This window comes from Anolis carolinensis, chromosome 2 (genome assembly GCF_035594765.1).
Source record: "Anolis carolinensis isolate JA03-04 chromosome 2, rAnoCar3.1.pri, whole genome shotgun sequence".
In the NCBI taxonomy this organism is placed as follows: domain Eukaryota; kingdom Metazoa; phylum Chordata; class Lepidosauria; order Squamata; family Dactyloidae; genus Anolis; species Anolis carolinensis.
This window is the reverse complement of record NC_085842.1, coordinates 206,938,756-207,010,844: the sequence shown is the minus strand read 5'-3', so window position 1 is coordinate 207,010,844 and position 72,089 is coordinate 206,938,756. Positions and strand designations below refer to the sequence as shown.

The following is a 72,089-nucleotide window of genomic DNA, read 5'->3' as shown; positions in this document are numbered from 1 at the left end:
CTAAGATAGATATGCTGGATTTCGTATCACAAAACACTTCCCAAGTGTTTAGGACTGTGTGATGTATTTTCGGATGATGCGCGCAGATCCCAGTAGGGTGGCTTTTTGCAGTTGACAGATCGTACTTTTGGCAATGCCTATTGTTTCCAAATTATTGTTATTATTATTTTATTATGACACAGCAAACAAGATAGATATGCTGGATTTCATATCACAAAATCACAAGTCAAACACTTCCCAAGTGTCTAGGACTGTGTGATGTATTTTCGGATGATGCGCGCAGATCCCAGCAGGGTGGCCTTTTGCAGCTGGCAGATCGTAATTTTGTCAATGTCTATTGTTTCCAAATGCTGGCTGAGATCTTTTGGCACAGCACCCAATGTGCCCATCACCACTGGGACCACCTGCACTGGTTTCTGCCAGAGTCTTTGAAGTTCAATCTTGAGGTCCTGATAGCGGCTGAGTTTTTCCTGTTGTTTTTCGTCAATGCGACTGTCACCTGGGATGGCGACATCAATGATCCAAACCTTTTTCTTTTCCACAACTGTGATGTCTGGTGTGTTGTGTTCCAGAACTTTGTCAGTCTGGATTCGGAAGTCCCACAGTATCTTTGCATGCTCATTTTCCAATACTTTTGTGTATTATTATTATTATTATTATTATTATTATTATTATTATTATTATATTCAAGGAACATGAAAGGCATTACTAGATCAACATCCATCCTAACCAAACTTTGATACTGCACTAAAACCCCTTTGATCATTGAACCACCCACCTGTCTCCAAAATCCTAATATCGCTATTCAGCATATTAGTAGCTGTGACATCCTTTAATACCTCAGAAGCTGCAGATGGATCCAAATTACAGGACATAATTAAAACCTTTAAGTAACATCATTTGGATGGGCAGGGTATGAATAATTCCAGAGGGATGTTGTGGCCAGTGGAGAAAAACGGTATATGTTAAACCTGCAAGACTTTGTGTTTCCCCACAGCACTGCCCTCAGGTTGGAGAAGGCAGATTGAACTGATTAACTGATAAGACCATGGAGGAACCAGTTTGCTGGTTATCCTTCCATCGGTGGATGAGGAAGGAGGTGAGAGAGGAGGTTTCCTTTTGTGTTGTTGCTCAGCACCCCTTCTCTGGTCTGTGCTGTTCCAAGCTTGACCATACATTTCATGCCAGGATTTGTCTTTCCACAATCAGATCTGCCATCCAAATGTAACGTCTACATTAAAAGAAGAAGACACGTTGCATTTAAAAGCTATAATATTTGTTTTCTTCCTGTTGGATAGAGGAGTTACTCATAACTATACAAGGCAACTTTTCTTTAATGTTGTTTTGATACAGATCTTATTTCTGATAAGACTAGGTACTTGGACACTAAGCATGGGATTTACTAATTTCCTTTTTGGAGCAAGGAGATATGGGAGCAAGGAGTCCTGTAATGTTTCTCTCCATGTTTCATAATTTAATCCTCCCCCATTAATTTCTGGATAAGACTCACCTTGGAAGATGGATTTTTCATGATCATTGCAGGATATAACTAGCAAGGCTTTCATATCTGAGTTTAAATCCCACTTCACTGTGATGGCAGATGATAGTTGGGTCGCTGACACCACCTTCTTTATATGTTATGAATATAATCGTGTTTTTTCTATACATTATAACTGTATCCTCAATTCACTTCTGACACGATAAATAAATAAATAAAATAGAATAGAAGCTGGTTTGGGACCTTTGTCCCAAACCTTGGAAGAAGAGTATCAAATAATTTATACAGACAAATCATATGCTGCCATATAATAAGCAGACAATTTCCCTTGCGCTTTGAGTCAATGTAATGGAATAGTCAATCCCTTTCTATATTTCACATATATCAAAAAGCTTGCTGGAAAAATATTGAATGAGCAAGCACTCTAGAGATTTCAACCCTAATGGTAAAGGGAGCTCTTTTTATTTTTGGTGAAATGAATATTTTCCCCTCTGAGTTGGCCCGTTTTGTCAACGTGTTCCCTGGGCTGGGAAGTCCCCATCTCTGCGTTTTGGGCTTTGTGTGTGTGCATTTCAAAGGTCTTTAATGTCATGTTGGAAAATCAATTTGAGGTCAGGAGTACATGCCACTGTGATCTTTGATTTCTTTTTTTCCTCCACCAATCACGGCTCTCCCTCGCACCACCCCCCTCCAACTTCAGATGCACAAAAAACTATAAACACTTCCAAATGTTAGTAAAGCGCAGACTGCAAATGACCACAAGAGCTGCCGTATCTTTAATTAGTGGCTTTTTCTTTTCCTAACTAAGGAGAAAATACAAGCAAAGGAAAGGCGCGTTGGCTCCACAGCAAAGTCTCCTGTGTCAGACATAGGGGATGAGGGTGATCATAAATAACGTGCAGGGTGCTGTGGTGAGTTATGAGCAAAAGAGAGAAACTGAATGCAACAGCAGAGAGAAGACATGATATTATTGAGTGCTGCCCGTACTTGTGATTCTCGAACGCCTTTTTTATGTACCAACAGCAGAATGCAATCCATCAAGATATTCATTGACTAACATGAACCTCAGTCTTCAAATACAACAACAATAAATTTGCTATTACTCTTCTGTCCTAAGAACAACAACAACATTGGTATAGTTGCTAAAGAGGACAACCAGGTTTGCATTGCATTTAGCCATAAAGCTCATGGTCACACTGCTAAAATCCCTATTTCTAAACCTACTCTACCTTGCAGGTTTGTTGTGAGGATAAACAGGGGAGGTGAAAAAATGATGTGTAACACATGAACTAATTGGAAGGGAGGGAATTAAAGATATAAATGTAATATCTACATTTTCCATCCTTGGATTAAAACATAATGCCAGGTGTTTTGAATCAAAGGACAAGCTTGCAACACAAACATACATGTCTAGAATGAACTGGACTGACACTTGGATTCTACTTCAAGACTGATGATGTTAGACTTGGTCCTTCCTTGTGACTGTGAGCAGCAGGTTAGTTTCAGAGGGTGTACAACTGACAAGGTCATAAGCACAGCTCTGTCCTCCAAAAGAAGGGAATACAGGTTAAGAAGGTGTCAAAAATACAGTCAGAGGGTTGTTGGAGCCTCCGGTGGCCTAGGAGATAAAAGCCTTGTGACTTGAAGGTTGGGTTGTTGACCTGAAGGCTGCCAGGTTCGAATCCCACCTGGGGAGAGCACGGATGAGCTCCCTCTATCAGCTCCAGCTCCATGCGGGGACATGAGAGAAGCCTCCCACAAGGATGGTAAAACATCAAAACATCAGGGCATCCCTTGGGCAATGTCCTTGCAGACGACCAATTCTCTCACTCCAGAAGTAACTCCGGTTGCTCCTGACACGAAAAAAAAAGAGGGTTGATGCTGTTGCTTCCTCTACCAACATTTGCCACTTATTTATTTATTTTATTTATTTCCCATATTTATACCCTGCCCTTCTCACCCCCGAAGAAAGACTCAGGACAGCCTCACAACCGGCAATGATTCGATGCCCACATACAATTTCAAAATAACAGTTACACTTAAAATTAAGCATTAAAACACAGCTTATAAAACAACAAGTAAAATCACGCAAATTCATAATCATAGTCCAGGATCAGTCCATTAGTCCGCCACTTTAAGGGTTCTTAATGATTACAATGCTATGCTTGTTCAAATGCTTGATCCCATAACCATGTCTTAAGTTTTTTTTCTGAAAAACAGGATGGAAGAGGCTGATCTGATTTCATTGGGGAGAGAGTTCCACAGACAAGGGGCCACCACTGAGCAGGCCTGTCTCTCATGCCCACCAATCGCTCTTGCGAGGGTGGTGGGACCGAGAGAAGGGCCTCCCCCGATGATCTTAACTTTCAAGAAGGGTCGTAGAGGGAGATACATTCAGACAGGTAAGCTGGGCCAGAACCATTTAGGGCTTTATAGGCTAAAGCCAGCACTTTGTATTGTGATCAGTAACAGACTGGCAGTCAGTGGATCTGTCGTAGCAGCGGGGTGATATGCTATGTCACTTGAGGAGCTGCCTAATTGTAGAACCAGCCCTGACATACTTATTAGTTCTGGTCACCAAGAAAAGAAGGCTGATATAAATCCTGATCTTATTAGTCCAGCCTAGTAGTGGAATACACTAGACCTTTGGTGCTTTGGACCATCCAGCAGACTAGACATGGGCAGACTTCATGGTCATGAGATCTACTTTGATCTACCTCCCAAGAGAGATCAGGCTGACATACAGATTTTACCAAAGTTTTTGGCAGGCTGCATGGCTAAATTGTTTTTCCTATTTTTTTTCATTCCAGATGCTTGGTAATTTCTCAGAGATCTTCTAAGTACGCTTTATCAAAAGTAGACATGCTCTCTCTCCAAACTTGGAAACGTGAAAGCTTTGTTCAGAAGAAAAAAAAGTGATGAGGAAGGTCACACTTACACAATTTCTCCATATCATGCTGCTAACAAAGGAGAAGGACCAGTATGAGAAGAAGAAAGAAAAGAAAATATGCCATCTCCATAAATAAGTGAGGGCGGAGAATTTATCCTTTTGCTTACAAATGTCTCATAGTTAAGAACAGGGGTGAGACAACAGAAGCTGAGGGAAATCTACCCTTCCGAAAGGAAATTCAGTTCTGGAAGAGTTATCCTGGGGAAAGGGTGTCTCCACTGAAGCTTTATCCTTGTTTCCACAACAAGCCATTTTTTTCAAAATTCATTTCTCACATGGACAGAAAGTGAGGTGAAATCTTCTGAAGAAGGAAACAGGCAGCAAAACAAACACCACAGGGGGGTTCACCCTTCCTTATGCTATCCAAAGCATGCAAGTGTGGCTTTCTGTATGTGAATACACACACACACACACACAGCTGGAATTACACTTTAAAATGTACCTGTTCTGACTTACAAACAAATTCAACTTAAGAACAAACCTCCAAAACCTATCTTTTTTGTAACTTGGGGACTGCCTGTATATGGAAATGAATGAATGAATGAAGCTCTACTTATATTCTGCCCCATCTCCCAAAGGCACTCAAAGCGGCTTAGAAGAGGACAACAGGTTCACAAAATCTACCTATACTGATAGAATAGCTGCATCTTCAAGTTGACTCTGATTTGTGAAGACCTTATATTAGAGTTTTCTTTGCAAAATTTATTCAAATTGTTTCTTTTGAGGCTGAGAGAGTGTGACTTGAACAAGGTGACCCAATGGGTTTCCAAGGCTGAACAGGTTTTTCAGTGGTCTCTCAGGGCCCTTCCACACAGCATATAACTCAGAATATCAAGGCAGAAAATCCCACAATATATGCTTTGAACTGTGATATCTGAGTCCACACTGCCATATATTTCAGTTTAAATCAGATAATGTGGGATTTTATTCGGCTGTTTGGAAGGGGCCTCGGCATTATGGTCCGACAGTCAAACCACTACACTGCTATGTGTACATATACACACTTAGAAATGTTGTTTCTAGGGCCCCTTCTACACTATCATATAATCCAGATAATCCACATTATTTGCTTTGAACTGAATAATATGTGTCTATACTGCCATATAATTTGGTTCAAAGCATATAATCTGGATTTTATATGGCAGCATAGAAGGGGCCTAGCTTGGGCAGAATTAGTAATATATCTCATCTGGAAGTGGGAAAATTGTGACCTGAGTTGCTGTGTAATTCTTAATTCCCTTCTTCAGATTCTTTAATCAGATTTGAGTTTTAGAAAAGCCCTGAAAACATGGCTATGTGCCCAGGCTTTTGAAGATTAAATGATAATGACGACCTGGACTGATTTACGGCTACAGCACGAGGATTTTGGAGGAATGGATTTTAATCATATGTTTTTATATTTTTTATATTGTTTTAATTGTTTTATTGGATTTTTATTGCTGTTTTAATTATGTATAGGCATCGAATTGTTGCCAATTTTGTACGCCGCCCTGAGTCCCTTCGGGTGAGAAGGGCGAGATATAAATGTTGGAAATAAATAAATAAATAAATAAATTTGTACTAAAAAACCCTTTATCTCAACCATCCTCAAACAGAGGACAGTTCTTCTCAAAGGGCAATGGGCAAAATGTGGAGCCCCCGGTGGTGCAATGGGTTAAATCCTTGTGCCAGCAGGACTGATCGACCGAAAGTTTGCCCATTATAATCCGGGGAGAGGGGTAAGCTCCTGTCTCCCATGTGGGGACATGAGAGAAGCCTCCCACAAGATGGTAAAAGCATCAATCATCCCGGCGTCCTCTGGGCAACTTTCTTGCAGATGGCCAGTTGCTTCTGACATGAAATAAAATCCAAAATATGATTCAGCTGCAACTAAGGGCAAAGAGAGATGGGAACTGCAATCCAATAACACCTGAAAGGCCAGTTGTCCCTTCCCTCCTGCCAGATATGAGTGAAGAAAGAAACCAGAATTCCCCAAATCAATATGTTTGAGGAAAAGTTTCAAAAAGCAGCAGTGATCTTTGAGCCACAACAGTGTTAATTTTGCTCGGCAGCTCCTTTTCCATCCCAAGAGCCCAAAGTGGGGAAGAGTAATTTTATTGTGGTGGGGAACCGATTTGGGGTCCCAGCTTGATACTTTTTATTAAGAATTTTCAACAACACCAATATTCTATAAATATTTTTGAAAAGAAAGGGAAGAGGAAAAGGAAAAAAGAAGAGGAAACGTGGCGAGACTTTGAAAAATAAAGCATGACATGACAGCTAAAGACTAAATGAGAAAAACGTGACTTCTTCCACTCAACAGCCTATAAGATTCAAATTATTTCAGTCTCCTCTAAACTGATAATTGTCTACTTTCCAATCCCTATTACATTTTTTGCTCCCAACCAAATATGTTTTCCTTTGCAAATATATTTATTTATAGTGTTAGAAGCAAATGTGTTAGAAGATACAGTTATAATGTACAGTAGAGTCTCACTTATCCAACACTCGCTTATCCAACATTCTGGATTATCCAACACATTTTTGTAGTCAATGTTTTCAATATATCATGATCTTTTGGTGCTAAATTTGTAAATACAGTAATTACTACATAGCATTACTGTGTATTGAACTACTTTTTCCTGTGAAATTTGTTGTATAACATGATGTTTTGGTGCTTAATTTGTAAAATCATAACCTAATTTGATGTTTAATAGGCTTTTCCTTAATCTCTCCTTATTATCCAACATATTCGCTTATCCAACGTTCTGCTGGCCTGTTTACGTTGGATAAGCGAGACCCTACTGTATTTAAAACACACACACGCACAAAGTTAAAAACTTAGCATTATATTAAATGTCCTTTGACCAAAAGCTAGCCATTTGGAGTTCCTCCGGTGTCGCTGTGAGAAGGTCCTCCATTGTGCATGTGGCAGGGCTCAGGCTGCATTGTAGTAGGTGGTCTGTGGTTGATGCATTTAGGATTAAAATATCATTTGATATCTTTCTGTATTTCTGCCACATATCTAAACCATTACATCCTTTTACATTGTTAAATACAGTAGTATTAAATTTCTAAGCATAGCAACTTATTAATTAGCAAATTATTAATACTATTTTATAGCACTGATCCTTATTAAATTTAACTATATATCTTTTATATATTATAGGATCACCACTGATAAATTCCTCTAGAGATTCCTTTATGTTTAAACTTCAATATGGTAAGAAGAATTTACATTAAACGGTGGGTTTCACATCTATTAAGGCCAGAAAATCAGAACAGTACAGGTAAATAATGGACTTGAGGATCAAAACAAGGAATAACAAAGGGCTTAAACAGTGAACTCAATTGGATTTAAACAAACTGTTAAGTAAATATCAGTAATTTTAGTGAGTCTACTCTTTGTAACCTTTATACTGAATATAACTCAAAGCTTCTTGCAAGGCGTTGGACTGGATGGCCCATGAGGTCTCTTCCAACTCTACGATTCTAAGGGAACACAATACCATTAATTAGGAATGTAAAGCAGTGTGTCTTATATGAAGAAAATAAGTTATGAACAGATACATATAAAAGTTCCATAGCATTCATGAATTAACTATGTATTAGTCCAATCCTATCTGTTAAATGGACTTAATTAAATTGATGTACCATATTATGTAAATATGTAAAACAATCAGCCTGTTAAAATTGCAGAGCCATTGCCTAAGGGCCCTTCCACCAAGCCATATAACACAGAATATCAAGGTAGATAATCCACAATATCTGTTTTGAACTGGGTTATCTGAGTCCACAGTACCAAAGTGGATTTTATACTCCATCCTTCTTGAAATAATGCCAGACTGCTCACTGGAGGGAGGGATATTAAAAGCAAAGGTGAAGTACTTTGGCCACATAATGAGAAGACAGGAAAGCTTGGAGAAGATAATGATGCTGGGGGAAATGGAAGGAAAAAGAGGGGCCGACCAAGGGCAAGATGGATGGATGGTATCCTTGAAGTGACTGGCTTGACCTTGAAGGAGGTGGCGGTGGACACAGCCGACAAGGAGCTCTGGCTAGGGCTGGTCCATGAGATTATGAAGAGTCGGAAGCTACTGAACGAATAAACAACAACACAGTTTTATAAGGTCTGTAGCCTACTTTGTCAGTAAGTGTCGGTGTCTCACCAAACTATACATCCCAAAAATTCATAGCCTTGAGCCATAGAAGTTCAAGTGCTGTCAAACTGCATTAATTCTACAGTTTAGGCCCCTTTTACACTACTGTATAAAATCCAGATTATCTGATTTGGACTAGATTTTATGGCAGTGTTGACACATATAAACCAGTTCAAAGCAGATGAGGATTATCTGCTTTGATAATCTGAATGATATGGCAGTATAGAAGGGGCTGTCTTCCATATTTTCTTCTTCTAGTGCTCCTCTTCTTCTTTCTCCTCTCCTTGCCCCCTTCCACAAAGCGGTATAAAACCCACACTGAACTGGATTATGTGGCAGTGTGGACTCAGATAATCCAGTTCAAAGTAGATATTGTGAATCATCTGCCTTGATATGCTGGGTTATATGGCTGTGTGGAAGCCCCCCCCCCCCCCTCCTTCTGCTGCTTCCTCTACTTCCACTCCTCCCTTTCTCCTCCTTTCTGCTGCTCTAGAGACCAGGGCACAAGGGAGCAATGGATTCAAATGGCAGGGAAAGAGATTCTACCGAAAAGATTAGGAAGATCTTCCTGAGAGTAAAAGCTGTTGGAGAGCTGCATAGGCTGTCTGGAAGTGTGGTGGTGTCTCCTTCTCTAGAGGCTTTTCTGCAGAGGCTATCTATTGGGAGTGCTTTGACTGTGTCTTCCTGCATGGCAGGGGGGTTGGACCTTGGGGGTCTCATCCAGCTCTAGAATTTAGGATTATATATCAGGAGGAGGCAATATGGGCCTAAAGGATATACTTTTCTCTTCCATCCACCATCTCATCCTGACCAAGGCTAACCCTTTTGGGATCCGAACATTTCCTGATTTTCCTTCATTTTCTGCCTCTGAAAAAGAAAAGGGGACGAAAGGGCAGGGACTTGGGGAGAAGCCCCCCCCCTCTTCCAGCCTACACAGCCTGCCCCAGTCTGCCATGTGGCCCCCAAGTTAGAAAGTTTTCCCATCCCTGGCCTAGATCCAGGAAAGTCATGGTACCCCGCTACTCTGCCTTGGTCAGAACACACCTGGAATCACACTGTGTCCAATTCTGGGCCCCTCAATTGAAGGGAGATGTTGACATGCTGGAATGTGTCCAGAGGAGGGCAACTAAAATGATCAAGGGTCTGGAGAACAAGCGCTATGAGGAGTGGCTTAAAGAGATAGGCATGTTTAGCCTGCAGAAGAGAAGGCTGAGAGGAGACATAATGAGGGCCATGTACAAATATGTGAGGGGAAGTCATAGGGAGGAGGGATCAAGCTTGTTTTCTGCTGCTCTGGAGACTAGGACACAGAACAATGGCTTCAAACTGCAAGAAAGCAGATTCCACCTGAACATTAGGAAGAACCTCACTGTGAGAGCTGTTCAGCAGTGGAACTCTCTGCCCCACCGTGGTTCTCAACCTGTGGATCCCCAGGTGTTTTGGCCTACAACTACCTGAAATCCCAGCCAGTTTACCAGTTGTAAGAATGTTGAGGCTCTTCCACACAGCCCTATATCCCAGAATATCAAGGCAGAAAATCCCACATTATCTGAGTGTGGACTCAGATAACACAGTTCAAAGCAGATGTTGGGGGATTTTCTGCCTTGATATTCTGGGATATAGGGCTGTGTGGAAGGCCCCTGGGAGTTGAAGGCCAAAACATCTGGGAACTCACAGGTTGAGAACCACTGCCCAATGAGGAGCGGCTGTAAGAGCTGGGCATGTTTAGCCTACAGAAGAGAAGACTGAGAGGAGACATATATAAATACTAGCTTTGCCCGGCCACGCGTTGCTGTGGCTTATGGGAATCATTTGTTAGCCAGGTGGAATAGCAGTGAATAGCCTTGCAGTCTCAAAGCCTGGCCGTTTTCTGGAGTAGCTGGAGCTTTTTGTTGTATGAACATAGAGGCATGGATGAGTGGTTGTGCTGCCACGTTTAGTGTTTCTGGGATGTGTAGTTTTGTTGTTTTGTCCTAGGCTGAAATTTCATTACCCTTTTATATATATAGACTAGCTTTGCCCGGCCACGCGTTGCTGTGGCTTATGGGAATCCTTTGTTGGCCAGGTGGAACAGCAGTAAATAGCCTTGCAGTCTCAAAGCCTGGCCGTTTTCTGGAGTAGCTGGAGCTTTTTGTTGTATGAACGTAGAGGCATGGATGAGTGGTTGTGCTGCCACGTTTAGTGTTTCTGGGATGTGTAGTTTTGTTGTTTTGTCCTAGGCCGAAATTTCATTACCCTTTTATATATATAGATGAGGGGAAGTCATAGGAAGGAGGGAGAAAGTTTTTTTTTTTTTTTTTTTTTTTGCTGCCCTGGAGACTAAGATGTGGAACATCTCTATTCTGCCTTGGTCAGACCACACCTGGAATACTGTGTCCAATTTTGGGCACCGCAGTTGAAGGGAGATGTTGACAAGCTGGAAAGTGTCCAGAGGAGGGCGACTAAAATGATTAAGGGTCTGGAGAACAAGCCCTATGAGGAGCGGCTTAAAGAGCTGGGCATGTTTAGCCTGCAGAAGAGAAGGCTGAGAGGAGACATGATGAGGGCCATGTATAAATATGTGAGGGGAAGTCATAGGGAGGAGGGAGCAAGCTTGTTTTCTGCTGCCCTGGAGACTAGGACACGGAACAATGGCTTCAAACTACAGGAAAGGAGATTCCACCTGAACATCAGGAAGAACTTCCTCACTGTGAGGGCTGTTCGGCAGTGGAACTCTCTGCCCCGGACTGTGGTAGAGGCTCCTTCTTTGGAGGCTTTTAAGCAGAGGCTGGATGGCCATATGTCGGGGGTGCTTTGAATGCGATTTCCTGATTCTTAGCCTGTAGCGAGGGGGGGGGGGGTTTAGGGGTTCAACCCCCCCCCCCCCCAAATTTTCAAGTTATAAAAAAAATCTGGTTACTCATGAATTTTAACTGGTTAACCAAATCCCCATGCTAAGTCTATGAGATGCAAAACATTAAGAGTCCCTCCAAGCACTATCTCAAGCAGATATTGACAGGTTTGTAGCGGGGAGGGGTATGTGCTAGGGGTTCAACCGCCCCCCCCCCCGAAATTTTCAAAACCCCTCCTGAAATTTTTTTCTGGTTACAGCCCTGCCCATGTGGTCTCTTCCAACGCTACTATTCTATGATTCTATGAACAATGGCTTCAAACTAGAGGTAAGGAGATTCCACCTGAACATTAGGAAGAAGTGTGAGAGCAGTGGAACTCTCTGCCGCGGAGTGTGGTGGAGGCTCCTTCTTTGGAGGCTTTGAAGCAGAGGCTGGATGGCCATCTGTCGGGGGTGCTTTGAATGCGATTTCCTGCTTCTTGGCAGGGGGTTGGACTGGATGGCCCGTGAGGTCTCTTCCAACTCTACGATTCTATGATTCTATGAACAATGGCTTCAAACTAGAGGCAAGGAGATTCCACCTGAACATTAGGAAGAAGTGTGAGAGCAGTGGAACTCTCTGCCGCGGAGTGTGGTGGAGGCTCCTTCTTTGGAGGCTTTGAAGCAGAGGCTGGATGGCCATCTGTCGGGGGTGCTTTGAATGCGATTTCCTGCTTCTTGGCAGGGGGTTGGACTGGATGGCCCGTGAGGTCTCTTCCAACTCTACGATTCTATGATTCTATGAACAATGGCTTCAAACTAGAGGCAAGGAGATTCCACCTGAACATTAGGAAGAAGTGTGAGAGCAGTGGAACTCTCTGCCGCGGAGTATGGTGGAGGCTCCTTCTTTGGAGGCTTTGAAGCAGATGCTGGACGGCCATCTGTAGGGGGTGCTTTGAATGTGATTTTCCTTCTTCGTGGCAGGGGGTTGGACTGGATGGCCCACCAGGTTTCTTCCAACTCTATGATTCTATGTTTCTTTTCTCTTCCTCCTCCTCCTGCTCCTTTTCTTCCTCCTCCTCTTCTTGGTCTTCCTCCCCCTCTTCTGCTGCTTCCCCCTCCTCCTCCTCCTCCTCCTCTCCCGCATCCCCATGGCTCTCCCTCCCTGCCTGGCTACCAGCGGTCCCTCAAAGGCTCCCAGACTGCAATTAGAGGGTGGATCCTGCAAAGGCAGAGGAGTCCTTCCTCCTCCCCTCCCTCCGCCCCCGTCCCTTCCAACTCCGCGGAGCAACTCTTTCGCCCTTTGCTTCGGAGTCTGCTTCCTTCCCCCAAAGGAATCCGCCGCAAACCCCTCTCTCTGGCCGGGACTGGGATGCCTTCGCCGCTTCGGGAGGAAGCCTCTCCTCCTCCTCGGCGCCGCCACGCGTGAAAGAGAGGCTGCGGTGGACTTGGAGGCTTAAAAAAATCCCACCAGGTGGACGAAAGTTAAAGCTCAAAAATCCAGCCCAGTGAGGAGGCAAAGAAAAGTAAGGAGAGATGCCTTTCTATTTTACTTCCTCTTTCCCACACCTCACCCCTTCCTCTGTCCTCTCCACGCAGCTGAATAAAATCCCACAGGATCTGCTTTGAACTGGGATATATAGCAGTGTAGACTCAGATAAGCCAGTTCAAAGCAGATATGGTGGGATTTTCTACCTTGATATACTGAGTTACATGGCTGTGTGGAAGGACCCTGAACACTTCTAGCTAATTATTATATTATTAGTAATAATGATCATGATGATGCCACCGGAACATTTTAATTCCAGGTACTAGAGATGACTTTAAAAAAGGGGGGTAACACAAAAAAAACTACTTGGAGATCAACAAAACAGATCAAGGACGTTTAGTCTCCACTTTTCACAAAGTCCATTGGATGGAGGGAGGATACATTTTAGAATTAATGTAATTTTGACTACCCCTTTCAAGTGTGTTAAAGCACTGAAGCAGCTGAACTTGCAGACCGAAAGGTCCCAGGTTCAAATCCCAGGAGCGGAGTGAGCGCCCGCTGTTAGCCCCAGCTCCTGCCGACCTAGCAGTTCGAAAACATGCCAATGTGAGTAGATCAATAGGTACCGCTCCGGCGGGAAGGTAACGGCGCTCCATGCAGTCATGCCGGCCACATGACCTTGAAGATGTCTACGGACAATGCTGGTTCTTCGACTTAGAAATGGAGATGAGTACCAACCCCCAGAGTCGGTCACGACTGGACTTAACGTCAGGGGAAAACCTTTACCTTTACCTAAGTCCAGTCATGTCTGACTCTGGGGGTTGGTGCTCATCTCCATTTCAAAGCCGGAGACCGGCGTTGTCCATAGACACCTCCAAGGTCATGTGGCCAGCATGACTGCATGGAGCGCCATTACCTTCCCGCCGGAGCGGTACCTATTGATCTACTCACATTAGCATGTTTTCAAATTGCTAGGTTGGCAGAATTGCTAGGTTGCTGGAGCTAACAGTGGGCGCACACTCCGCTCCCCGGGTTTGAACCTGGGACCTTTCGGTCTGGAAGTTCAGCAGCTCAGCGCTTTAACAAACTCAGCCACCGGAGGCTCCTGGCTAATTATTATATTATTATTAATGATGATGATGATGCCACTGGGGGAATTTTTTAATTTCAGGAACTAGAGATGACTTGAAAAAAAGGGGGTAACAAAAAAAATCTACAGTAGAGTCTCACTTATCCAACGTTCTGGATTATCCAACGCATTTTTGTAGTCAATGTTTTCAAAACATCGTAATATTTTGGTGCTAAATTCGTAAATACAGTAATTACTACATAGTATTACTGCATATTGAACTACATTTTCTGTCAAATTTGTTGTATAACATTATGTTTTGGTGCTTAATTTGTAAAATCATAATCTAATTTGATGTTTAATAGGCTTTTTCTTAATCCCTCCTTATTATCCACCATATTCACTTATCCAACGTTCTGCCGGCCCGTTTATGTTGGATAAGTGAGACTCTACTGTACTTGGAGACCAACAAAACAGATCAAGGATGTTTAGTCTCCACTTTTCACAAAGTCTTCTTGATGGAGGGAGAGTACACTTTAGAATTAAAGTAATTTTGACCCCCCCCCCTTTCACTGCCATGGCTCAGTGTTATGGAATGCTGGGAGTCTTAGTTTTTTGAGGCACCCACACCATCTGGCAAAGAAGGCTAGAGACTTGTAAACACGTGTAAAAGTTCCAGGTTATTCATGAATTACCTATGTATTAATTCAGTCCTAGGAGCCCCTGTGACGTAGTGGGTTAAACTGCTGAACTTGCTGAACGAAAGGTCGCCAGTTTGAATTCGGGGAGCGGACTGAGCTCCCGCTGTTAGCCCCAGCTTCTGCTAACCTAGCAATTCAAAAACATGCAAATGTGAGTAGATCAATAGGTACCGCTCTGGCAGGAAGGTATCAGTGTTCCATGCAGTCATGCCGGCCACATGACCTTGGAGGTGTCTATGGACAACGCCGGCTCTTCGGCTTATATTCCATATATATTGCCATATATTCCATTTCAAAGCAGAAAATGTGGGATTTTATTCAGCTGTGTGGAATAGCACAAGTGGTGTCAAACTGCATTAATTCTACAGTGTGGATGCACCCAAGGATGTTTGGTCTCCACATTTCATATAGTCTACTTGATGCAGCCCTCCTGCTCATTTAATATTTTGTGCCTTTGAGACTTTCTCTTTTTTATTTTTCAAATAACTTTTATTCAGTTTCTACATCTTTGAGCTGTGATTCCTTCCTTCCTTGAGTATAGAATAACAAGAAACATTTCTCCAATCTTAGGGCTCTTCTACACTGCCATATAAACCAGAATATCAAGGCAGAAAATCCCACAATATCTGCTATGAACTGAGTTATCTGAGTCCACACTGCCATATATTCCAGTTCAAAGTAGTTAATGTGGGATTTTATTCAGCTGTGTGGAAATGGCCTTATTTTCCAAAATAGAGGGCTAGAAGAGCTATGCTGCAGAGAAATTGATTTCTGGTCTGAGATGTTTCCCCGGCTTCTTTTTTGGAGGGTGGATTGTGGAATAACAGAAAACCAACTTCTCGGCCACTGTCTTTGCAAATATTTAGGTTTCGGCGGAGGACAAAAATCCCAGTTCAGGGCTATTTTCAGATTTTATTGGCGACAGATATTTTCTTTTCTCTGTCCAGCTCTCCTGTTTACAACCTTCTGTCTGTTTTTTTTTTAATAAAATTTAAGATCCAGACACAATGTGTGGGATTTGAGGATTCGAAAGGGTTAAGCTGATAATGAGACATTTTAATTAAAAAAAGAGACTAACGAGACTGGAAAATAAAACTAGCATCCACATGGCTTCCAAAGGGAAAAAGTAAGTTGTTTGAAGTTTGATATTTTTAAAAGAAAAAAGAAAGAAAGAGTTCTGAGAGCAATACAGGATGGAAATAGGTGCATTAATAAGGTCATGTTCCACATTAAAGAAAAGCTCAGAGACAGATGTCCCCTCCTTGAGGGCTAAAAGGTGCCGCCTTTGAAAACGGGAAAAGTAGAAGTAGTCGCTACTACTGAAGTTGTGGTTGTACTAAAACAAGGAGCAGGGATGTGAGTGTTAGATATATCTGATCTGAGTAAGAACTATATTTGCATCACAGAGAGGTGTGTGTATATAGAAAGAGACTCTGGCCCCTTTTACACTGCCATATAATTCAGATTATCAAAGCAGATAATCTACATTATCTGCTTTGAACTGGATAATATGAGTCTACACTGCCGTATAATTCAGTTCAAATCAGATAATCTGGGTTTTATATGACAGTGTAGAAGGGCCTCTGTCTGTCTGTCTGTCTGTCTGTCTGTCTGTCTGTCTGTGAGGCTTTAGTAGTTGCCAAAGACATTTAAGCGACAACACATAAACTTACAGGAAAAATGGTCCTTCAAAGGATTTCTGCATGTTTCTACATAAACGTATACAAATACACACAACAAGAAATTTTGGTTGGGTCTCGCACAGCAATCTTCCCTAATCTGGGCTGCCTTTCAATATGGTAGGCTACAACCAATGGGAGTTGTAGTTTAACACAGACAATGCCAGGTTGGGCATCCCAGCACTGCATGAACCATTCCACAATTGAACTTTGTTTTGCATGGAGCTGCAATGGCTGATCCTCTTGAATGAACCACCTTTCTGCTTCCCTGCCTTAGTTCTTCCCAGAGACTGGATTCAAATTGTCAATCATAATTTATTTCTATAATGCATGAGTGCTCGGGCACATTCTCTAATTAATATTTACAAAAGTAAGCCAGTGTTATTTTAAGCATACTTTCAAGATAGGGAATTGGGCTGAGAGAGGACAGATTTCCTAAAGCAGAAGTAGGATTTGAACTGGTAACTTCCTGGTTTGCAAATCAGCTTCTTGGCTCTTGCACTCCATTAACTCCTGGATGAAGTAGTTCTTAAGATCTAATGCTCATAAAAAAGCAGTGTTGAATGTGTGGGGTATATTAAATCCATAGTTAAATTTGGGTTGTGTAGTATGTTTGTCTAGATTGAGCCATTCTTATGACATTAACATAAGTAGCACTGGAGTGATTTTCACTATGATGGCACCACTGCAGTTGGGCACTGGTATTTTGACCCAAGTCCGTTTACATATTTTTTTCCCCCCTCTAAGCCAGCATTCTCTACTCCGTCTCTCCCTCAATGATCAATCTTTGCCTGCTTTATATTCTTACGGGGAAAGTCCATAGCTCACTTATAGATCATGTGCTTTGCACACCTTCAATCCATGGTATCTTTAGGTATGCTTGAGGTCTAAAATACTTCTACAGGTATTTTCAATCAGTGCTCATAATGCCAGTGGTATGATTTGTACTCTTTAGGCAGACTACGGGTGCAACTGTACTGTAGAATTAATCTAGTTTAACACCCTTTAACTGCCATAGCACAGTGCTGTGGACTCACAGGAGCTGTACTTTTACAAGATCTTTAGCCTTTTTTATCACAGAGAACTGGTTCTTCACTAAACTATAATAATAATAATAATAATAATAATAATAATAATAATAATTTATTTATTTATAACCCGCTTCTATCTCCCCAAGGGGACTCAGAGCAGTTCACATGGGGACCAAACCTGATCAACAGATACAACAATACAATGACAGCATATATAATTAAAACAATAACAGTAAACTATAGCTCATGTGATTCCATTGCATTGAATCGTGGCAGTTAAAGTAGTGTCAAACTGGCATCATTTTACAACATAGATGCACGCTAAGACATTTGCCTCAGGTGATCTGATGTTGGATGGGATGTGATCTGAAATGGAAACAGATGAGTTGCCTCTGGCTGTTCCCTTCTGTTGTAAGATGAAGCTGTGTGTTCTTGGTAGGCTACCCTGCAACAGAGCTGGAAAAAGTTTATTTTTGGAGGACTCCAACTCCCCAAATTCCATCTGGTGACTGTAGAGAATTCCCCACCACTTTTCCCATTTTCCCTTCAGGAACAGTGGAGCATTTTGTCCAGTTATTGGTGTGGAAATAGTCTAGAATTGCCATTCTGGTCAAGTTCTGTACCTGAGATGGAAGGGGACAGCCTTTTTTGTCCTCTGCAGGCAACAAAATCTCTTGATTTGGACCCAAGTCTGAGACGGCTTCTTATGTTCCTTGAAAATTGAGCTCCATACTCTGTTGTTATAAAGCAAATGAAAAAGGTTATATCAGATCATACTGATTTGGTGACAAATGATGTTATTCACACACACACCTTTAGAAATAGTGTGGCTCTTTCAAAAAACAATAAACGTGTGCGGGAGACCATACAAAAGTATGGTCTTAACTGGGGTAGAGCTCTGCCTCCTATATCAGTGCTTTGGAAAACAAGTTTTATAAGGACAACAACTCTCAGAATGCTCAAGTCAGCATTGTCTTGGTCATGCTGGTTATGAAATTCTGGGTGTTGTTACACAACAAAGTAACTTTTCCAGGCTCTGAATCTATTTGCAATGGAAGGGAACCCCCCCCCCCCCTATTTGATATGTAAATGTCTTCAAGTTCATAGCTTTCTTAGGCAAGAAATACACAGAGGTGAGTTTGTCAGTTTCTTCTTCTAAAATATACAACCTAGCTATTAGTGTCACCCATTATCTTAGGGAGCCTTGGTGTGCCTGCTGAATTGCTGACCTGAATGTTGGGACGCTGACCTGAACGTTGCCAATTCGAATCCGTGATACAGGGAGAGCTCCCATCTGACAGCTCTCGTTTGAGGGGACATGAGAGAAGCTTTCCAGCAGGATGGTAACACATCCGGGCGTCCCCGGGCAATATCTCTGTAGACAGCCAATTCTCTCACACCAGAAGCGTCTTGCAGTATGTTCTCAAGTTGCTTCTGATACGTTTAAAAAAACATTATCTTTTCCTTATAATTGGAGTATAGTGTCTTTCACCATAAAGGTTTTGATTTTGACAACTATCTGGGCAGAAGTGACTAGAGAAGAGAGGTGAACCGAATTGTTCCCAGCATGCTACTGGGATTGTGCCACATAACAGCTAAGAGGTGTCTCGGAAGCAATTGTGTCAGATTCAGTTTTCAGTTCTTCCTTTGTCTTCTTGCTTTCAAGAATTGGTGGGGTTCTGACTTCCTTCTAAGTGAGATGTAGAAAAGGTTTCAGCTTTCTGGAGAAGTATTGCCATTAGCAGCAGGCATTGCTTTGACCACTGCATGTGCCTGCTTTGAAAAGGCTGCAGCAGCATTTCTCCTGCTGTGCTAACTTCCCGACAGTTGCTCCTGTCCCTACGTCCTGGAACGCACAGCTCCCCTGCCTTGAAAATGTGGAGCATTTTTAAAAGGAAGCAACAGCGGCCTTAAGGGAAATATTGATGGTGCAGAAATGATCCTCAGCCCTCCCCATTTTAGAGTTGGCTGTTTTCTTGCAAGGAAAGAACTGGAAGAAGTATTGAGAGAGAAATGAACAAAGTGATTTTTAAAGTAAAAAAAATGTCTACTTAGAAAACTTTTTTCTACTGGGAAGCACATACATGTAGTAAATAAATATAAGTAATAAGGACTAATTGTAAACTGTCTCCCAATTTGGATGAAATCTCTCTCACACGCACTGTTTCTAATAATTTTAGTATAAGATTTTTATCTGCCCTGGAAACATGTTCAATGACAGGGTAAAACCCATAAGTAAAATAGAATGTCATCCTCCCTCCCCCCCCTCATCTTTGCATATCTTCCTTTCAGGGTAGATAAGTTATTTTTTCATATGGTGTATAGTATACCGGAGCCCCGGTGGCGAAGTGTGTTAAAGCACTGAGCTGGAGACCGAAAGGTCCCAGGTTCAAACTCCGGGAGTGGCGTGAGCGGCCACTGTTAGCTCCAGCTCCTGCCAACCAAGCAGTTTGAAAACATGCCAATGTGAGTAGATCAATAGGTACCGCTCCGGCTGGAAGGTAACGGCGCTCCATGCAGTCATGCCAGCCACATGACCTTGGAGATGTCTATGGACAACACCGGCTCTTCAGCTTAGAAATGGAGATGAGCACCAACCCCCTGAGTCAGACATGACTGGACTTAACATCAGGGGAAACCTTTACCTTTATAGTATACTACCACAATACATTCACTATTCACAATATGGCCACTGACTTGGACAGCTATAAAAGGTTATTAGAGAAATTCCTAGAGAACAGGGCTATTAGTCATGCGGTATGTATGCTATATTACATCCAACCTGAGTGGCAGTATGCCTCTCTATTACAGTTGCTGAGGAACACAAGCAGAAGGATGATATTATCCCATATCCTGCCTGTGGGCTTCCCAGGATAATCTGGTGGTTACCCAATGTGGGAGCCAGATGCAAGGCTAGATTGGTCCTTGCTCGGTGGTGTCCAATGTCCACTTCTTGCTGGTGGAGGAAAGGATCACCAGAAACAAAAGCAAAGTTTCACCAGAGAGAGAGGGGCAACTAAAACTCAGCCCCCTCTTATTGGAAACCTTAAGAATTCAAGCAGCACTTTGGTGATTAATAGGAACATTAGATTAGACTAAGTCCACAAAAGCTTATGCCAGAAATTTCTTCTTCCCAATTGGTCTGAAAGGTGCTACTGGATTTCTTTATATCGACTTATTCTGAAACAGGCCAGCACAGCCATCTCTTTTTATAGAGAACTATTACACCTTGTACTTACCACTGGTTGATGGGATTATTTGGTGGACTATCCAAGCAGTAGGATATGTTTACCTATAGTATGATGTAGCAGGATGCTAACTCTGGTTGGCATTATGTTAGTGGTGAATTCACTCTGGGTTTTAAAAGAGCTCTCCATGGCGCTGAATTCATTTGAGAGATAGGATTCCAAATCTGCTTTAAGGAAAAGATAAAGGTTTTCTCTTGACATTAAGTCTAGTCGCATCTGACTCTGGGGGTTGGTGCTCATCACCCTTTCTAAGTCGAAGAGCCAGCATTGTCCATGGACACCTCCAAGGTAATGTGACCGGCATGACTGCATGGAGTGCCGTTACCTTCCCACCGGAGTGGTACCTATTGATCTCACATCTGCATGTTTTCAAACTGCTAGGTTGGCAGAAGCTGGCTAACAACAGGAGCTCACCCCACTCTCCGGATTCGAATTGCTGGCCTTTCAGTCAGAAGCTCAGCAGTTTAACCTGCTGTGTCACCAGGGGCTCCTTTAAAGTATAGACTAAAACTCACAACAGGTTGACTGTCCCCTGACATAGAAGCCTCCAGCAGCCAATGCTTGTTCTTACTTTCTTGTTTTAAATAACTGGCCATGCATGGCACTGAGCAAGTGTGAGGCTTTTTTTTGGAAACAGGAAAGAAAATGCCAGGATGGTGATGATTTCATTTGCCCTTCTCTTACAGCATGCAGGTAATTTTTGAGAGGGGCAGTAAGAAAAATGGAGGAAAAATTGATAAGAGAGTTGTGAAATTTGGATAGCGGTGTGGAAATAAACACACAGAATGGACAGGGCAAGGAAAACTAATAGGCACTCCATGTTTGAAAGGGGAATTTAGATTCAACAAAATAAAAAACCAAGAGTGTCTTGGGTTCTCCTCTCTACTTTGGGCAAAATAAAACTGGGTTAGTTTAGTGATGCTGAGACTATGCTCTAAGGATGGAAGAGAACTGACAATGTAGCACAAGGAAAAAACTAAATGATTAAGTTTCTTGTGAGCCCAAAGTATCTGTCCACCCAAGAGGCTGCCAAGTGTGTCTCTGTATAACCCACCCACAATTTTGCCTCCTTCCACTGAGCCTTTTTACCATTTCCCCTCATCCCTGCATTAGGGTTGAATAGATTGTGCCATGCTCTACTTATAATACAGAGATGTAGCAGAACGGCACTCCTTAAAACGGGACTGCCTGGAGGCACCTCCACATGAAATGCATCACCAATTTAAATTTAGAAAATAAAAACATGCTTCCACTATCAGACAGTTGCCCTTTCTTCTAGGGCTTTGCTGCTGAGTGGCACATCTGTCTGTCTTTTAGTACAGGCAGTCTCCAAGTTACGAACAAGATCGGTTCTGTAGGTTTTGTTCTTAAGTTGAATTTGTATATAAACTGGAACAGGTACATTTTAAAGTGTAAATCTAAGCTTTGGATAGCATAGCTAAGGGTTTAACACCCCTGTGGTGTTTGTTTTGCTCTCTGTGCCCCTCTTCAGAAGATTTCACCTCACTTTCTGTCCCTGTGATCATCGGATTTTGACAAAATTGGCTTGTTGTGGAAACAAGGATTGTTTTTTTAAAAAAAAGCTTCAGTGGAGACACATTTTCCCCATTCACACTTTTTCAGGTGTGAATTTCTCTCCCAAGGGATAGATTTCTCTCACTTCCTGTTGTCTCACCCTTGTTCTTAACTATGAGTTATTTGTAAGTTGGATGTTTGTAACTCAGGGACGGCCTGTAATCAGTCATCATGTTTGCCAAAGTGAGGAAATGAATTGAAGAAAGTTATGCTGGAAGCAGGTCTTGCTACCAGACAGTGTAATTTACTTCTGGGCATAGAATTAGGCTGTTTATTAGTTGTGATTTTTTGATCCACTAATTAACTGCCTACATTCTTCCCCGCCCATTACAATTTGTGTGAGGCTTGTGATGAGCTTTATGTGGATCATTCCAGTTAGATCCAGGTTGACAGCAATCACTGAATCACCCAGTGTCGCTTGAACTTATATTGCTGCAGAATTCCTGCTTTATGGCACTGAAACCATTAACCTCTGCTGTTATCCAGGAAGTAAGGGGGCACCCATTGTAGCAGCATCATGATGTGATTGTCTTTGTGTGTCAATGGCATCCCTCACACATTGATTTCTCACTTTTTTCCTTTTCCTTTTTTTGGATCAAAGCCAAACACTCTGTTACGGACTTTTGCTTGTTCACTGATCATTTGTTTATTTATTTAGTCATTTATTTATCTATCACAGTTTTCTCTTGATATGGCCCTCACGATAGCGTACAAAAGCACAACAGTAAGAAAAAAACCCAGAAACTGTATTTCTTTTATTCCACAGGTAAACACCTCTAAAAATAGGGTGCACCTTTGAATCGTGAATGTGTGTGTGTGTGTGTCTTTTATCTATTGGTTGCATTGAAATTAGTGTGTGACTTACAATCGATGGCATATTAGAATTGAAGAAATATGGTAATAAAAAGTTTGAACAGTTAAACACATCTATATATATAAAAGAGTGATGGCATCACGGCGACCCAAAAAACAACAAAACTACAGGCCCCCCAACCTCGAAATTTGACAACACAACCCATCATCCACGCCTCTAGGTTGATACAACAAAAAGAAAAGAAAAATAAAGTCCTAATTAGAGAGAGAGGAATAATTGCTTTTATCCAATTGCTGCCAGTTAGAAGGCTAAGCTCCTCCAACTTGGTCTCCTAGCAACCCAATAAAAATAATAAAAAACACTAAAAATTAATACAATAAAATACTATAATAACAGAAAATAACTAAAAATAATACAAGAAAATAATAAAATATAATAAATAAAAATATAACTTACAATAAAATTAATAAAAAATTGCAAATAACGTCAAATAAAAATTACACAACAATTTTTAACCAATACCACCACCTCTTTGCCACAGCAACGCGTGGCTGGGCACAGCTAGTTATCATACTAAAATGCCACTAAATTTTTAAAATATATAAAATTATTTTAAAAATATAACCATAAAGTTAAAAATACAGGAAACACACATATACCCATGCAAATTACTTCCCTGTTACCAATGAATCACTACATGCCTTTTTTTTTCTGGCTGGCATAAGGAGAGTAGAGAGACAGCTGATCTACCCCATTTTTCATGTCCTCACCAAAACTGTGATGGTAATAGAACCAAGATAAGGCTAATTTCCAGCTATTTTAAAACTCTGGCAGGTTCATATGGAGAAACACAGTATTTCAGATAGTCTAGATCCCGACAAGTTAAAGTGTTATAGGTCATGACTAGCACTTTGAATTGTGCCCACAAGCAAATTGGCTTGTGTCTTTTTAATCCACTTGAGAAGTTTTTTGTTTGTCCTATGTCCCAGCGCAGAAAGTGGCAAGCTGGATCTTCTAACCTTTCCCAACCAGCAGGTATTTCAGGGCCAATTCAGTGGTTTATAGAGCATGAATGATAACAGCGCTATTTTTTTTCACCCAACAGTAAATATGTATGAGAATAAAATGTTTGCGGTGTCAATCATAAAGAAGACAACAGCCAGGTACAATGCTGCTTCAGTTGGGGGTGGACATTGTAGTCACAATATTCATATTTCCACAGGTTTACAATTTAATAAAGGTGAGATAGAGGAACAGAGGATAAGGAGTGAAACATTCAAACAAAATGAGTTAAAATTCTGAAATGGTAGAGCAATTGTGTCACTTCAGACATCAGGGGAAGTGTGCCATTTTTCAATGATCTCCTGCATATAAAAATAAAAACTAGTGCCTAAGGGGGAAAATGTTTGCACTCCATCCATTTCCCTTGCAGAGGTATTTTGTTTTTGTTTTTTTAATGAAAGAGAGAATTATAGCATTGTTTCCCTCACTTATCAAGGTGCAGTTCATTCTACCATGTCAGGACTTTCAACACTTTATTCTGAGGAACATGTGAACTATTCTGAGTTTGTCTTCCTGAAGGCTTTCTAGAGAAGTTTGGGCAACTTTATCTCTACATGCTATCTGTATAGTCAGCTGAGTCAGCTAAAAAGTCTTCAGCTGCTTGAAATAGAGGACAAAATTGGCTGCCTCACGTTTTTAGAGATAAACCTACTGTATTTTCATCTGAAACCCTCTTCAACTGTGGTGATGAAACCATAGGCTTCTTAAATTTGTCCACTCGGGACCCATTTTAGCCTGAGTCATTTTTACGTGAACCCAGGTATATAGATGTATAACATAGGTATAAAAAAATCAAACATTTACTAATAACAAATCAGCATTTGCAAGGCTTACTAAACAGGATGATTGTTCTTTTTATGAAGTACAGTCTGCAGAGTCCAATGTAAATGCTGCACAATAGATTCATGTAAAGCAGCCATTAGGTGACATTCAGAAAACCTTAGCTTAGCCAATTTCTGGAACCCCAACATTGAACTGAAGGGACTCCATTTGGGGCCGGGACCCACAGTTTCAGAAACAGTGCTCTATCACACATGAGGACAGCCGGCTATTTTGGCAGGTGCAGGAAATGCTCTGCACCACACACTCTGGTTCTTTCAAAACAGGGAGATACTTTCTCAGGGAATATAATTTCTCCCACCAGAGGCAACTTCTTCACTTTGCCTAATGGTAGGGCTGACCTTGATAGTTAAGATAAGGTTCAATCAAAACATAGTTGCAGTGGAGAGTAACAAACAACCATAATATTGACTGGTTTTGTACATTATACAAAGTAAACTGTATACAAGTATATGTGGGTGACCGAGTAGTCCACAAGTTGTAACCTGCTTCATCTTACCCCTAGGGCACCGTGTTTTTTAAATATTGTTTTAGAACCAAGGGGCAAGGATCTAGAAAAAAAATATGGGAGGAATTAGGGTTGTAGACTTCAGTGCCCTGCTTCTTTGCTCTTGTTAGTCTGAGCACTGGATTTGCGGTGATGTGATGAATTTCATCTTAAGGTCCTAGTCATGCATCATTTCACCACAATCCAGACAGAAATAGAAATCATAGACAAGGATATTTCTCTCAAAAGAAGTGAAAAGAAAAGTGTTCATGATAAAAAAGGTATACTGTGGCAATTTTGTGTGGCAAGCGGTATCTTTTTGTTGAGTGGCTTTTTAGAAAGTTGTGACAAAATTACTTTTTGGATTGAATCACAGTCTCCACCTCTAATTCTGGGAGTTGTCATCTGAAAAAAGTTATGTCCTTAGCGTGGTTTTTGGACTGACATAAGCAGAGAGGGAGAAAACCCTGGATTCTGTTGAATGGTTACACCCAAGACCTCCACACTTTCTTTTCTTTTAAACTGATGATTGTTCAAGGGGAGGAAATGCCATTATTTCATTCCCATCACACTGGTGTCAAACAGAATAAATTTTCTACAGGAATTTGAGTGAAAGGTGCATAAAAAGATCTTAAACATATTGATTTTATTACCTGGAGGAAGAAGCCAGGACATGAATCTGGCAAGGCCATTAATGCTAATCAAGGTGATTAATTAAAACATTGACACATTATTTATTTATTTATTTATTAGGCTTGTATACTGCTACTCCCAGTTTGGCTCTGAGCGGTTTACAGAAATAGATTAAAACAATACACTTAGCTTCACACTGGCTTCCAACAGACAAGAGTTCCTTCTCCCATCCTGGACCTTCCACAGATGTATAAACCTTCCTTGCTTAGTTTTTTCCACAACCTCTGAGGATGCCTGCCACAGATGTGGGTGAAACGTCAGGAGAGAATGCTTCTGGAATATGGTCATACAGCCCAGAAAACACATAACAACCCTGTGATTCCAGCCATGAAAACCTTCGACAACACATCAACATAAACATAAAACATATTAGACATCTTGGACACACTAGACATTGCACCAATCCTGTGGTTGTCATTTAGCTGCTTCAGTAGTGTTATCATTTGCCAAATGCCTGCTTGTATAACGAGGTTTTGAGTTGTTTTCTGAACATCAGGAGGGAGGGAGCCGATCTAATTTCTCTGTGAAGGAATTTCCACAGTTGGGGTACCACCACCGAGAAGGCCCTGTCTCTCATCCTTATCAGTTGTGCTTGTGACGGTGATGGGACCGAGAGCAGGACCTTCCCAGCTGATTTCAACACTCAAGCATAGGTAGAAGGCCAATTTCTCTGTTGTGAAGTTGATTAACAACTTACTTATTGGGGAGGTATTTCTGTTGTTTTCTAGCATGCCTTCTTCCATAATATATTTGTATGGCTTGGCTTATTTGCTTTCCACCCCCATAATAGCAACAACAACAACTCTTTATTGATTAGTCAATTTTGACCATACAAAACATACACACTTACCCATACATACAGTAAACCTCATAATGCACCCCATACATACACCCCATAATAGAGTTGTTGTCTGTTTGTGTATACTTAGCTCTAACGTATAGTTTGATTAGATTTGGCAGATAGTATTTTGGGGAATCACCATTTTAAAAAATCCATTTCATCTTTACTCAATATTATTATACTGCTTCTTCTTGAAAGCATTTTTTCAAGGGAAAGCATTCATGTTTGCATTCTGAAGAAGCAAGAGTCCCAAAAGGCTATGCTTTGAAAGGTATCTGAATGGGTAATTTAGTTTCTACATCTTTAGTTAACACCTTAAACCTTAACAGGCCTAACCATTAACAGCTCACTAAAATCGGGGGGGGGGGGGGGGGGGGGAAATCCCAAATCCAAAGCAGTCCTAGTCTTTAGCCCTTTGGTTAAGGGATACTTAATTTGTATCACCCTGTAAACCAGGGGTCCTCAAACTTTTAAAGCAGAGGGCCGATCCACAATCCTTCAGACTGCGGAGGGGCCGAATTATCATTTGGAAAAAAAAAAAACGAACAAATTCCTGTGCACACTGCACATGTCTTATTTGTAGTGAGAAAAAACCCCAACAAAAATGAAAAAACAATATAATATTTTAAAATGAAAACAATTGTAACCAACATAAACCTATCAGGATTTCAATGGGAAGTGTGGACCTGCTTCTGGCCAATGAGATAGTCAAGTTAATTAGGATTGCTGTTGTTGTGTGCCTTCAAGTCATTTCAGACTTTGGGCGAGCCTAAGTCTAAAATTATTTATTTATTCATTTACTACATTTATTTATTACATTTATATCCCGCACTTCTCACCCCGAAGGGGACTCAGAGCAGCTGTATGTACATACAATATATTATTAGCATAGCACAATATTAGCATTATATATTACTATATTGAACTATATCACTATACTGTAATATTATATGTAATATATAACATATAATGGGGCCCCCTGATGGCACAGTGTGTTAAAGCACTGAGCTGCTGAACTTGTGGACCAAAAGGTCCCAGGTTCAAATCCCGGGAGTGGAATGAGCACCCGCTGTTAGCCCCAGCTCCTGCCAACCTAGCAGTTCGAAAACATGCAAATGTGAGTAGATCAATAGGTACCGCTCCGGCAGGAAGGTAACGGCATTCCATGCAGTCATGCCGGCCACATGACCTTGGAGGTGTCTACGGACAACGCTGGCTCTTCGGCTTAGAAATGGAGATGAGCACCAACCCCCAGAGTCAGACATGACTGGACTTAATGTCAGGGGAAACCTTTTTATAACATATAATTAATATTATTATATGGTATTATTATTAGTATTATATTGTATAACATTATAATATTATTATCAATATTATATGTATATACAATATATTATATTATTTAAAATAATATAAAAATATTATATTATAAAAGTGACGGCGGGGGCCAGGTAAATGACCTTGGAGGGCCGCATCCGGCCCCCGGGCCTTAGTTTGGGGACCCCTGCTGTAAACCATTCCATGGCTTTGCTTTTCTGTGCCAGTGAAGTTTCCAGTTATTCCTGACTTTCATTACGTAGCTTTCTTTATGCGTCTCTTTGATCTTCATCAGGATATTACCGAAGAGTATAGCTTTCATTAACTAAGAATATAGCCTTCATTTTCTCACTTAAATAGTCCCCACTCCCCCTTTTTGTCCAAGGGATTCATCAGCTGGCAGTGGCTACTGTAGCTATTGGCTAATGGTTACATATTTGAAAGTGATCAGAGGTTTTTTTCTTAAGTAACTTATCTTCTTTATAATAGTTAAAATCATCTTTAAAATATGAAAAGGGGGGCACTTATCATTGATCCTTCCTCATGAACAAGAGATGGGAAAGAACCCCCCAATGTGTGTGTTTTTTTAAACTTATTTTAAAACGTATTTTCCCATGGAATTCACTTTTCCGGGATTTTGAATTATCTTTCAGAGGCTGGCAAAATCACTTATGAATATTCCTTGCTTAGAGAGAAAACATGATGACATTCATAGGGTTGCACTGAAGCAGAATATTGACACATAAACATATAATACCCTTCTTTTGAATATTTTTTTCAAGAAAACCCTTTTAAAAAAAATCGTGTCAGAAGTGACTTGAAAACACACTGCAAGTTGCTTCTGGTGTGAGAGAATTGGCTGTCTACAGAAATGTTGCTCTGGGACAGCTGGATATAATAGCTGGGAGGCTTCTCTCATGTCCCTGCAAGCTAGAGCTGACAGATCGGAGCTCACCCCATCTCGCAGATTCGAATCGACAACCTTCAGGTCAGCAACCCAACCTTCAGGTCATCAGTTTAGCTGGCACAAGGGTTTAATCCATTGCACCACCGCAGCTCCTAAGAAAACCCTAAAGTTTGTCTTATTTGGAGTTGAAGACGTGTAACAACAATATTATAAATTAGTATCAAATGAAAATACTGTGACTCTTTTTGACCTTAATATTAAGAAACTGAATCTTGTCTCCGAGACCTGGTTTCTGGAAATAGCAGAGAGATTGAAGCCATTGGTCAACATCCATCTTTTTGGTGCAGTTGTTTAGTCCAACCTGTCCTCTTGTTTGTCTTAAGCGATTTGGAATGACTGGAGCACTGTGTAATTCTCTCAGCTAGGATCCCAAAACTTTCTTTTTCCGCAAACAACAGTTATTTCGCCCCCCCCCCCGCCCCCTCCTTCCCCCATAAAGCCTGAGGCTGAGCTGTTTTTGAAGTGGAAGGGAGTTTCCACAACAATTTGCGCTCAAGGCACAAAGGTCAGCTCTCCAAAAGCAGAGGGAACAAAAAGATCTCAGTGGTGTCACACATGGGCCTTGGATGCAAATGGAAATAAAGTGTGGTTGTTGTTGTGCGCCTTCAAGTCAGTTCTGACTGATGTTAGGCTGGATCTACACTTCCCTATATTCCAGGATCTGATCCCAGGTTATCTGCTTTAAACTGGATTAAATAAGTGTACACTGTCAGATAATCTGGGATCAGATCCTGGGATATAGGGCAGTGTAGATCCAGCCTCAGTGAGCCTATCACAGGTTTTTCTCAGCAAGATTTATTCAGAGGATGTTTTTCATTGCCTTTCTCTTAGCCTAAGAGTGTGTTTTATTCAATCCCATGTCTTCGCAGCATCCTAAGGTCCTATTTACATTTACACTGCTGCATTTTATTGGCTTTCACTTTATGTTATTGCTCTGAAAAGATGGATCGAACCACCTGCCTCTATGATAGGCTTGGGTCGAGTCCTGCATTGACTGTCTTCTAAGTCCCAACAAGCAGCGACTGGCAATTTCACCCCTTTTCTTAGAGTGTCTTCTGGTTCACCTTTCTTTTGATTCCTTGCCGTGGAAAGCCCCAGGCTGTTCTGGAGGTCAGAGGCCAAAATGCAGGTGTGAGCCCATTCTCCTCAATCTGCTCCCCATCATAGGTACAGCTCCCTTTGATCTTTCTAGTAAATTTCCCAGCACAAAAATCCCTAGGAATTCCCGCAGCAGCAATGATATCCCCCATTCATGTGGATGTTTTACAAGCGCAATCAGTGTCATCGGGTTTCTCAGCTCATGGGTCACAAACCAAAAATGAGTCAACAGGATGTGAAGCAGGAAGACAGTTGGCTTCTGCTACACTTTGGCTGTGAGAATTCAAGAAGGGTTTTCAACAACAACAACAACAACAACAACAACAACAACAACAACAACAACAACAACAACGGCATTTGATGCATATTCTGGGTCAGGGTGTAAATCCATTCCTAGAGTTGCCATACTGAAGACTAGAGAAGGCTCCTGTACCTTTAATATTTGTGTAGGAAATTTCATAGAATTGTAGGAGTTGAAAGAAGCAACATAAACCATCTAGTCCAGGGGTCCCCAAACTTTTGAAGCAGAGGGCCGGTCCACAATCCTTCAGACTGTTGAAGGGCCGAATTATCATTTGAAAAAAACAAAACAAATTCCTATGCATACTGCACATGTCTTATTTGTAGTGCAACAACAACAACAATGAAAAAACAATACAATATTTAAAAATGAAAACAATTTTAACCAACATAAACCTATCAGGATTTCAATGGAAAGTGTGGGCTTGCTACTGGCCAATGAGATAGTCAAGTGAATTAGGATTGTTGTTGTTGTGTGCCTTCAAGTCATTTCAGACTTTGGCCGAGCCTAAGTCTAAAATTAATTATTTATTTACTGCATTTATTTACTACATTTATATCCCACCCTTCTCATCCCGAAGGGGACTCAGAGCAGCTGTATGTACATACAATATATTATTAGCATAACACAATAGTAGCATTATATATTACTATATTGAACTATACCACTATACTATTATATAATATGTAATATATAACATATAATTAATATTATTATATGGTATTACTATTAGTATTATATTGTATAACATAATATTATTATCAATATTATTTGTATATACAATATATTATATTATTAAAACTGATATAAAAATATTATATTATAAAACTGAGGGCGGGGGCCAGGTAAATGACCTTGGAGGGCCGCATCCGGCCCCCGGGCCTTAGTTTGGGGACCCCTGATCTAGTCCAATGGTTCCCAACCTGGGATCCCCAGATGTTTTCGGCCTTCAACTCACAGAAATCCTAACAACTGGTAAACTGGCTGGGATTTCTGGGAGTTGTAGGCCAAAAACATCTGGGGACTCCAGGTTGAGAACCACTGATTTAGTCCAACTCTCTTCTCATGTATGAAAAACACAATCAAAGCACCCCCAACAGAAGGCCATCCAGGAAGGAGCTTCCATTACACTCCAGAGAGTTCCACCGCTGAACAGCATTTACAGTCAGGAAGTTCTTCCTAATGTTCAGTTGGAATCTCCTTCCCTATAATTTGAAACCATTGCTCCAAGTCCTGGTTTCCACAGGCAACAAGCAACACGTGTTAAAGTCCCTCAGTTTTTATTCTGGTAGCATATTGGTATATTTACACAGATGGATACGAAGGCATGAAGTTGATATCATAAATGGCAAAACTCACATTTCCCCCCAGCAGTGGAACATTATAGTCTTTTAGTGATATAAGATGCCTAAATATTCTAAAAGGCACCAGACAGATCTGATCCTTTTCATAGCTTGGAATGTGTACTCAGTCTGTTAATGCTGTCAGTTCAATAAAGCAACACTTTTCTTATATTTAGTCTTCCTACATGCTAAATGATAAAGCTGGTAATGATCCTAAATTTAAAAAGTCTGTCTTTAATTCATAACTATCTAATAATCATAACAATCTAATAATCAGCAAAAGCAAGCTGCTACAGCCACTTTTAGCTGGCGTGGTCTTCCTCATTCAACACCTTTGCATTCTTGACCACATTATTATGATGATGATGATGATAATAATAATAATAATAATAATAATAATAATAATAATAATAATAATAAAAAACTTTATTTATACCCCCGCCACCATCTCCCCATGGGGACTCGGGGCAGCTTACATGGGGCAGAGGCCCAAACAACATAGAACAAAACATAAGCAACATAATACAAATCACACTATAAAAAGATAAAACAGTAATACAATATATCAATTAAAACAAAAATACAGGATAAAAATTGCATTTAAAACACATAAATGGTAAAATCATAATAAAAACGGGATAGATTATTAAAAACCCTCTGGGGCTGATTAATTAATGACTGTATCTCCAAAGGCCTGCCGAAACATCCAAGTTTTCAGTTGTTTCCTGAAGGAAGGTAGCGAGGGAGCCACATGTTGTTTGGCCACATACATTCTTGTCTGTGAAACAGATTCCCAACTTTGGCCATCCCAGGGAAGGGTCCCTAGACTAGTGGTTCTCAACCTGTGGGTCCCCAGGTGTTTTGGCCTACAACTCCCAGAAATCCCAGCCAGGCTACCAGCTGTTAGGATTTCTGAGAGTTGAAGGCCAAAACATCTGGGGACCCACAGGTTGAGAACCACTGCCCTGGACTCTCATGATTGTTAAGGAGCACCCCAAGTGCTTGTTGTTTCTATGTTCCAGAATTTATGCACATACAAGAACAACCCAAGTGCAAAAAAGGTTTGTGTCTTTAGCTCTATTTCTGCTGTTGCACTGCTTTCCCAACCTTTACATCTTCAGCTTATAACCTCTCATCAATGTGTACTGCTTTTCCTACTCAAGGAAGTTCTGCACAATTTAGAACCCTGACGAATTGGTCTAAAATCAAACTGTGAGCGATCATCATCCTGTTGGTGTTTATCTTTCCTATCTGCCACAACAGCTCGTTTGACTGTGGTAGTTAAGTAGGGGTTTCCTGGTTAGTAATTGGAAGGGAGACCACCAGAGAGTGGTACCAGAGAATGGATCCTCATTGAAATCCTGAAGAACCATTGCCAATATTGGGCCAGAGGGGCCAGTGGTCTCAGACAGTATATTGGTTGGGTTGCTGTGAGTTTTCCGGAATGCTTCTGGAACATGGCCATACAGCCAGGAAAACTCATAGTAACCCAGTGATTCTGGCCATGAAAGCCTTCGACAACACATTACTCCAGGTGGTGTTGGATTATGAATCCCATTATATTGGTTGTTTTTATGTGCATTCAAGCGATCTTTTGCTTAGTGCAACCCTAAGACAAACCTACAATGGGCTTTTATTGGCAAGATTTGTTCGGGGGGGGGGGGGGGGTGTCATTGCATTCATTTGAGGTTTATAATGTGTGACTTGTCCAAGGTCATCCATTGGGGTTTTCAGGGCCAAGTAGGGATTTAAACTCTGTTCTCCTAAGCCAATACTCACTCAAACCACTGTACCTTAGTTGCCTTTGCATACTAGCTTCAGTCCATAATTTCACTGGGGTCACCTCATTGTCAATAGATCTCCCGTCTGGGAAACCACAAGTTGCTCTGTGACTTTATGAAGGGCTAAAACAGAGCTTGGAAAGGTAATTTTTGTGACAAATGGGTGGAGAGTCAGAATTTTTAATCCATAATAATAATATTTCCAAGCTCTGAGCCAAATGCATTAGCCCTTAGAAGCTATGCTGCTGGCTTTTAGTGTAACAACTAAATAAAACTAAAACAGTCACAGGAACTAAGCAGAATCAGTTGCGTTTTCACCATTATTCTTGCATGTTTTCTAGTCTTTTCTGATTTACAGTGATCCATCCCTATTGCAGGGTTTTCTTGGCAAGATTTTTTTCAGTGGGGATTTTCTCTTATCTTTCTCTGAAGTTGAGAAAGTGTGACTTACCCAAGGTCACCAAGGGGCTTCCATGGCCATGAGGGGATTTGAACCCTGGTTTCCTAGTGTCCTAGTACCCTTCTAGTAAAGGTAAAGGTTTTCCCTTGATATTAAGTCTAGTCGTTTCCAACTCTGGGGATTGGTGCTTATCTCCATTTCTAAGCCAAAGAGCCGGCGTTGTCCATAGACGCCTCCAAGGTCATGTGGCCGGTATGACTGCATAGTGCCGTTACCTTCCCGTCTGAGTGGTACTTATTGATCTATTCACATTTTCATGTTTGAGAACTGCTAGGTTGGCAAAAGCTGGGGCTAACAGTGGGAGCTCACCCAGCTCCCCGGAATCAAACTGTCAACCTTTCAGTCAGCAAGTTCAGCAGCTCAGCAGATTAACCCACTGCGCCATCGGGGGCTCCTAGGCCCCATCTACACTGCCCTATATCCCAGGATTTGATCCTGGGTTATCTGCTTTAAATGAATTATATGAGTCTCCACTGCCAGATCATGTGGGATAAGCAGGTAATATGGGATCAGATTCTGGGATATAGGACAGTGTGGAAGAGGCTGTAGTCTAACTGTCAAAGCACAACACCACACTGGTCCCTTCTACACTGCCATATAATCCAGTGTAAAGCAGATAATCTGGATTTTGTATGGCAGTGTAGAAGAGTCAATTACATTAGAATTTTTCTAATAAAAATAGCACTTTTGAATCTGATCAAAATTGATATTTGAACTGAATTCCAAACGTACGGTAAGTTATTATTTAGTTAAATGACTAAATGTGCAAAAGACCCACAGTTCATGTTTTCCAGTGCATTTTTCTTGGATTGTTGCAAATCTGCTTTGGGCTTTTTGCTAATCCTTCGGGGAGAAAATAAACTCTTAAATTTAGGTCAAATTGACCTTTAAAGTTATGTTACATGCATATCCTAAAATTCTTACCAAAATGAAGCTGGAAAACGCCAACCACAATTGTAGATTTCCAGTTTAAATGTAACTGAATTAGATTTTAGAAAGCGTATTAGTGATTAATGAAAGATATGAAGCATTAGCTACTAAATGTCATAGTTCTGGGATAAAGTGATGATTAATCCACAATATTGGGGTGCTGTGAGTTTTCTGGGCTGTATGGCCATGTTCCAGAAGCATTCTCTCCTGACGCTTCACCCACATCTATGACAGGCATCCTCAGAGGTTGTGAGGTCTGTTGGAAACTAGGCAAGTGAGGTTTATATATCTGTGGAAAGTCCAGGGTGGGAGAAAGAACTCCTGTCTGTCTGAGGCAAGTGTGAATGTTATAACTGGACACCTTGATTAGCACTGAATGGCCTTGTAGCTACAAAGCCTGGCTGCTTCCCACCTGGGGGAATCCTTTGTTGGGAGGTGTTAGCTGGCCCTGATTGTTTCCTGTCTGGAATTCCCCTATTTTTTGAGCGTTGCTCTTTATTTACTGTCCCTAGTTTTTTGATACTGGTAGCCAGTTTTACTGGTATTAGACTACACAGAGAAGCCATTGAAATCCACAAACATGTGAACAATTTCAATAGAAATCTTGCTACCAATATTTAAAAAAACTCTAGAATCAGGACAGTACTTAAAGAACAACACTCTGAAACAGGGTAATTCCAGACAAGAAACAATCAGGGCCAGCTAACATCCCCTAACAAAGGATTTTCCAGGCAGGAAGCAGCCAGGCTTTGAAGTGTCAAGGCCATTCAATGTTAATCAAGGTGGCCAGTTGCAACATTCACATTTGCCTCAGACAAAAGTCCTTTCTCTCACTCTGGACCTTCGACAGATATATAAACCGCAATTGTCTAGTTTCCAACAAACCTCACAACCTCTGAGAATGCCTGCCATAAATGTGGGTGAAACGTCAGAAGAGAATGCTTCTGGAACATGGCCATACAGCCCGGAAAACTCACTGCAACCATGAAAGCCTTCGACAACACAAATCCACAATATAGTCCAGGAGCAACAAAGCTGGATTTCATGCCATCCTAGTATGCTGGAGTTCCTCCTCAATGCTTTGTTGCAAATTGCTGAGGCTCTAGCAATTTCTTCCCTTATTTTTATTTCTTCTCAGACTGAAAGGAGACAGTGTTTGCCTTCTTGCCCAGTCCAATAGCAACTCAAATGTGGTAGCCAACCACCTTCGCCAAAATCAGATACAATCTGCTCCTAGGCTTTGCTCTGATTTGAAGTGGCCTGTTTTTATGTTGCAAACCCAGCAAAAACAAAATAATATTTTTTTAAAATCTCCAGTCTATTTATACAGGCCAGATTTTGTTCCCAAAAAAATATCATCTAGGAGAGCAGGGAAGAAAGTCTGCCTAGCATCCCAAGACAACAACAACAATGCTGCAGATTAAAACAGTTCTGCCAAACTGGTGGCACCAGACTTGTGTGGATAAGACTGTCACTAAACTGGCATAAAGGTCATCTCCCAGGAGGGTCTGTAGAAGCCAGCATGATTTTATTGATCTTGTCTGTGGGGAAAGCAAAGGGACAGCAATTTCCCTCCACCCATCGAAGCTCTGTCTCCATTTGCTGGGGATCTCAAGACTGGGACTGGCTCTCTGTCTCCTCTCTTGGTTGTCTCACAGCCCAGGAATGCCTTCAGGACACTGCAGAAACCCACAAGCTAAACTCAACTCACAAAAGTGAAAGTGACCCTTGTGAGAAACAGTTGCTTTGTGTGTTTCCAGAGAGGGAAACAGGACACCCTGTTCCAACGTACAGCAGATGTACAGGGCTACAATTCCCATAATGTTCAGCATGTCATTAGATTTTTTTTTTCTTGTCAGGAGCAACTTGAGAAATTGCAAGTCGCTTCTGGTGTGAGAGAATTGGCCGTCTGCAAGGACATTGCCCAGGGGATGCCCTGGTGTTTTACCATCCTGTGGGAGGCTTCTCTCATGTCTCCATGTGGGAAGCTGGAGCTGACAGAGAGAGCTCACCTCACTCCCTGAATTTGAACCACCAACCTTTCAGTCAGCAGTCCTGCCGGCACTATGAATGCGATTTCCTGCTTCTTGGCAGGGGGTTGGACTGGATGGCCCATGAGGTCTCTTCCAACTCTATGATTCTGTGATTCTATACAAGGGTTTAATCTATTGTGCCACCAGGGGCTCCATCGCATTAGATGACTTCTATAGATGAAATCTATAGGTCCTCCAGTACAGGGCTCCAGTATAGGAATTCTTACTTTTCCACTTGCAACCCCTTTCTGCTTGATATTTTTTTACATGATTTTATATAAGTATATAAAATGGGCATACAATCAAATATTTACTAATAACAAATCAGCATTTGAAAGCTTGTTAAACAGGGTGAGTTTCCTTTTTATGAAGTACAGCTGAAGCATTTTATACAAAGCCTACTGCAAACAATGCTCAATGGATTTATTTAAATGTCTAAAACAGCTGCTAGGTAATATTCAGAACACCTCCTCTCCTTAACTCCTTCTGTGGAAATAGAGTGCAAAACATTTTTGTACTTTGGATGCAGTTTCCAGTCACTGATATAAACTGAGGACAATGGGAGAAACATGGGAAGAGAATGAAACTGGGATATTTTAAAAGCACCTGAAAAAGTTGGAGTCTTAATTAGGACTATTGGGGTCAAACTGGGACTGTTGGATAGTGAAGATACAGATTAGAGTGGTCAGTCTTTTCCTTCCTTTTTAGTGTTCCAGGATAGTTGCCTTCCTGTATATATATAGGTAAATTTCCCCTTGACATTAAGTCTAGTCGTGTCTGACTCTGGGGTTGGTGCTCATCTCCATTTCTAAGCCAAAGAGCTGGTGTTGTCTGTAGACACCTCTTAAATCATGTGGCCGGCATGACTGCATGGAACGCTGTTACTTTCCCACTGGAGCGGTACCTATTGATTTACTCACATTTGCATGTTTTCGAACTGCTAGGTTGGCAGAAGCTGGGGCTAACAGTGGAAGCTCACCTTGCTTCCCTGATTTGAACCGCCGACCTTTCGGTCAGCAAGTTCAGCAGCTCAGCTGTTTAATCTGCTGAGCCACTGGAGGCTCCATACACACACACACACATATGTATACATGCATACATACATACATTAAAGTAAGGCCCCTTCTACACTGCCATATAAAATCCAGATTTTGCTTTGAACTGGATGATATGGCAGTGCTGACTCATATAATCCAGTTCAAAGCAGATAATGTGGATTATCTGCTTTGATAATCTGGATTATATGACAGTGTAGAAGAGGCCTATGTTACAGTTGTTTGTACGTATTTCTACTTGTTTGTTTATGCATTCCCCTATTTACATCAATTAAAAAACAAATAGTAAAACTGCTTTGCATAACGCAAAGAGTGAAGTATGTTGATTGCTGTCGCAGCCACTGGGCAGTCTATCCTCACCATAAACAGTTTTCCCCTCTGAGGCTGGAAAATTTAATATACAAAAGAACCCTAATATTAGCTCAAGGACGTAGATCAAATTATGAGTGGTCAATAGTCTCTGGGAAATGTAGGGGGATTGATATTAGGCTAACCATAATAACACATTTCAGTGTCCTTCCAAGCTGTATCTACTAAAATAAAAGGATCAAGCTATATTATACTAATTTCCTGATATTGTTGGACTAAAGCTTCCAGAATTCCTGGCTAACATGACCAGTGGTCAGGATATCTGAAAGTTATAATCTAACATCTAGGAAGCTCCATGTTTGGGAAGAAATAGACACTTGAAGATGATTTGCCCTAAATGCTATAGTGGGGAAGTTAACATTAGATGTGATTCCATACTGCATCCCAAGGCGTGGGTTTATCTCCATGAAAGCTCATTTATTTAGCATTGCCTTCTCCCCCTTCATTTCCCCTTTTTATCCTGCAATAGACTAGCATGGTTTACTTCTTGGAAAACTAACAGTAGATGGTGTCTAAAAGATATTTGACAAATCAATGGAAGACAAGTTAACCAGTGTGCACTAGCCATTAGCTCAATGAGGATGTCTAAAGTGGAGTATCTCTTTTTTGTTGGTTTAATGATGTTTTTGTACATTGTTTTTGCAACTTTGTGGTGGGTATGAGGGTGGTTCAACCATTTAATGAATCACACTGTGTTAACACTATGGGCCCTTACACACAGCCATATAACCCAGAATATCAAGACAGATAATCCACAATATCTTCTTTGAACTGGTTTATCTGAGTTCACATTGCCATAAATTCAATGTGGATTTTATACGGCTGTGTGGAAGAAGCCTATATAACACGGTTTTCATTCCTGGGTTATAAATGTCATTTCCTAATTGGGTCTGTCATAAAAACATGGAAAAAATTATCCTGCAGCACATTTTGCTATAGTTTTACAATAAATATCTCATCGAGTCTCACACAATTCAACAGTTTGTGGCAGCCACAAAGACAAAGTTTCTGGAGTAGTAAAACTACTTGCAAAGGGAATACTGCACAATTAAACAGGAAATAACACTTTCAAACCAGGAACAATTTTTTTCTAAATTTTGTTGCATAATTTTGTAATTGTTACAAAGAATTGCTTAGTTGTTTCTTTGATGAATAAACAGATAAAAGTAAACTTTTAATGTTTCAAACTATCAAAAACTGGGTTTGAACCTAATCTGTCAACTACTTTGGATACCTCCCCATCAGAAAGTTTGGATTTCTGAATTTTTCTTTCTAGATTGCTTTATTTGTTTGTGTATTTGTGCCACCTTTCTCCCTGCATAGAAACAAGCTGAGTTCCAATTATTTTTTCCCTATTCTTCTCCTTCTTCTTCTTCTTCTTCTTCTTCTTCTTCTCCTCCTCCTCCTCCTTCTTCTTCCTCTTCCTCTTCCTCTTCCTCTTCCTCTTCCTCTTCCTCTTCCTCTTCCTCTTCCTCCTCCTCCTCCTCCTCCTCCTCCTCCTCTTCTTTCCCTCTTACCTGTCTCTAATAATTGTGACTTGGGGCAACTTATAATTTAAAAAACAGCAGCTAAAAACTTAACAAAAATAATTAAAACAGGATTCCATTGTTGACAATAATAAAGTGTTTTAAAAAGATAAAATAACATTAAAAGATACAAAGCAATCAAAACAGTTCATAGAATCATAGAGTTGGAAGAGACCTCGTGGACCATCCAGTCCAACCCTCTGTCAAGAAGCAAGAAAATCGCATTCAAAGCACCCCTGACAGATGACTGACTAGTTCAGTCTGAAACAATGCAGGACTCCTAATTGTATTGTGTAAAAATGTACCTTCTAACTCTCCCAGTTTGGCAGGGACAGTTGGAGGGTAAATTGCTGCAAAGTGTCCCAATTTGACAGGGTTAGTCCCAATTAATTCTCTCCTTGTCCCTCCTTTTCAGCTCTTTTTTAAATGGTTTGTCGTTCCAGCTCTCCTCTTCCCAAACATGCCCTGTATCCCAGGATCTGATCCCAGGTTTTCTGCTTTAAATTGGATTATACAAGTCCCCACTGCCAGATAATCTGGGATAAACAGAAACCCAGGGATCAGATTCTGGGATATAGGGCCTGTCTGGAAGAGTCCTGAGTTTAAACTGCAAAATCAGTTTGTGCTCAATTAACGTGGAAGAAAGGAGACGGCAGGAAGAGGTTGAATCCTTCCCTTCCCATTAGGCTCGTGCAGAAACAAACCATTGCAGCCACTCCTAGCTTATCTCTTCTTCCTTCTTAATCATCCTGACCACACTTCGATGTGGCCTGGCTGCACACATCCCAGTTTTCATGTGCAAAATTTTGAAGGATAGAATCAAAGAGTTGGAAGAGACCTTGTGGGCCATCCCAGTACAACCTCCTACCAAGAAGCAGGAAAATCGCATTCAAAGCACCCCCGACAGATGGCCATCCAGGCTCTGCTTAAAAGCCTCCAAAGAAGGAGCCTCTGCCACACTCTGGGACAGAGAGTTCCACTGCTGAATAGCTCTCACAGTCAGTAGGTTCTTTCTATTGTTCAGGTGGAATCTCCTTTCCTGTCGTTTGAAGCCATTGTAAATTATGTAAATTCAGCAGACATTGCCCAGGGTATGCCCAGATTTGTTACCATCCTGCTGGGTGGCTTTTCTCATGTTCCCACAAGCTAGAGCTGATAGATGGGAGCTCACCCCATCTCCCTGATTCCAAACGGTAACCTTCAGGTCAGCAATCCAACCTTCAGGTCAGCAGTTCAGCCGGCACAAGGGTTTAATCTATTGCGCCACTGCAGCTTCTTAATTGATCATTACAAGCCTGCTGAATTTTTAAACCCTTTTTTCATGTAAAGTAAATTCCACAAGCTCCGTGCAGCCACTGAGAAAGCTTTACAAATCAATTTTGTCCTAACCTGCTATTTACACTTAAGACTGACATCTCTAACAACTTCATTAAAGTTTGAGGCTTATTAGCAAACTTTAGCTTTTTATTAGTTTGGACTATTTTGTCTGGAACCTGGTATGAAAGAATTGGACGGTTTTTAGGTGCTACCAGTCAAACCTCTATTTACAAAACCATTGATATCAACCCAGGTGGTGCCTGGTAAATTTCCTAGTAAAATGCAGACAAACATTCTTTAAAAACAGATTTAAATTCATTCCCAAAGCTCATTTTTAAAAACAGAGCAGACATTGGACTGCCTACTGAAAGCCCAACAAAGTGGAGCCTGCAAGCCTGCCTTCAGAAAAGAGATTCACAATCAAGGTCAAACAAGCAAACAAATTCAAAAACTCACAGAAGCCACAAATTCTCCTAAACAGATCCATAAAAAATCTCAGCAGTTGTATAAGTGTGTATGTTCCTTCAAATCACTTATCAATGTAAGATGACCTCATGAATTTCATAGGATTTCCTTAGTTCAGATATTCTCAGAGATTGCCATAGCTTTAGTCGGAAATATAGCCTGCAACTCCTATTATTCATATAAGTTTGGCATATATTTCTCTTGCAACTCTACCTTGGGAATAAGATGTTACAAGTAATGAATAATGTGGACTTTCTAGTGAACTTTTAATACAATGATATTCAAAGTGGGGCTCTATGGACTGTCCATGAGATATTGGCTGCTTTTCCATGGTGAGAAGAAGGAAGGAAGGGAGAAAGGGAGGGGGAGGAAGGGAAGAAATTCTTGTAGTCCATTTGCTCAAATATAGTGCTGGTTGTTGACATATTGGAAGAAATCTGGTCAGTTCCACCCATAATTTAATGTAAGAAGCACTGAACTTCTACACGGTCTTTACCAGCAACTAGGAGTTTTTTCATTCCATCCTGCACAGCCCTGTAGACTCCTTTGAGAACCGTACCTGTAATCAAATCAACATAAAATAAGAATACATAAAATATTTCTTAAAATATTGAACACATATAATCTACAATAGCAGTAGTCTACTTGAGCCTCCTCCCTGTTGGAAACAGCAACCTTCTTCAAGCCTCCACTAATTATTTGTTATGTATATAATTCAGATTTCTTATTGTATTATGTATGTGTGTGTTGGTGCGCAGTTTTCCTTATCTCTTCACTGTGGGAGGGGCTGCAGACCATGTGATCAGATCTGGGCTTGTTCGGGACTCAGACTCCCATTTTAGGAACAGTACAGTTTTGACTCTAATAGGAACAGAATGCTATACAGAAGCCATTAGATTTTCTAAGAAAGATGCCCTGTGTTATCTACACAGAGAAACAACTTCAAATCATATTTGTAACTGGATTAATAAGCAAAGTACCTATATGCTGAATACATGAAGTTCGTGAGTAAACCAACTATGTTTCTTTCAAAGAAGACTGCTTATTTTTGTCTCTTGAGAGCATGATTTAAAGGCAAATATATTTTTTGGGCAACTAAAAAAGAAGATTTCTGAAACTCTGCTATATTTGTTTTGTGCATTGGCATATCTTTATCCCTAACAGTTCAGTTTAACAGCTGAGAAACCTAATTGCCTTGCATGAATGACATTTTCGCAATATGGCATTATTTGTCAAAAGGTTATGACTTCTAACAAGGTCATGCTTTTCCAAAGATCATAAAATCTCCAAAAGGTTATGGAGATTTCCATTTTCCAAAACTCCCTGAAGTCTTTTTTTTAGTGTAAATCCCATCATTTCTAATAGTTGACCATGTTGTCTACAGCTGATAGGAATTGTGTTAAACACATCCCCTTTTTGCCAGTAAAAATAAAGCACTTTTCCATTTCTTCCATGGTTTGAGGAACATCTTATATATTTGGATTAATTTTTTCTTAGTACTTTTTAATGTCTATATCCTCTTCTTCCAATTTCTTGTTCCTCTGTATTTTTCCTACTTCCCTTTCTTTTCTTGTTAGATCTGAGGTTGGAATCCAGCAGTTCTCTGTGGTTGTTGGATTACACATCTCAGCATAGCCAATAGTGAAGAATGATTGGAATTGCAATCCAATGACACCTAGAGGGATCACGTGATTTTCATTTTCACATTAGATTGGGAGCTTTTGGCCTAATTGCGTGAAGTCGCTTTTTAAAAATATGGCAGACAGTTAGTGGTTTGTAATAAACATGGATTATTATTTCATTGTGGTTGTGCGAAAATGCACATATAAACATTGTGCTCACTGAACTTTATGGAACCTTACTTTTGACTGTTTCGTGTCCCGAAGATTTTAGAATTGATTCAAACTTGTTTTGATCTTTTGTCAAACATTCCTTTGTATGTTTTCAATGGGTCTGCTGCATCTTTGTTGGGAGAGATGATCGTAAAGGATGGGTCGCATCTGCACTAGACATGGCACACCCTAAAACCACTAACTTTGAGTCAAAGTTTGAAACTCATTTGAGCAGTACACACAACACATTTTCTCGTTTACTGCAGTCTCTGTTGACTTGTTATGTTTGGAAAGCACATCATATACTGTCGGCATGACCGGAATCCTCATAAAACAGCCCCAGCGCAAAGAAAGAGAACGAGAATGAGAGAGAGGGGGGGTAAAAACCACAAATAATGAAATCTGAAACATATAAAAACACAGTTTCTAAGATGGCAATCTTTCTTCAGTAGCAAACAAATTCAGAGCCAGCAACACAAGGAGTAGGAACAGAAATTACGTGTTACGGCTCCAACTGGGTAGGAATCTATGCTTGACCTCAAGGCAAATCGCTAGCTGGTTTTTGCAATATTGGGTGGATGACTCATATCTAGTTTTGTATCTTTGGCTTTTAAAAGCATTGAGACCACAGAAGAAATTCCCACTAGAGAGCCTTCTGCCCCATTCTCTGGCCATCCAACGCTACTCTTCAACTTCTGTCACCTGCCTCCCATAGAGTTAGAAGAGATCCAAGCTGTCCAGCCCAACCCCTTTCTGCCATGCTGGAATACACAGTCCAAGCACTCCTGACAGATAACCATCCAGCCTCTGTTTAAAAACCTCAAAAAAAGGAGATTCCACCATACCCCCAGGCAGCATATCTCACTGTCAGACACAGTTACCTTGACAGACTTCTATCCCAGTGCAAGAAATACAGAACCACCATCTGACTCTCAGGGTCCTTCCTTGAATTCTGCATTACCTTACAACAGTCTTTGGCAACCAGGGCCATAGCCAGGAAAAAAAAATTCAGAGGGGGGTGAGGCGTTTGAAACTTTTTTTTAGCGAATCATGAAGAGAAGTTCCATAATGTAAAATAATTTAGAAATCAGGCTCCCTCGATAAACTTCAGTGGACACTCAAGACAGATAAACTTCAGTGGACACTCATGGGGATTTGGTTAATCAGTTAAAATTCATGAGTAAACCAGGGTTTTTTTTAAAAAAAAAACTTGAAAAATTTCGAGGAGGAGGGTTGAACCCCTAACACCCCACCCCCCCCCCACCCCCCAACTACAGTCATCCCCCAAGTCCTCTGTGTGGCTATCTGGCAATAGTCCACATCAAACTGAGACAAAATATCGACAACAATGTAAAACATAATAGCTTTTCAAATGTTTGCTAGTCGAAGGGAGTGTGTGAAATTTTGACTTTGAAAATCAAATGCAAATTTTGCAGCGAAAATTTGCCTTCTAAATTGTGAGTGCTTTTTGTAAATTTGAAGGTGCCTCTTGGATACGCTTGATTTTTCAAGCATATCAAATGTAAGCTGTCAACTCTAGATATAAATAAATATTATATAAAATTATACACATATAGATTATAATTTAAGACTGAAGTCAATAAACTTGAAATCTTGGCTTCATTTTTTAAATCACCATTTCCCAGATTCAAACCGGGGACATTTGTACCTAAGCAACATCAAAGTATGATCAAGATGACAATTACTAATATGAGGGTGAAGAAACAAACTAGGAGAGGTAGCAGTTATTTGATTTTTCCAGAGCCTACAGGGAAGGGCAAGATTCCCCCTCCTCTCTTCTCCCTCCTGCTGAGCTAAATAATTGCAAACTATGTTAGAAGTCATATTTTCAGCTTGGGAATTCCTTGTCCTTGTAGACATCTCAACCTTTATGAAAGTGGCCAAGTGAGCACATATGCCTGTGGGTTATGGAAGTCATCTCTCCACAGTATTCCTGTAGTTCTGGGGTTTAAAGAAACCCTGATGTCAGCTAGTTGTAAATCATCATGCACACCCACACCCGAGCCACATCACTTAGTATATGTGACAACGTCGAAAGAGGGCACCACGTGAATGGTACACTATCAGCTTTCTTAATAGTTTTAGAATTCTTTTTGTGGTCTACTTTCCCCCCTCTGCTTCAGAACCATTCTGAAGCCACAGAGGAGTCTTGTGGGCCTCTGGGGAAGCAGATCCTTATTTCCCCCAAGGTTGATGGCTGGGATGTTAGCTTTAAAAAGCTTATTTGAAAGAGCATTTCCTCCTGGGTGATCCTAACTGTAAACTGTGTTTATTATCTGATGTTGTTTCATGTTTCACCTCTTATAGTGAGGTTGTAACTTTGATGTAACATTTTCTAGCTTACAGATTTGATTCTCGCTGTTTTTAACTTTTCATTCTCTCAAGTGCTCACTGACTGGAAAGTTTGTCAAAACTGTTCTGGAGTCATAAAAGAGCAAACTGGAATTAGGGAGCTGCAATTCAGAGAAGCGGAGTTCACATTTAGGGTTAATGATAGAATAGAAAATTGTGTATATGGTTTCTTGCCATTTTAGAGTTCACAGCTTTTAGGATTTTACTACACCAGCTTGTCATCTCGCAGCAGTCACATTCACACCTTTCCTCCAATAGTGCTATGGTGCTACTTTAGTGAAACATGTTTCTGCAATCTGTCTTCCATACTGTTTCACCTGACCCTACTTATCTGTTCATGTCTGCCCTATGTAGTGCATACATTGTTTCATTTCCCCCCTTTTTTATTATGCTGTAATTTCTCAATAAATCAATTTTTACACTTACTGCAAATGTAGAAGACTGCACAATTGCACAATTCGACTCATCACAACACATTGTTGTGCAATTATGGCAAATAAATAAATAAAACAAAATGTGGGTAATGGAACAAATGCAACATTGTTCCTATATATACTATGATATCCCCTTTGTCAAATGCTAGAAGTAGAGTTGAGGAACCCCGGTGGCGAAGTGTGTTAAAGCACTGAGCTGCTGAACTTGCAGACCGAAAGGTCCCAGGTTCAAATCCCGGGAGCGGAGTGAGCGCCCGCTGTTGCTCCAGCTTCTGCCAAAACTAGCAGTTCGAAAACATGCCAATGTGAGTAGATCAATAGGTACCGCTCCGGGAGGAAGGTAACGGCGCTCCATGCAGTCATGCCGGCCACATGACCTTGGAGGTATCTACGGACAACTCCGGCTCTTCAGCTTAGAAATGGAGATGAGCACCAACCCCCAGAGACAGACATGACTGGACTTAACGTGAGGTGAAACCTTTACCTTTACCTAGAAGTAGAGTAACCTCACCAATCTACAGTATTGTTGCATTCCAATCATGAGACTCATCTCATCAGGTTCCAGTGATGTCTATTATATCATATTTCGTATCTGCTGTGTTAAGGGTTCAAGTTCATCATTTTTTACTTCCTTTACTCTGTGCATTGGTGAAGAGACGTCTAAGATCGTGGGACATTCCCCCTAGATCGGTGGTTCTCAACCTATGGGTCCCTAGATGTTCTGGCCTTCAACTCCCAGAAATCCTAACAGCTAGTAAACTGTCTGGGATTTCTGGGAGTTGTAGGCCAAACCACCTGGGGACCCACAGGGTGAAAACCACTGCCCTAGATGCTTGTTGTTTTTTTGTTGGGCTTGTACTATTTGCCCAGTTCCCTCTATAAAGGTTGGACTGTTACTTCTTTTTCCCCACTTAATTCAGTTTTAAAGCTCCCCAGACTTATGAAACTTTTGACAAAATATCCCTGCCAACTACTGTGAGATGCAACTCATTGCTAGAAGCCCATGGTCCAAGAAGCCAAATTGTTCCTAGTGGCACCATCTGTGGAACCAGTTGGTCACCTCAGTTGTCTCTCCACTCCTGTACCATTTCCTTCAGTTGGGAGGAAAGCCAAAATGACACCCTGTGCTTCAAGGTCTTCTGCTTCCTATCCAAAGCCTCATAATCCCTTGTGATACCTTGCAGTGTCAATAGTACAAACATGGACTACACAAGAAGAAAGGGGGATACTAGTAGGAATAGCTTCTTGTCAGCTTCACTTTTTTACCTTGAATCTTTTGTCCCAAGGAGATGACACACCTCTTGGGACAGCCTGTCATTCCTATAAACCACTATTCCTTTTAGCAGAAAGTCCTCTACTCTCACCACATGTTTCCTCTAAGACCTGGCAAGGACTATTCTATGTGCTGCATCTTTCCAAGGTCACCTGCTTCTCTGAGGACTAATACTGTTGCTCCGGTTGCTGTTCACCATAATCACTGGTAAGGAGAAGAGCCTGTGATGATTCTGTATCTCAAAGCTTATAGAATGATCCCTGTCCCTTCTACGTCCTGCATTCCTCTAAATGTTTAGCTCTGGTGTTTGGGAGCTGACCTCCTCTTTAGAAACATTCCTCATCCAGGACAGTCTGCTCCACTCTTTCCAGGAAATCCTCATTCTCCCTAATATGCTGAAGAGTAGCTACAGGACCTTCAAGCTGCTGGACCTTCTCTTCCAACAGGGACACCAACTTGCATTAGTTGCCGTTATAGCGATCCACATCTTCTGTCAAGAATACAAACATATCACAGCTGTTGCAGGTTACTGCAGCAGCTCCCTACAATCCATATTCAGTAATCTTAAATAGACATTAAAACAGAACTCCAGGTCTTCCTTGCTAAACACCCATGCAGAACAGCCCAGTTGGCTGAGCTACAGGGACTAGGGCTGCAGTTATATAGATCTAGTAGCTGCTCGCTCTTCCACTCACTAAAGTTCAGCAGATGCACCATCATCCTGAAACCATGCACCATTCAATGCTAATCAAGGTGGCCAATTGCAATATTTACACTTGCGGCAAGCAGACAAGAGTTCTTTCTCCCACCCTGGACATCATTCCACAGATATATAAAACCCACTTGCCTAGTTTCCAATAGGTCTCACAACTTCTGAGGATGCCTGCCATAGATGTGGGCGAAACACCAAGAATGCTTCTTGGACATGGCCATACAGCCCGGAAAACTCACAGCAATCCAAAATAATAAAATGCCAATACACCATCAAACAAACCTCCACTCAGCTCACACAAACAATCTGCCTTCACCAGAACACAATAAAACCCTCATAAGCACACCAGCAATCAACTGTCCTCCCCAATCACATAAACAGAGATCTTACCACAATAAACACAACAAGCATAGCCCAACCAACAACCCCAAAAGGCAGAAGCCCACCTTCAACTGTCTCTTCCACTGCGCACACTCAAAACATCCCTGTTGGCATTGCCATTTTGGCAAGTTCTGAGCTGGCAGCCCTATTTCACATGCAGATTCCTTTTCTTCCCATTTAGCATCCTCCATCACCTCTTTTGGGAAAATATTAATAAAATCACATTTGATTCCTTTGGTAGAAGGTTGAGTGGCAGGAACAACTAATTGGTTGGATTTGCAACATTTAAGATGAAATCTACTTATCCAGGCTGTGACCTGCCAATTCTTCAAGAAATCGATCCAATACATGGGAGTAATATGTTTCCTTATTTTTGAACCACTACTTTTTGCAACTTCCAGCTAGTGGGGGAAAATAGCTGCCTTAAGTGCCTTTGATAGAAAACTTAGATATAAATTCAATAACATAATCTCCAACATTTCACAGTGGCAAACTGGAATGTGTATGGCCTAGTAACTTTGGAGTGCTGTCAAGATGGCAAGATTTTGGGATGAGGAAGAACCCAAAAGCTAAGAGAGACAGAAGCAGTTTGCTTTTGCCTGATTCCACAAAGCAAAACAATATTCTGCCCCTTTCTCTCTTTCATTTTTTCCTACTGAGTTCAAGCCACTTTTGCAATTTGAACTCTGAAGTAAGAGGAGGACATAGGAGACATGTGGGAGAAGGAGAGAACAACTAAGACATTTTAAAAGCAGTTGAAAAGGTGAGAAGGCAGAGGAGTAATCTGGAGTGTCCCTATCAAACTGGATCAATTGTCCATTATGCAATAAATAAGTAAATATGAGAAAGAAACTAGTGCATGGATGTCCTTGGACGGAATGGGTTGCATTGAATGTACAGTAGAGTCTCACTTATCCAAGCCTCACTTATCCAAGCCTCTGGATTATCCAAGCCATTTTTGTAGTCAATGTTTTCAATATATTGTAATATTTTGGTGCTAAAATCGTAAATACAGTAATTACAACATAACATTATTGAGTATTGAACTACTTTTTCTGTTGAATTTTTTGTATAACATGATGTTTTGATGCTTAATTTGTAAAATCATAACCTAATTTGATGTTTAATAGGCTTTTCCTTAATCCCTCCTTATTATCCAAGATATTCGCTTATCCAAGCTTCTGCCAGCCCGTTTAGCTTGGATAAGTGAGACTCTACTGTATTTGTAAGGATTACTTTTCCCACTGAAAGATTCTAATTCCGTGATGAAGGCCTCTCCTGTATTCATCCCAGAAAGTTTTCAGCACAAGCTTTGGTGACAAGATAAATGGACCTCAAGCAGTGAGGCCTTTGAGTGATTAGCTGGAAACAGGATGCCTTTGGGGTTTAGGTTGTTTTTTTTAAAAAAAGGAGTACTGTATGTCAGCATTGGCAAACCCCATCCTCCTAAAGCAGCAGATTAAAAACATGAAGGGAGCAAATGAAGAGGAAGTTGTTCATGGAAGGGAAAGAGCAGGATTTAAAATGCCACAAAGTAATTCAATTAAAAAGTCCTTTTAAAAAAAATCTAAGGAGATTGAAAACAGGAGTTGCTACAAAGCCACAATGAGCTTCTGCATACAGATTTCCAGACATGGTGAGATGTGAAATAATGTGAAATCAAAAGCAAACTTTAGATGGGGTTAATGGGTTAAGGCTATAAAACTGCATCTCTTCCCCTCCTCCTTCATTTGCTGTGTGTTAACCAGAGCTCAGATGTATCTACTTACACATAAACAGATACCTGTTATTATGATGAGCCGGTGCTGTGCAGTTGTTTGAGCATCGGACTATAAATCTGGAGACCTGACTTCGGATTCATGCTCATCTTACTCCATGACCTTAAACAAGTAGGTTGGAACAGATACATTTTTAAGTGTACAGTGTTCCCTCACTACTTCGCGGTTTACTTTTCGCGGATTCGCTGTTTCGCAGTTTTTCAAAAAACTCTAAAAGACTATTATAAATAATAAAAAATACAATGTACAGCCTAAGGAAGGGAGGAAGGAGAAGCCAAAGGGAGAGAAAAGGAGCCCAAGTGGCAACAGGAGGAGAAGAAGGTGATTTATCAACACACAATTGGTTGATAAAGACTTAAAATAGTATATAACTACTAAAATAATGTATAAATATTAAAATAAATATAGTGTCCCTACTTCGCGGATTTTCACTTACTGCGGGTGGTCCTGGAACCTAACCCCAGCAATAAGTGAGGGAACACTGTAACTCCATGTATATGTATATATATACATACATACATATCAAGATGGGATCCCTGACAACTCGGCAGCCCGCTGTGAAGCATTTGCTCAGTTCTTTGCGGACAAAGTCGCTCTGATCCGCTCTAGCTTTGACACCATATTAATGGCAGCTTCCGAGGATGTAACACGAGCACCTGCTTGTCCTATTTTGATGGATTCATTTCAATTGGTTGAGCTCGAGGATGTGGACAAGGTGCTTGGAGAGGCAAGGGCTACCACATGCATCCTAGACCCCTGCCCATCCTGGCTGGTGAGAGAAGCCAGAGGGGGATTGGCCGAGTGGGTGAAGGTGGTGGTGAATGCCTCCCTTCGGGAAGGCATTGTTCCAGCGAGCCTTAAATTGGCTGTGATCAAACCGCTGTTGAAGAAGCCATCACTAGATCCCACTCAATTGGACAGCTATCGGCCTATTTCCAATCTCCCCTTTTTGGGCAAGGTCCTGGAACGTGTGGTGGCTGCGCAACTCCAGGCATTCTTGGTTGACACTGATTTTCTGGATCCGGCGCAGTCTGGCTTCAGGCCGGGGCATGGCACCGAGAGCCTTGGTCGCCTTAGTCAATGATCTACGCCGGGAACTGGACAGGGGGAGTGTGTCCCTGCTGGTTCTGCTGGACCTCTCAGCGGCCTTCGATACCGTCAATCACGGTATCCTTCTGGGACGCCTCGCGGGAATGGGACTTGGAGGTACTGTTCTGCAGTGGCTCCACTCATTCCTGGAGGGTCGGTCCCAGATGGTGTCATTGGGGGACGCCTGCTTGGCCCCACAACCGTTGACTTGTGGGGTCCCGCAGGGGTCAGTACTGTCCCCCATGTTGTTTAACATCTACATGAAGCCGTTGGGAGAGATCATCCGGAGTTTCGGGGTCCGGTGTCATCTGTACGCAGATGATGTCCAGCTCTGTCACTCCTTCCCACCTGTCACTAAGGAGGCTGTCCAGGTCCTGAACCGGTGTCTGGCCGCTGTGTCGGACTGGATGAGGGCTAACAAATTGAAACTGAATCCAGACAAGACAGAGGTCCTCCTGGTCAGTCGCAGGGCTGAACAGGGAATAGGGTTACAGCCTGTGTTGGACGGGGTCGCACTCCCCCTGAAGACACAGGTTCGCAGTCTGGGGGTTCTCTTGGACTCATCGCTGAGCCTGGAGCCTCAGGTTTCAGCGGTGGCCAGGAGAGCCTTCGCACAACTCCGCCTTGTGTGCCAGCTGCGCCCGTTCCTTGGGAGGTCTGACTTGGCCACGGTGGTCCACGCTCTGGTTACAGCTCGTTTGGATTACTGCAACGCGCTCTACGTGGGGCTGCCTTTGAAGACAGCCCGGAAGCTCCAGCTAGTACAACGGGCGGCAGCCAGATTAATAACTGGGGCGGCTTACAGGGAGCGTACTACCCCCCTGCTAAGCCAGCTCCACTGGCTGCCAATATGCTACCGAGCCCAATTCAAAGTGCTGGTTTTGACCTACAAAGCCCTAAACGGTTCTGGTCCAATTTACCTGTCCGAACGCATCTCCTCCTATGAGCCCACGAGAACCTTAAGATCATCCGGGGAGGCCCTGCTCTCGATCCCACCAGCCTCACAAGCACGGCTGGTGGGGACGAGAGACAGGGCCTTCTCGGTGGCGGCTCCTCGGCTGTGGAACTCCCTCCCCAGTGACATCCGGCAGGCTCCATCCCTTTTGGGGTTCAGGAAGAAGCTGAAGACCTGGCTATGCGCGCAAGCGTTTAATGAATGAACTCAGTTAGCATTGACATGGATCGGATTAAGGCTTTTGCACAAGGTCTGATGGATGATTGGTATATATATTTGGTGTTGCATTGTTTTAAATTTTTATATATTGTATTTTATTATGTTATTTAATTATTTTAACTGTTTTATTCTTATTTTATTGTATTATGATGTACTGGTAGTGATCCTACCAGTTGTGTAAGCCGCCCTGAGTCCCCTCGGGGAGAAGGGCGGGGTAGAAATATTGGAAATAAATAAATAAATATACAGTAGAATCTCGCTTATCCAACGTAAACGGGCCAGCAGAATGTTGGATAAGCGAATATGTTGGATAATAAGGAGAGATTAAGGAAAAGCCTATTAAACATTAAATTAGGTTATGATTTTACAAATGAAGCACCAAAACATCATGTTATACAACAAATTTGACAGAAAAAGTAGTTCAATACACAGTAATGCTATGTAGTAATTACTGTATTTACGAATTTAGCACCAAAATATCGTGATATATTGAAAACATTGACTACAAAAATGCGTTGGATAATCCAGAACATTGGATAAGCGAGTGTTGGATAAGTGAGACTCTACTGTACATACATACACATACACACACACACACACACACACGTGTGTGTGTGTGTGTTATTTATATGAATGATACATGAGATGAGAGAGAAATCGCTTTGGATAGCATAGGGAAGGGTTAACACCCCCGTGGTGTTTATTTCTCTGTCTTTGCCCCTGTTCAGAAGATTTCACCTCACCTTCTGTCTGAGAATTTGATTTTGAAAAAAAAAATGCCTTGTTGTGGAAACAAAGATTGATGAGGAAACTTCAGTGAGAAAACATTTCACCATGATAACTCTTTCAGAAGTGAATTTCTCTTCCTGTGCATAGATTTCTTTCACTTCCTGTTGTCTCACCAATGTTCTTAACTATGAGTCATTTGTACATTGAATGTTTGTAACTTGGGGACTGCTTGTATCTAATTTTAAAGCCCTCCAGCCATGACTGCGTCTTGCGATGTTTTTTTTTTAATTTTGTGTCAAATCATTGCATCAATAAGGATAAAACTGATAAAATACAGGGAGCACAAGCAGCTAAATAATTTTAGACCAAAAACAGGCAACAGCGACCACATTGTCTGTAGCTTTAAACAATTCTTCCTCTGTGCATGAAGCAGGGCATTGTGGGCAAGCATACAGATGCGAAGTTGTTTGTTCTGCTCCACAGTCGCACAAGGTGGAGGATTCTTGTAGGTACTGCCGTTTTGCCAGGTTGTCTTTTGACCTGCCCACTCCGCTTCTGAGTCTGTTCAGGGACTTCCAAGTTGCCCATGCTTGGTTTGCCCCTGCAGGAAGACCCTCGTGTGTGTGTGTGTGTGTGTGTGTGTGTGTGTGTGTGTGTGCGGGTAGGGGGATCCAGTTGGGATTTCCTGGTTTAGCTGCCCAGGGGAATAGTCTTGCTGTTGCTCAGGGAGCATTAAGAGGAGTGGTGATTCTCATGAAGCTTTCCTTGGATTTAAATCTACTTGGAGGAGGCTGATAGTCATGCAGTGGATGGCTTTCCCAGTCTTCAACCTTATTTCTCGCGCAGTTAGCAGCAACTTCCCGTCTCACATTGAGGGGGGGGGGCAATGTCAGATAGCTTATATGGTAAATGCAATGGTAAATTCTCAGTTTAAGTCTATGCTGGACAGCCGCAGATGATGACTGCAGACTGTGGGATTTATAGGTCAGGTTCAAGATAGTTTGCTGATGATAGGGATAAAAGACAAAGTAGTGTTCCATCAATTGCTCAGAAACTGACTGGATTGTCAGTTGAATAGCAGCAATAAAATAGCATAGGTGCTCAGGATTTAAATCTAGAGAAGGTTCCTATATTTCATAGTTGTAAAAAGAGGGCAGAGAAGAAGAGGACATTTTTTCTAATATCTTTATTAATTAAAAAAAGTTCTTATACATTGATAATTGTCTTTCCTCTTTTTCTTTACCCCCTTCCCTTTACTTTTGCAATATATTTAATATTTGTCATGGTTTAATCTACTAACAATAACTCCACCTCCCCTTTTTTCCTTTTTTCTTCTTTTTTGTTGTATAAATGGAAAAAATTTAATAAAAAAATTCATTCAAGTCTGGGAAGAAAATATTGCAGGTGGTGTTGTCCAGGACAACAGAAACATTGTTGAATATTTCATACACACACACAAACCAAGAAGTATAGAAGCAAATAGCACACCTTACACAGTCTCACAACATGTTTGACCTATCTAGAGGAGTCTGAGACAGCTAATTTTAACATGTTTTGCCAGCAGTAGAGATAATTTTATGTTTAAAAGAGAAACAAGGAAAGATGAAGTTCAGTTCTGTCCATGTATACTCTGAAATACTCCACAATATATTTAGAAGGACCTATTCCCAGATAATCGTGGATAGGATTTACTGGACCCTTCAATTAATTGTTATTGGAGTCAGATTTGTTATATATATATGGATATTGTGATAAAATTATTGTTCTATTGTATCCAGTAGTCATTTGTGTTACCAGCTAAGCTAGGCAGTAACCCATTTGACTAGTGAGTTACTTTGCTAACATGATTACTTTTTTGCAGTAACAAGCTGAAATAGAATCACTTTTTTGCTGGCTTTGGCTACAGTTCATTACTTTTCAGTGCAATTGAAATAGATTTTTTGGCTATTACTTGTCATAAATGAGTGGCTGCCTTGTGCTTCAGATGTGAAGGATTCATTTGAAATGTCCTCTGTATTTTTCTCAGAATTTGTGATATGCAGTATCTGAATTCACCACAAGGGGGAAATGGATAACATTTTCTTGTATTGGTAAAACTAACACAATGAATTATCTTTTTGACTCTAGTAAAAGTAGCAACTCATTGCTTCTTTAAAAACAGTTCCTTTAAAATATTCCAAGTTGTGATTACAAGTCTTTGTTTTCATATTGCAGGAGAAATTGGTTAATGAAATTAGTCCAGTTTATAAAGAAATTTGGTTGGTAGGTATGGAATTATTTGAAATTAAAAATTATTCAACTATGGTGTTAAATATGATTTGACCAGTTTGGGAACATTTGAAACAAAACTGCTACAAAAAGAGGGAGAGATAATGGTTTGTTTTTTTAATGGAAGGCTATTCTAATTGACCTTCACTTCCCTGCTATGACCAACCTAAGCAGATTTCCTTCTACTTTGTGGCAATACACGGAGTCTCTCCTTCCCTAGGAGTCTGCCCTAAAAGGCTCCAGAAGTCCACAAATAACAGGCAGAAATTTCTCTGACTTCTGGACATACTTGTGTTTAAACTGGAACTAGAATTATTGGGATACTCACTTCATCACCATCAAAGACCAGGCACTGTTCTTGCAAGGTGCAATGGCAGAGGCAAAGAAAAATTGTTTCCTGGATAGCAGTTCATTTCTACAGGGTACCTAAGGTGTTTCCAAAGCAAACACCAACTCAGCATAGATATCCTAGGAGCAGTGGTCCAAAACGTGTGTGCCTGTGTTGTCAGCATCCATCAGTGTTACGAGGATCAAGGTTGGAAAGCATGGTAAGATCTTTATTTTGAACTGCAACTCCCAAATCACCAACTCAAACTAGTCATTTGATATCCTGAGAGCGGTGGTCCAAAAAGCAGCTTTCCAGGTTCTGGTCTGTATGGTGCAGGTATCTACTTGTAACCCTAGAAATTTGTTATCCTGTGTTTTTTCTGCTCCTACCACCACCTCCTTTTCACTAAACATCAGTTAAATCCATTAAGAAAGGAAGGAAGGAACAATTGTCTTTCTATGAGCAGAGGTTGATTCTGATTTAGTATGTTCACTTCACACTTGCTTTTCATTAACTTGTTGTTTATACCTTCAAGTCATTTCTGACTTACGGCAATCTTTGTTCAAAGGAGGCTTGCCTTTGTCTTCCTTTCAGGCAGAGAGATAGTGACTTGCTCCAAATCACCCAATGACTTAATATAGCTGAATGACAATTTAAGCATACGTCTTCCTGGTTCTTAGTTCTTAGTCCATCACTGAAACCATTACACCATATTGGCTCATTTAACCTCTCCACCTAAATAAATGCTAAATAATGCTAATCATTGATGTATTTTTAGATATCAAAATATAATAAGCAAAGCAGTAAACAGTGTGCAGTATCTTTTAATGAACAGTAGCAGAAGCTGGCCACTGGGATGTACTCATTATCTTTGCTGGGTAGCTATACACAAAACAATTTCTCTTTGGGAAATGAAAACGCAAAATGCTTTCAGTCTGATAGCCAGCAGCCTCAATCCTATGTAAATAAAAGAAAAGGCAGAAATGCATATCAGCAGCTGCATAAGCCACCCAAGAGAGAAGCCATTTGAATAATAAGCATGGCTGCAGTTTTGGGTGCCAAGTGGTGTTTCACTATTTGATGCTGTTTTGAAATCTTTGGCATGTGAGATGGAATGATTCCAGATCAACCTCTGTCTCCACATTTCTGCACCTTCTGAAACATTATATGCCAGCCTCTAAGTGGCTATTATAAGCTTCATGATAAAAATCATAGTGCAAGACAAATAGTGTTGATGCCTCATCAAACTACAACTCCCATGATTCTATAGCATTGAGCCATATCAGTTAAAGTGCTGTGAAATTGCATTAATTTTACACTCCAGATCACGCATGGGCAAACTTTGGCCCTCCAGGTGTTTTGGAGGTAACAATTTTAACAGCCTACTGGCTGTTAGGAATTGTGGGAGTTGAAGTCCAAAACACCTGGAGGGCCGAAATTTGCCCATGCCTGATCTGGATGCACCCTAAGTTCTCCCGGCCACTCCTTCTGTCCATGCCTTCCTGAGCTACCTTTCTGCCTATATTTCATTGGTTTTCCTGTGCTATAAAGCCACAATTATACATCTTACATGTAATTTGAAAGCTATGATACTTCAAGAAGGCACATTATTTCTCCAGCTGGTCAAAGGAGAGTAAGCCAAACTCCCAGGTTGGATGACATTGTGCACAAACTACAGACTAAAGTTCTGTGATTCATTAAGCCCTATCCAATTGCAATTGATGTTCACCATGCACTTCCACACGGCCTCATCTCTTGCCCTTACATATGAAAGTGACCATCCATATATATTGCTATAAGTCAGTGGTTCTTAACCTGTGAGTCCCCAGATGTTTTGGCCTTTAACTCCCAGAAATCCAAACAGATGGTAAACTGGCTGAGATTTCTGGGAGTTGTAGGTCAAAACACCTGGGGACCCACAGGTTAAGAGCCATTGCTATAAGCCTTCGTAACAGTAGTTTTCCATCCTTTTAAACAAAATATTTGAATTTCACCTCTGGCTGTGATGCCATAAAATGAGATTTATGAAACGGCCAAAACAAAATGCAAAACTACTTGAATTTCAAGTCTTTTCACATTGTTCTGGGCTTTGAACCATGATATAGTCCATGCATTTTTACAGTACATCTCAATAGGTTAGACTTTTCAACTATTACTGCATAACAAGATACTGTACAGAAAAATCTGGATATCCCGACATTATCCTAACATATCTGGTCAGGAGTATCCAATTACCAGTAAAAACAGAAAATAAAAAATGGGAATTCATGGTCCAAAAATGTGACTGAGAAAACTCAGGGGCCTTGACTCTATTTTTTAGGAGTGGCAACTGCAGACCCACTGAATCAGTCAGACTGAATAAACTGAAAGGATCAAACAATTGTCTATGTGCAGACTTGCCGTTAAGCAGTTGATCCAACGAGTTTAGTCTAATTGGAACTAACCAATAGGATACCAACCACCATCTGACAATCCTGATTTCCCCCATGAATGCTACTGTATTATGTCTTGTATGTTACAGCTAGGTTGTGGTAGACTTGCCATAGAAAAGTTGCTTTCTTTTGCAAATATAGATTACAACAACAATAGTTATATGCCTCCACTCCTATCAAATAAACTGAGTCCAAACATGAAGAAACCTCACTTTTAGTGTTAAGGTTATTTTTTTATGCTTCCAGACATTTTGTTATGATCATTTCTGGTTTGAAAGACTTTAAAAACTGCAGTAGTACCTTTTGGAATACAGTAAGTGCAAACAATAACCATAACTCTTTTAGAAATTGTTCCGAAAGGCCAGCATCGCAACTAAATCTACACCTACATCTGTGGTGGCACATGTACCACGGATTGCAAACCCCTGGCTTATACCACAGCTCAAAGAGAAGGACAGGTGGCAGCGTAATTTAACTAGCCATTACCAAAGGCAATGCTACTATTTCAGGCTATCCATAGTCCTTTTTGGGGTATTCAACAAATTTTTTTTTTCTAAAAGGTTTCCAGGTTCTAAGTACCATTAGTCAAGACCAGTGGTTCTCAACCTGTGGGCCCCCAGGTGTTTTGGCCTACAACTCCCAGAAATCCCAGCCAGTTTACCAGGTGTTAGGATTTCTGGATTTGAAGGCCAAAACATCTGGGGACCCACAGGTTGAGAACCACTGATCTAGACTCAGTATCACCACAAGCAATTTGGTTGTGACTGATACTTTTTTTCTGGTACTCTCCTTCTCAAGACTGGTCTTTATAAAGCACATTAATACTCTCTCCATTTTATCACATTAGCAATTTGGCAATGCTTTAAATATACTGAAAATTGACTGGTCCAGGTTGTCTTCATATCTTGGTTGTAGGCTTCCTAGAAGGTTTTGGTCAGTCACTGTGGGCAGTAAGATTTTGGGTGATCTGTCCCCTTGGTGTGATCTAGAAGGGATTTCTTTTTAACATTATCATGGAAAACTTGGAAAATTTACTCTTTTGACTTGCTTGGCTGCAATTTTGGAAATTGTAGTCCAAAAAGTAACATTCCCAAGCACGGGGATTTCCTGGCCATGGTTTATTTACCAAGACATTCAAACTCACATTTTTATAGCTAAACTTCAATCTCTGAGTAAACTATTGAGACTCTCTGCAAATGGATAGTGCTAGAACTAATACTACAGAGAGGCTTTACTGTTGGACAAGTTGGAAATTCTCTATGGTTTTATGCTGCCTAAAAGTTTCAATGATTTCTTGTAAGAGTGATTTTTTTTCTAAATATTTCAACATACATACAGACAGTGGCCAGGACAATTATTTGACCTCTCAGTGACCAGGTATTTGCTTTTCATTAGTGATGGAAATAATATTTGAAATCAAGAAAAATCTTGGGATAATGAGAAACTTCACAGTGCAAAATTTATTCTGTGCAAAATGTACACAAGGTTATGTTGCATACAGTATATGAATCTTGAACAAATTAAGTTCCCAATAGAGAATAGTCTTCAAAAACTCCACTGTTTTCAAAGACTTTCTTGTAGTGGGAAGAAAATTGCTAAAATTACCCATTGCTTCCTTTGAGAAGAAAATTAGCAAAGAATGGCATCCCTACTTCTCATAAACAGAATGCTGATTGTAGCACTTGCTTTCTTCCCACTGTATACACCAGTTTACAGTAATCCTGCTCTGTCCATTCCATTCCCCCTTAAAATGCTTTACATTGTCTTTTTCTTTTCTATTCCACCTAGGAGGAAGTTCACAATGGCACCAACCCCTTGTCTATGTTGATGGACACTTGTAGTAAATTTGGAAGTTCTAGTTCAGTTCAGGATTCATCATTTCCTCTAAAAGTTGAGGACAATTTGGAGAAGACGCCTTATCTACTGGGAGAGGAGGAGCCCTTTGCTGCAAAAGCCTGGAGTGCTGACGGAATGGGAGATTCCTACACGGCCACTTTCCCCAACGGGAATGGACTGATGTCTCCGTCAACAAGTCCGCAAGCTTCCACCACTTATGGCAATGATTACAGTCCTTTTTCTCATTCCTTCCCAGCCTCACCATCATCTCAAGACACATCATCCCTGCTGGTGTCCAAAGGGCACCCCTCCCCTGACTGCCTCCCGAGTGTCTACACCTCTTTAGACATGGCACATCCTTATGGCTCCTGGTACAAGGCTGGCATCCATCCAAGCATCTCCACTAACTCCAACAGCCCCACGGCTTCCTGGTGGGATATGCACTCCAACAGCAACTGGCTGAGCTCCCAGCCCCAGTCAGATGGACTCCAAAACTCATTGCAGTCCATGCCCAGCCAGGCTCCCATCAGCCCCCAGCTGTCCAGTTATAGTTCTGAATTCACCACTTTGAACCCCGCTCCATACCCTGCAGTGGGAATTACATCCTCATCACACCTTCTGCCCTCAGGCCAACATGTGCTACCCCAAGAGATGTACAAGCCCAAACCAGTGGTCAACAATTCCCTGATGGAAGGCGGGATTGGACTGAAGTCTGGGAGAGGCAGCTCCTTTGGGAGCACAACAGGAAGGTCAACCTGTGACTGCCCCAATTGTCAAGAGCTGGAGAGACTTGGGGCCTCAGCAGCCAGTCTGAGGAAGAAGCCCATCCACAGCTGCCACATCCCGGGCTGTGGGAAGGTCTATGGAAAGGCCTCGCACCTCAAAGCTCACCTGCGATGGCACACTGGGGAACGGCCCTTTGTCTGCAACTGGTTGTTCTGTGGCAAGCGCTTCACTCGTTCAGATGAGCTGGAGCGCCATGTCCGCACCCACACTCGGGAGAAGAAATTCACCTGCCTACTCTGTAACAAGCGTTTCACGCGTAGTGACCACCTCAGCAAGCACCAGAAGACTCACAACGAGCTAGGAGTCAGCAAGCCTCCAGAGGGGGATGCTGAACGGGAAGAGGCTACCACCATGGTAGCTGGTTCCCCCAGCGCCGGCCTGCAAGATGGGATACCTGGAGACGAAAAAGATGCCACCAGCCCAGAGCAAAGCAATCTGCTAGAAATCTAGGCTAGATTATATCAACCACATTCCTTGTTAACTTCGTTCTGCAGCCATTGTTGCCATCACCTGTTCTTATTGCCTCTCAGTTAAATAATTTATTTCCTGGAGAAAGCACAGGTCCAGAGGCTGTTGGCCTTTCATCTGATATTACTTTCATTTCCAAACTTCTACCTTCCCCTCCAATCCCGGAAGGAAAATTAACTGAAATCCTTGGTAGCCTATGACTTTGTGTACAGGAACAAATTCAAAGCTGAGTCTTCTACCTTCTCTATGTCATTCTATAACAAAAGGCCTTCCTTGCCTTGGTTCTCTGTATGATCTGTCAAGATAATACACAAGACATTTCCATGGACATGCAGAGCTAGCCAACCAACAAGCTGAGCAGGACTGAAGTGGGTTTTTCTCAGGGCATGTATAGGACTCATTTTCCAACTAGCGTAACCCACTGAGGATCTAACTCTGATAACCTCTCCTGACTTCTTGTAGCAAACAGAAGAAAGAAGAAGGTGAGAGATGACCTGCTTTGAGACCCGGGTGCAGTATTTGTATCTACAGAACATGCCATGCTGCTCCAGAACTCATAAAGGAACAAGTGTGCTCTCTGGTTGAGGATATGAAAAACAGATCCTTAGTTGAAAGGGCTCCTGTATCATTAAGGATTGCAAGGAAGGGAAAACTCTAGCCAGGGATGGTTTTTCAGGTATACTGCAGCACTGGTGCAAAAAGCAACAACTGGCCAAACCTTGCCTACTGTGAAGCTCTGACAGGTTGAGTCTCTCTTATCCAGAAATGTGCAGTATTCCAAAACGTGAAACTTTTTGCTGCCAGCTGCCCAGTCCTAGCTTTGGAGAAGTGGGACTGGTTACCCATCCTGCACCCACTGGGTTTCTCTTTGGGGAGCCTTTCCTCCAGATTGTCAGAGATTCGGGAAGAAGAAGGACTCTGTCCTACAGCTCACAGGGAGAGGGTCCCTGTGAAAGGTAGACATCCCAAATAATTCCATGCCTTCCTTCCAGAAATCAGGCAGCACAGGAGGATGATTTCCCCTCCCTTCCAGGCTAATTTCCTGAAAGGGTGAAAAGTGTGCTCACAGCTGAGGAGGTGTTAGACATCTGCATTTTATAGGTGGATATATGGCCCTTTTCCCCCTTCTTCTTTCCCCCCATCAGGTTTCTGGCAGTATTGGGGAGCATGGTCTCCTTGAGGAGTAGGCACTAGATGTGTGACTAAGCCCCTTTCCTCATCTCCCTCATTTCCTAAGTATATGCAGGAGCCCCCGGTGGCACAGCGGATTAAACCACTGAGCTACTGAACTTGCTGACTGAAAGGTCACCGGGAGCGGGGTGAGCTCCCACTATTAGCCCCAGCTTCTGCCAATCTAGCAGTTCGAAAACATGCACATGTGAGTAGATCAATAGGTACTGCTACGGCGGGAAGGTAACGGCATTCCATGCAGTCATGCCGGCCACATGACCTTGGAGGTGTCTATGGACAATGCCGGCTCTTCGACTTAGAAATGGAGTTGAGCACCAACCCCCAGAGTTGGACACGACTAGACTTAACATCAGGGCAAACGATTACCTATGCTGATTGGTATTCTAAAATGCAATAAAAGTTTTGTATCCAAGCATTTTGGACAATGGAGACTCAACCTGTAATATTATAGAAACCTTCTGAGTGAGCCCCCTTTTCAACTCTGGGAGTCCTTGGTTTGGAAAAGAGTTATCTATGCAGGTAATACAAAGCTTTGCAGTTTAAAAATATTGTTCTGTTTAAAGTTAATCACATTAGCAGGTCTAGAAAGTAGTTTAGAAGACAGTTTTAAAGGGGATTGGGGAATACCCTATTGTATAGGCTTCATCCTACTGGTTACACATTGCTGGGGCTCCATCCTGCCACCAATACCACTGTTGGTCAGTGAAAGATCAGTGAGGGCTGCCCCATCTGGGTGGCCAAGCAGTGGCACAATGTGATGCCAAAATGGTATCTGCATTTATCGGTGCCAGCTGTGCCTGCCCTTCTGGTGTAGTATGCATGCCATAAGCCAAGCTGAGAGCATGAAATCAGAAGTTGCCTGCATAGATATTGCCATTTTTGGACATGATACCATATGTATGACTGTTATGTCAGTGAAATCCAGAATATATACATGTTTTTGCTAATGTTCTTTGATACACAGAGGTAAAGTGACATGAAGATGTCATAACCTGGAGTGTGGGGGAGAACTGAGGCCGACTGTTCTGTAGGAGTTACTAAGAGGCCACAGGTTGTTCCATAAAGGTGCTACAAGACCCTTGGGTCCTCCTCTCCCCATGTATTTAATCTAGAAGTATATTTATGCCTTAAATTATGATGACAAATTGACAGAGGGAAGGAGGCAACTGGGTCTCCAGGAGGCCTCATTAAACGAGGCATCTATTTTCTAATCAGGGTTGTCTCTCTGTTAATTGGGGGACCTTCTCTGTGCAAAACAATATGATCTAAAATTTACTCAGTTTTCTTTTTTTTTTTTCCTTTGCTTCGTAAAGTGAAACAAGATGGAATATTTATAATCTTGAAATGCTTTTCTTGTAAGTTCCAGAGCAGAGTTTCTCAAACTCTGCTCCTCCAAATATTTTGGACTTCAGCTCCCACAATTCCTAACAGTTGGTAAGCTGGCTGGGATTTCTGGGAGCTGGAGTCCAAAACACCAGGAGGAGCAGAGTTTGAGAAAGACTGGACTAGAGGGTTGTTGTTTTTTAAAAAGTATAAATATGATTTATCACCATGATCAGAAGAACTTTGTTATTATTAGATTAAATTAAGGCAGGTAGTCAACTGCTTTGGGCTCAGATTTTTTGGGGGGAAACAAGGCATTTTGGTTTGCTTTGGGAAGCTGGCAACTTGGCAAAGAGCTGCCTCCTCAGTAAGGTGGAGCCCTTGGCACAGGTCCCTATCATTTGGGGACATTATTTGCTTCCTATGAGTCTATACTCTATAGACACAAATGCTGAACTCCTTATGTTTTTCTTTGATCCATGTGCTGCTCCTGTGTCCCTCTGAAGGCTACTGGATGTAGGAGGATATGTTAACATGACAAGAGGCAGCCTTTCTAATGTTTCCGCACTAAAAACTGGAAAGGACTCCTATATCTTTAGTGACTGTGTAGAAGAGGGAATTTTAGAAGATATTATTTGTGATGCAACTAGATAATTAATAATAATAATAATAATAACAACAACAACAACTTTATTTATACCCCGCCATCCCGGTGGTGAAGTGTGTTAAAACACTGAGCTGCTGAACTTGCAGACCAAAAGGTCACAGGTTCAAATCCTGGGAGCGGAGTGAGCGCCTGCTGTTAACTCCAGCTTTTGCCAACCTAGCAGTTTGAAAACATGCCAATGTGAGTAGATCAATAGGTACCGCTCTGGCGGGAAGGTAATGGCGCTCCATGCAGTCATGCCGGCCACATGATCTTGGAGGTGTCTACGGACAACACTGGCTCTTCGGCTTAGAAATGGAGATGAGCACCAACCCCCAGAGTCGGTCACGACTGGACTTAACGTCAGAGGAAACCTTTACCTTACTTTACTACCATCTCCCAGAGCGACTCGGGGCGGCTTACAAAGCACTCAAAGGTGCAACATATAAAATATAAAAATTGCAGAAACAATAACATAAAACAATAACTCCCAACATATATCTCTCACCATAAAACCCCTTGGTTAAAAGCAATAAAATACAGCAATAGCTGCGGATATAAAACAACAGCAATAGTCAGTCTAGTCACGTGAAGTGCTTAGTGACATCTATGGGTCTTCACAAATTTATTAAAGGCATCTAAATATGGTCAAAGGCATGTAGATAACAAGCATCACTAGCTGAAATTCCCCCTTCTATACAACCATTTACCATTCTCTCCTGTTTTTACTCTGGCAACCTTAACTGACTCCCTTTGTTGCATTTTTCTCTTTTACCCAGCAATATGTGGTCACACATATTCATATTGTGGCATCGTGTTGCATATTTCCTTGCTCCCTGCATCTCATATCATTCATTGGCTGCCATAAGAAACTCATGACATAAAGATATCAAAACCTGGAAAATGTGTTTCAGTTGGGACCCTATAATTAAGCAGGTATAGTTTGGCATTTGTATAAACATGTATCACCAGAAGGGCAAACCAATGCTCTTAAGGTTGCCTGCTCAATGGAACAACTAACATGGAAATTATGTTGTTTTTAATACTTTGAATTTTGCTTGTTTTTAATTTAATTAAGAATAAAATATAAGCTATGTTTCAGAAAAAAATAATAAAAGTTCTACAGAAATTGAGTTTTTTTTCCATTTAAGAGGAATCACAGTTGGGTGTTGGTTTCACATAAAATGTTACTCCATGTTGCCTGCAATGTAGCTGCCTTTGGGCTGAGCCTTTATTGCACTCAACAACATCAGATGTCTACTGCACAAGTGTGAAATCTGTGTTTATTTCTTTTCAAATTGTTTTTTGACCGCAGGAGAGCTTTCCCAAAGCACTTCTCACACACACCATTCAAAAATTACACAGTATGATACATTTTGCATAGTTGGGATACATCAGTACAGTTTAGTTATGTCTTCATCATTTTAATTAGGCAGTCTTGAGTGCTATTTTGTAAATTTAAGACACATCAACAAACACAGGATGTTCTTTTGTGATATATCTGAAGTATTTTCTGCAGGTCAGTCCTCCACTCACCATGAACTAGGCTACCTTTAGATGAGTTTTCCAAATAGTTGTAAACTTGAGCTGGCAAATTGGTCTTGCTTCTAGTCCACATCACACTGCCTGAATTGCTCTTGATCCACAAAGCTGCTGAACAGAGAACTACAACACCCTGGTTGTTGGTAACCTTGACAAGGGGATGGATGTGGTGTTGGCCATTTTTAATTTGCTGGAAAAGAAGGCAGCATGAAGCTTCTTAAGATTGTTTATTCATCACTAATCAAAACAAAAAGTGAACACAGAAATAAATCCTACAGCCATCTAGAAGGCAATTCCCAAAATAAGGCTGAAAGGTGTCAGACGAGACCAGCCAAAGTTCTCTAAAGCAGTGGTTCTCAACCTATGGGTCCCCAGATGTTTTGGCCTTCAACTCCCAGAAACTCTAACAGCTGGGATTTCTGAACGTTGTAGGCCAAAACACCTGGGAACTCACAGGTTGAGAATCACTGCTCTAAAGTAAGGAGTTCTACTACCAAAAAAAGCTCAATCATACATCTCGGAGAGTAATGCCAATGGGTACAGGGAATAAGGACATGACCCATACATCCTTCTGTCTGGAACAGTAATGTCCAAATATGTTCCAGACTCCAGCTCTTGCCATTCCTGAGTTTTGGCCAAGCTGGTTGGGATTTCTGGGAACTAAAGTCCAACACACACACACCGGAGATCAGAATTTGGGAATCATTGTCACGTTTGTATCCAAGTCCTTCCTCTGATGACTTCATAGCAATTTTCCAATTTCTACATAAAAAGGGGGCAAGAGGTGTTATTTGTAACAGTAGTGAAATAATGTAAATGGAAATGTCCCATTCACAGAAATTCCCAAAAGTTCCCAAAGGCCATCGTTTCCTTTTTAGTGCCTGGGAACCTTGTCCTCAGTATCACAGAAGAACCAACTGTTTTATGTAATGTATTGTTCCATTTTTAATTCCATGAACAGGGAGAGAATTATGATTAGGGGATTTTACGCTTCATATGGACTAGTTGGTGTAGTTGGTCTCAGGCTCAGTGCAGAGTAGTGCTTGGTATCAGTTTTGGAGTTGTTGTGTGCCTTCAAGTTTTTAAGGTGATCCTAGAGTCGCTTCCATGCAGCTAAATAAAATCCCATAATACCTGCTTTGAACTAGAATATTTGGCCTCAGATAACCCAGTTCAAAGCAGATATTGTGGATTATTCTGCTATGATAGTCTGGGTTATATGGCTGTGTGGAAGGGACCTAAGATGAACTTATCACAGGGTTTTCTGAAGTTGACTCACTCAAGGTCACCCAAATGAAATGTGGAATCAAACCCTGGTCTCCAGAGTCATTGTCCAAACTCAAACCTTTGCAGGACTCTGGAAGACTAGGCTTCAAATTCCTACTTGTCTATGGAAATTCACTGGATCTCATCTCTCTCTCTCTCAGCTTCAGAAGAAGGGAATGGCTAACCTCATAGAATTATAGAGTTGGAAGAGACCACCCAGTGCAATGCCTGCCATGCAGGAACACACAATTGAAGCACTCCCAACAGATGACCATACAACTTCTGTTTAAACACGTCCTCCAAACAAGTCTTGCCAAGAAAGCTCCACTATCTCCTCTTTGCCTTAGGGTCGCATAAGAAACAACTTGAGTACACACAACTCTTCATGGCAATTTTTCCATCTTAGTTTTGTATAACATAATCTACATGATTCTCTCAAATGACATGGTGACTAGATTCCAGATTTTACTACTGGAACATTAGGATTTAGTTTTAAGCAGTTGCTGGTGTATTTATTGCTGACAGCAACTGCCCTGCTGCTTTGGTCTCACCTTCCCAGTAGATATGCCTAGTGGGTTAGACATTGGTGTTGCCTCTAAAGGTCAGTGGGAGGCCATGTGCGATTCCTCCTGTGCTCAGTTCCCATGGCAAGAGAGGAATGACGCTCTAGCAGGGTGATCACCGCAAAGACCCCAAGCTGTCGTTGGCGAAATGGTGAGGACCGAAGCTCCCAGCCCCCCGCAGGTCCTTTTGGAACAAAGGCCTTCTGTCAGCAAGCCTTTTGCAAGGACACAATAGACCTTTGTGAGCAGACAAGCTCCCATCAGAAGGAATGCCAATTACAGCTCACACCAGCCAGCCTGGACTTTAACTTCTGGAGATTCACAATATTGTCGTTAGTGGACCCTTATGGGAATGACACACCCATCGGGCACTCTTCTTCCCAGACACTGTTTTCTCTTCATTGGGCACAAATGATGGCGTCAGCGTGGACCCAAAAGAATTTGTTTTCCGCTTGAGGTGAAATGCCACACAGGTCCCACAGCCACATTATCGAAAGTTCAGCCAGTAGGGCTCCTGGACCTTTAATGGTTGTGTAAGAGAAAAAAATGCAGCAGCAGCAACAACAGGTATTTGTTTAAAATAACCTAGGTAACAAGCAATACCTGTTGAAATTCCCTCTTTCACCCAACCATTTAAGGAATAAAAACTATCACTAGTTTTTGCTCTGGCAATTCTAGCATCACTCAGATTCTCACCTTTACCTTCGGGGTACAGCTATACTGTAGAATTAATGAAGTTTAATAGGACTTTAACTGCCATGGCTCAATGCTATAGAATCCTGGGAGCAGAGCCGGTCCAACAATGAGGCGAATTAAACGGTTGCTTCGGGCGCAAAACATACAGGGGCACAGTCGAGACTGCTTTTTCTGTTGATTTCTTGTAAAACATGATGTTTTGGTGCTTAATTTGTAAAATCTTAATGTAATTTGATGTTTAATAGGCTTTTCCTTAATCCCTCCTTATTATCCAACATTTTCGCTTACTCAACGCTTTTATTTTTCAGTGATTGGTTTTGGGGGGGGGGGGGGCACCAAAATTCTGTTCGCCTACACTTGAAAAATACCTAGGGCCGGCTCTGCCTGGGAGTTGTAGTTTTATAAGGTTTTCACTGGTGCCATAGTGGACGACAAATCCAAGGATACTGTAGCATTGGGTCATGACAGTTTTGAATTGCATTGATTGTAGATGCATCCTGGTCCTGGTGCTACATTGAATAGTTTCTTCACCCTGATATGTGATTGGGCCAGGCCTGAATTTAACTTCTACAATATTAGCTCTTATTCACTTCACTTCACTTCACTTCACTTTATTTCTTAATTAGTCGCTCTCCACCAGGGTGCTCCGAGCGACTTACAATTTAAAATATCATTCCACAATATAAAAACATTCAGCAATGACTATTTGGCAAATTAGATCTGATTTACTTAAATGCACAACCAAACAGCCAAGTCTTGAGTGCTTTTACAAAAGGTCACAACTCCGACATTGCTCTAACATATGGAGGCAATGAGTTCCACAGAATTGGAACATAGGTCGAAAAGGCTCTACGCCTTGTAGCTTCCAGGTGTACCTCCAGGCAGTGGCATGGTGGTCAGGGGCCCAATGACACAATTCAGTTATAGTGCTATGATTTCACTTTCATCGTCATGGTTCCGTCCTAAGGAATTCTGAGAATAGATGCTTAAGGGAGGGCTTTTGGAATCATCAGGCAGAAAGAAATTCTAATGTTTGAAATTTGTCATGGGATTTCCCACCTCCAATAATTTTTACAACATGAGAATGGGGAAGTGGATCAGGATTTTTTTTTTAATATCCCCCCCCCCCCCCCCTTGTGTCATTTCATCTGAGTTAAACTCAATGCCCTATCTCTTATTTATCCTGCTGGGAAAAACATGAGCACATAATGGAAACTAGTAAATGAAAAAAATTCTTCAGTGACCCATTTAGTGACGCATTTAGTAGCAATCTGGAAACAAGCACCTGACTGTTGCAGGAGATTGAGGTAGGCAAGGTTGAGGAACGGGATGGGAATGAAGAGATCCGTGTTTAAGAGACATATAGTCATCCCTCCACATTTACGGCTGTTAGGAGCACAGGACCCTTGTGAAAGTGGGGAAACGTCAAATAAAAAAGCACTATTTTTTACCTGTGGGAAAACCTATCTAAAAAATCTCCAGGTCCTACAGTGCAGTGCAACTTTATGGTCAACTTCTAATAGAATTGTTCCAAAAGACCTATAATGCCTAGAGCATGGGTTCTCAACCTTTTTCAGCTGCTGAGCCCTTTTTTGAAGCAAATGTTTCTTGTGGAGCCCTAAGAAATGTTTATATATTATATTAAATATAATGTATGTCTATCAGGCTTGGACTGGGCCAATGGCACATGGATGGAGCAGCAAGGAAAGAGTCTGGGTAGTGAGGGAGGTGGGGGAGAAATGGTCTATGATCCAGAAGAACACTGCTGCTGTTGCTGTTTCTGGCAACTAAAAACTTGAATTTCACTGCATTTCTCAGGAGGAGGAAAGAGGAGGAGGAGGAGGGAAGCACAGTTTGAGAATCCCTGGTTTAGAGAAATGCTCTCTTCAGGTCTTCCAATCCAGCATAATAGTTAATTCCAACTGGAAGTTGAACACAGTGTTATACTGGAGGATCTAAAGACTCCAGAGAGAACATATTATTTAAATTCACAAATATTCTAATTTGCAAAACTGAAGTCCACAAATGCAAAGAGTCAACTGTGTGTGTATTGCAGAAATAAATGCCGAAGGAAGAAACCATAGCAAGAAAACAACATGCTTTTGCTGGAATAATGGATCTAAGAATGTGCCTGACTCCAAATATTTGGGTATTTTTTCCCAGAACTCATGTTGCATTGCAGACTACAGAAGTGCTTTGGGTTGGGATGCCTGCTTGCTCCCTCTTGCTCATATTTGTAAATAAACAAAACATTACAAAAAATGGTGATGTCCCATTCAAAAGTAAAACCAAAGTCTGCTGCAGCCTTGCTGAAATGCCTCACCACTTTGGGATGCGGGAAGCATGGTGCGTGAGGAAGACATCCCGGCTTGAATGAGCATTCAGCTTCTGAGTAAAAGCCAAACAACATGTTACCTTCAAATGTCTGTTAACACAGTGGTTCTCAACCTGGGGTCCCCAGATGTTTTTGTCCTACAACTCCCAGAAATCCCAGCCAGTTTACCAGCTATTAGGATTTCTGGGAGTTGAAGGTCAAAAACATCTGCAGACCCCAGGAGGAGAACCACGGGACACAATCTGAAAGGGAATCACAGAATAATAGAGTTGGAAGAGACCTCATGGGCCATCCAGTCCAACCCCCTGCCAAGAAGCAGGAAATTGCATTCAAAACACCCCCAACAGATGGCCATCTAGCCTCTGCTTAAAAGCCTCCAAGGAAGGGGCCTCCACCACAGCTTTCCCTTGCTTGAAAAAACTACCCAGGCTTCAGCATACATGAAGATACTCCTTGCTACAAGAACAATTTGGCTTCAACAACACTTTCTGAGGATCAGAGGGGGGACATTACCTCTTATTTTCTACATTAAAATCCACTCTCAGTAATCTATCTACTAAAGAGCCAGTGTGGCATAGATGTTTCAACATTGGACCACATCTCTGGAGACTTTGGTTCAATTCCCCACTTGACCATGAAAACCTGCTCGGTGATTTTGGGTGACTCACAACTCTCGGTTCCAGATAGTGTTGCCTTGGATTCTGCATATAGTCAGAAATGAATTAAAGTTACATTAAAAAAGAGAAA

General features: G+C 41.4%; 1 protein-coding gene across 1 annotated transcript; it reads left to right on the top strand.

Annotated features, from left to right (window-relative positions):
• The first annotated feature begins 12,271 nt into the window (after positions 1 to 12,271).
• sp7 (Sp7 transcription factor) lies at positions 12,272 to 66,055 on the top strand. The gene is made up of 2 exons (XM_062971602.1): positions 12,272 to 12,922; positions 60,479 to 66,055. The coding sequence occupies exon 2, from the start codon at positions 60,512 to 60,514 to the stop codon at positions 61,760 to 61,762; it is 1,251 nt and encodes a 416-aa protein (XP_062827672.1). The 5' UTR covers positions 12,272 to 12,922; positions 60,479 to 60,511; the 3' UTR covers positions 61,763 to 66,055.
• Positions 66,056 to 72,089: the final 6,034 nt, after the last annotated feature.

Coding starts and splice junctions, on each gene's coding strand:
- sp7 (XM_062971602.1), top strand. CDS start 60,512: ATGTTGATGGACACTTGTAGTAAATTTGGAAGTTCTAGTTCAGTTCAG.